The sequence below is a fragment of the Aspergillus japonicus genome (genome assembly GCF_003184785.1).
Source record: "Aspergillus japonicus CBS 114.51 unplaced genomic scaffold BO86scaffold_14, whole genome shotgun sequence".
Classification (NCBI taxonomy): domain Eukaryota; kingdom Fungi; phylum Ascomycota; class Eurotiomycetes; order Eurotiales; family Aspergillaceae; genus Aspergillus; species Aspergillus japonicus.
Genome location: NW_020291651.1, coordinates 458790 through 520734, shown reverse-complemented (window position 1 = coordinate 520734; position 61945 = coordinate 458790). Strand labels below are relative to the sequence as shown.

At 42.9% G+C, this 61945-nt stretch overlaps 24 protein-coding genes across 24 annotated transcripts in view; 11 read left to right on the top strand and 13 right to left on the bottom strand.

Moving 5' to 3' along the window:
• Positions 1-80, top strand: part of BO86DRAFT_335848 (NCBP1 family protein) — a 3379-nt gene extending 3299 nt beyond the window's left edge. Inside the window, exon 7 of the mRNA XM_025668891.1 lies at positions 1-80. This exon is cut by the window's left edge and continues 977 nt beyond it. The gene's annotated coding sequence lies outside the window, so the exon portion shown is untranslated.
• Positions 81-952: 872 nt separating this feature from the next.
• Positions 953-2274, bottom strand: BO86DRAFT_51704 (sterol desaturase family protein). The gene is made up of 2 exons (XM_025677435.1): positions 1852-2274; positions 953-1791 (listed from the first exon to the last, which is right to left on the bottom strand). The coding sequence occupies exons 1-2, from the start codon at positions 2118-2120 to the stop codon at positions 1002-1004; spliced, it is 1059 nt and encodes a 352-aa protein (XP_025529339.1). The 5' UTR covers positions 2121-2274; the 3' UTR covers positions 953-1001.
• Positions 2275-3759: 1485 nt separating this feature from the next.
• Positions 3760-6148, top strand: rcoA (putative transcriptional repressor TupA/RocA; the record flags this gene model as incomplete). The annotated part of the gene is made up of 7 exons (XM_025673529.1): positions 3760-3880; positions 4058-4139; positions 4216-4538; positions 4610-5139; positions 5350-5820; positions 5876-6008; positions 6069-6148. The coding sequence occupies 7 exons, from the start codon at positions 3760-3762 to the stop codon at positions 6146-6148; spliced, it is 1740 nt and encodes a 579-aa protein (XP_025529338.1).
• A 5442-nt stretch (positions 6149-11590) lies between these two features.
• BO86DRAFT_51455 (uncharacterized protein) lies at positions 11591-12204 on the bottom strand. Its single transcript, XM_025677434.1, has one exon. The coding sequence runs from the start codon at positions 11988-11990 to the stop codon at positions 11682-11684; it is 309 nt and encodes a 102-aa protein (XP_025529337.1). The 5' UTR covers positions 11991-12204; the 3' UTR covers positions 11591-11681.
• Positions 12205-12418: 214 nt separating this feature from the next.
• BO86DRAFT_309464 (C2H2-type zinc finger protein) lies at positions 12419-13978 on the top strand (the record flags this gene model as incomplete). Its single annotated transcript, XM_025667817.1, has 4 exons — positions 12419-13204; positions 13265-13318; positions 13391-13564; positions 13628-13978. 4 exons carry the CDS (start codon positions 12419-12421, stop codon positions 13976-13978), a joined length of 1365 nt encoding a protein of 454 aa, XP_025529336.1.
• A 105-nt stretch (positions 13979-14083) lies between these two features.
• On the bottom strand, positions 14084-15630 carry BO86DRAFT_388042 (putative mitochondrial folate carrier protein Flx1). Its single transcript, XM_025671758.1, has 3 exons — positions 15418-15630; positions 15065-15310; positions 14084-14951 (listed from the first exon to the last, which is right to left on the bottom strand). The coding sequence occupies exons 1-3, from the start codon at positions 15533-15535 to the stop codon at positions 14365-14367; spliced, it is 951 nt and encodes a 316-aa protein (XP_025529335.1). The 5' UTR covers positions 15536-15630; the 3' UTR covers positions 14084-14364.
• Positions 15631-15798: 168 nt separating this feature from the next.
• BO86DRAFT_388041 (mitochondrial import receptor subunit TOM7) lies at positions 15799-16750 on the bottom strand. Its single transcript, XM_025671757.1, has 5 exons — positions 16557-16750; positions 16440-16486; positions 16342-16370; positions 16228-16264; positions 15799-16161 (listed from the first exon to the last, which is right to left on the bottom strand). Exons 1-5 carry the CDS (start codon positions 16581-16583, stop codon positions 16140-16142), a joined length of 162 nt encoding a protein of 53 aa, XP_025529334.1. The 5' UTR covers positions 16584-16750; the 3' UTR covers positions 15799-16139.
• A 268-nt stretch (positions 16751-17018) lies between these two features.
• BO86DRAFT_417781 (U2 snRNP complex subunit HSH49) lies at positions 17019-18223 on the top strand (the record flags this gene model as incomplete). Its single annotated transcript, XM_025675046.1, has 3 exons — positions 17019-17038; positions 17100-17475; positions 17561-18223. 3 exons carry the CDS (start codon positions 17019-17021, stop codon positions 18221-18223), a joined length of 1059 nt encoding a protein of 352 aa, XP_025529333.1.
• A 539-nt stretch (positions 18224-18762) lies between these two features.
• On the bottom strand, positions 18763-19205 carry BO86DRAFT_309217 (DUF2015 domain-containing protein; the record flags this gene model as incomplete). The annotated part of the gene is made up of 2 exons (XM_025667804.1): positions 18763-19082; positions 19151-19205. 2 exons carry the CDS (start codon positions 19203-19205, stop codon positions 18763-18765), a joined length of 375 nt encoding a protein of 124 aa, XP_025529332.1.
• A 574-nt stretch (positions 19206-19779) lies between these two features.
• BO86DRAFT_388038 (60S ribosomal protein L28) lies at positions 19780-20824 on the top strand. Its single transcript, XM_025671756.1, has 5 exons — positions 19780-19872; positions 20011-20105; positions 20166-20189; positions 20249-20370; positions 20438-20824. Exons 1-5 carry the CDS (start codon positions 19821-19823, stop codon positions 20613-20615), a joined length of 471 nt encoding a protein of 156 aa, XP_025529331.1. The 5' UTR covers positions 19780-19820; the 3' UTR covers positions 20616-20824.
• Positions 20825-21887: 1063 nt separating this feature from the next.
• BO86DRAFT_447181 (malate dehydrogenase) lies at positions 21888-24244 on the top strand. The gene is made up of 8 exons (XM_025676569.1): positions 21888-22371; positions 22509-22540; positions 22628-22738; positions 22809-22896; positions 22967-23344; positions 23405-23489; positions 23549-23693; positions 23753-24244. Exons 1-8 carry the CDS (start codon positions 22359-22361, stop codon positions 23891-23893), a joined length of 993 nt encoding a protein of 330 aa, XP_025529330.1. The 5' UTR covers positions 21888-22358; the 3' UTR covers positions 23894-24244.
• On the bottom strand, positions 24068-25441 carry BO86DRAFT_335821 (trafficking protein particle complex subunit). Its single transcript, XM_025668890.1, has 4 exons — positions 24933-25441; positions 24690-24810; positions 24541-24630; positions 24068-24470 (listed from the first exon to the last, which is right to left on the bottom strand). Exons 1-4 carry the CDS (start codon positions 25163-25165, stop codon positions 24339-24341), a joined length of 576 nt encoding a protein of 191 aa, XP_025529329.1. The 5' UTR covers positions 25166-25441; the 3' UTR covers positions 24068-24338.
• A 301-nt stretch (positions 25442-25742) lies between these two features.
• BO86DRAFT_335819 (Zn-finger transcription factor) lies at positions 25743-28194 on the bottom strand. Its single transcript, XM_025668889.1, has 7 exons — positions 27801-28194; positions 27482-27697; positions 27341-27412; positions 26970-27286; positions 26774-26879; positions 26490-26715; positions 25743-26418 (listed from the first exon to the last, which is right to left on the bottom strand). The coding sequence occupies exons 1-7, from the start codon at positions 27946-27948 to the stop codon at positions 25896-25898; spliced, it is 1608 nt and encodes a 535-aa protein (XP_025529328.1). The 5' UTR covers positions 27949-28194; the 3' UTR covers positions 25743-25895.
• A 122-nt stretch (positions 28195-28316) lies between these two features.
• On the top strand, positions 28317-29247 carry BO86DRAFT_388035 (DUF2423 domain-containing protein). Its single transcript, XM_025671755.1, has 3 exons — positions 28317-28651; positions 28719-28766; positions 28841-29247. The coding sequence occupies exons 1-3, from the start codon at positions 28471-28473 to the stop codon at positions 28981-28983; spliced, it is 372 nt and encodes a 123-aa protein (XP_025529327.1). The 5' UTR covers positions 28317-28470; the 3' UTR covers positions 28984-29247.
• Positions 29248-29535: 288 nt separating this feature from the next.
• las21 (mannose-ethanolamine phosphotransferase LAS21) lies at positions 29536-32461 on the top strand (the record flags this gene model as incomplete). Its single annotated transcript, XM_025667816.1, has 7 exons — positions 29536-29729; positions 29779-29823; positions 29886-30174; positions 30238-30365; positions 30416-30789; positions 30855-31868; positions 31923-32461. 7 exons carry the CDS (start codon positions 29536-29538, stop codon positions 32459-32461), a joined length of 2583 nt encoding a protein of 860 aa, XP_025529326.1.
• Positions 32450-33439, bottom strand: BO86DRAFT_50918 (uncharacterized protein). The gene is made up of 2 exons (XM_025677432.1): positions 33062-33439; positions 32450-32993 (listed from the first exon to the last, which is right to left on the bottom strand). Exons 1-2 carry the CDS (start codon positions 33289-33291, stop codon positions 32591-32593), a joined length of 633 nt encoding a protein of 210 aa, XP_025529325.1. The 5' UTR covers positions 33292-33439; the 3' UTR covers positions 32450-32590.
• Positions 33440-34709: 1270 nt separating this feature from the next.
• Positions 34710-37762, bottom strand: BO86DRAFT_335806 (putative meiosis protein MEI2; the record flags this gene model as incomplete). The annotated part of the gene is made up of 14 exons (XM_025668888.1): positions 34710-35222; positions 35276-35381; positions 35446-35525; positions 35583-35626; positions 35677-35705; positions 35758-35775; positions 35843-35873; positions 35928-35946; positions 36008-36074; positions 36123-36158; positions 36219-36581; positions 36637-37071; positions 37142-37526; positions 37575-37762. The coding sequence occupies 14 exons, from the start codon at positions 37760-37762 to the stop codon at positions 34990-34992; spliced, it is 2034 nt and encodes a 677-aa protein (XP_025529324.1). The 3' UTR covers positions 34710-34989.
• Positions 37763-39677: 1915 nt separating this feature from the next.
• Positions 39678-43115, top strand: BO86DRAFT_335804 (Rab GTPase-binding exocyst subunit SEC15). The gene is made up of 9 exons (XM_025668887.1): positions 39678-40068; positions 40125-41117; positions 41180-41311; positions 41371-41472; positions 41530-41639; positions 41700-41835; positions 41885-42334; positions 42384-42634; positions 42695-43115. The coding sequence occupies exons 1-9, from the start codon at positions 40021-40023 to the stop codon at positions 42771-42773; spliced, it is 2301 nt and encodes a 766-aa protein (XP_025529323.1). The 5' UTR covers positions 39678-40020; the 3' UTR covers positions 42774-43115.
• hapE (CCAAT-binding factor complex subunit HapE) lies at positions 43032-44432 on the bottom strand (the record flags this gene model as incomplete). The annotated part of the gene is made up of 4 exons (XM_025675526.1): positions 44012-44432; positions 43895-43923; positions 43773-43833; positions 43032-43714 (listed from the first exon to the last, which is right to left on the bottom strand). The coding sequence occupies exons 1-4, from the start codon at positions 44091-44093 to the stop codon at positions 43032-43034; spliced, it is 855 nt and encodes a 284-aa protein (XP_025529322.1). The 5' UTR covers positions 44094-44432.
• Positions 44433-45141: 709 nt separating this feature from the next.
• On the top strand, positions 45142-46170 carry BO86DRAFT_309446 (Fcf2 domain-containing protein; the record flags this gene model as incomplete). Its single annotated transcript, XM_025667814.1, has 3 exons — positions 45142-45329; positions 45402-45561; positions 45796-46170. 3 exons carry the CDS (start codon positions 45142-45144, stop codon positions 46168-46170), a joined length of 723 nt encoding a protein of 240 aa, XP_025529321.1.
• Positions 46171-46172: 2 nt separating this feature from the next.
• Positions 46173-47820, bottom strand: BO86DRAFT_388028 (purine-nucleoside phosphorylase). The gene is made up of 6 exons (XM_025671754.1): positions 47478-47820; positions 47335-47413; positions 47183-47262; positions 47027-47091; positions 46768-46970; positions 46173-46719 (listed from the first exon to the last, which is right to left on the bottom strand). The coding sequence occupies exons 1-6, from the start codon at positions 47668-47670 to the stop codon at positions 46335-46337; spliced, it is 1005 nt and encodes a 334-aa protein (XP_025529320.1). The 5' UTR covers positions 47671-47820; the 3' UTR covers positions 46173-46334.
• A 1420-nt stretch (positions 47821-49240) lies between these two features.
• rps1 (40S ribosomal protein eS1) lies at positions 49241-50761 on the bottom strand. Its single transcript, XM_025671753.1, has 5 exons — positions 50637-50761; positions 50470-50554; positions 50389-50414; positions 49786-50287; positions 49241-49731 (listed from the first exon to the last, which is right to left on the bottom strand). The coding sequence occupies exons 1-5, from the start codon at positions 50648-50650 to the stop codon at positions 49588-49590; spliced, it is 771 nt and encodes a 256-aa protein (XP_025529319.1). The 5' UTR covers positions 50651-50761; the 3' UTR covers positions 49241-49587.
• A 774-nt stretch (positions 50762-51535) lies between these two features.
• On the top strand, positions 51536-52300 carry BO86DRAFT_388024 (transcription elongation factor 1 family protein). Its single transcript, XM_025671752.1, has 4 exons — positions 51536-51616; positions 51678-51722; positions 51776-51914; positions 51975-52300. Exons 1-4 carry the CDS (start codon positions 51614-51616, stop codon positions 52166-52168), a joined length of 381 nt encoding a protein of 126 aa, XP_025529318.1. The 5' UTR covers positions 51536-51613; the 3' UTR covers positions 52169-52300.
• Positions 52261-53393, bottom strand: BO86DRAFT_388022 (uracil phosphoribosyltransferase). The gene is made up of 4 exons (XM_025671751.1): positions 53119-53393; positions 52678-53036; positions 52458-52629; positions 52261-52398 (listed from the first exon to the last, which is right to left on the bottom strand). Exons 1-4 carry the CDS (start codon positions 53280-53282, stop codon positions 52347-52349), a joined length of 747 nt encoding a protein of 248 aa, XP_025529317.1. The 5' UTR covers positions 53283-53393; the 3' UTR covers positions 52261-52346.
• Between the last annotated feature and the right edge of the window lie 8552 nt (positions 53394-61945).

Here is a 61945-nt window from a genome sequence, read left to right as displayed (position 1 = left end):
CATGGGTGCGTATGTGTGAGTATGTGTCGTTGTAAGATCAATCAAGCCAGCGAATCAGCGCAATTTAGAGTGACATGTACGGAATTACCTCTTCACGAATCTCTTGGAAGATATCCAGACGAAACACCAACCATGATAGATAGAAGCTTAATGTTCTGGGTGTCGGTGGTGTGGTGTAGAGGCAGGCTCAATTCAAGGACATCTACAAGGACAGGACGGCAGGGGCTCGGCTGAGAATATGCAGATGTCAGCGAGCCGCGAAAGAAACACCAAAGCCATGCTCTGCATCATATAGCAACGCCTCGAACAAGGCGACTCAGTTGAGTGGGTCCGAGCCGTCTTTCCATACTGTCTTTCCATAAAAAGTCGATGTCACCGTCAAACCGATTCCAGGTTTCTGCTGCTCGAGACTCGTGATTGTATTGCGTTCGAAGATTAATCTATCTGTTTCTAGTCCTCGGGATGGGGAAAAATATATATATAATGTATGTACAAGCAGAATTGCAAAGGTACCTAACTGGAACGTTGCGGGTGATTCCGAAGTCGCGCCACCAGCGCAGCTTAACAAAGCACGTTGGCAACGAACGTAAGGTACAGAATAAGCATTAATAAGACGGCCATCATACCAGAAAGTGTGTTGTACAGTGGTAATTAGGAAGTGTGATGGCAATAGCAGCGAAAAAGTGTTGTGGAAGTAAGAACCATGAACTCGTGAGGTCGCCCTGCCATGGAGCAGAAGTCAGCTGGGTGGAATCGAATTCGCATAAACTCGATTCCGACACCGTCAAATCATGATCCCGTGACGTTTTCACGCAACCGTGGGTTTGTTTCTTCTGGAGCTCTCAAGGCCAACGACGAGCGTTGGCTGCGCATGCATCGGATTATTCCAAAGGGGGAAAGTTGAAAGAGCCGGATGGAATCTAAAACCGACAGGCTCATGTAGTGTCCCTGTTGTTGATTGTGACGGGAGCGAGCTTGGAGACACATAGAATATTCTTGTGTCATAGCCTTTTCTTGGTCTCTCCTTCGGCCAAGTAGCTCCGATCATCCTCGCCTTCGACCGTCTTGAGAATGGTCTCCATCTCTTTCGTTTGCCGCTTCCATTCTTCCTGGCCATTCTTGGTCTCGCGGCGGAAGAGCTCCTCGTTTGGCTTCCGGTAGCTGCCGCCAAGACGATCCCACAGAGTAGTGAATTGTCCGTAGTTATAGTTGAAGTAGAGATGATGCATTGTGTGGCAGGCGGCCCCGTTGACGACTGGGCTGTTGGCTACGTATTCACCATCATGGATAAGTACAGTCCAGAGATTGATGAACCCGAAGAGGAAGACGTATGCAAGTTTCTGAAGGGGAAAGATGAAAGGGAAGACATGGTAGGGGACGCTCTGAGACCAGCCATCAAGCGGGTGAAAAGCGTGAGATGCGAAGGGACTGGGCATGATCCACTTGTGGTGAGGCTTGTGTAGTGTCTTGTAGATTAAGGGGTGGTGCAAGCCACGGTGAATCCAGTAGATGCAAAAATCTGTAAAGGCAATGAATAGTGGGAATTGCAGGACGCTGTAGTACGGAAAAGGCTCCTCATCGAAAGTGTCGTAGAGTTTGGCGTAGCCACGGACTTCCGCGACTAAAAAGGGGGCCGTCAACAGGGACATGACCGGCATCGATTGCATTGTTTGCGCGATTTCCATGGGGATTTGGTTCTTGAGGAACTTGGGGTGGCGAACCGTGGTCTTGTCCCAAATGAAAATGTACGAGAGTGTGGCACAGATGAAGTAAACGATCAGACCAAAGATCCTAATGTGACACAGTCCTCAGTTAGCAGTGAGAATGCGCGAGAAATAGGGGATCACATACCAGACAATCAAGAAAAAGCTGAGAAACTGACGATAGATATTGTTCCTCGGCCAAGCGCTCAGGTAGGCGTATTTGCTGGGCTCCAGATAGAACAGTTGCGTGGCCGGTTCATAGACGTAGGGTTTGGATGCACCGAAAAGAGACAGGGTGCTATTAACAGCCGTATTGACCCCTGGAATTGTGATAGAGGACGAGAGCGACAGAGGGAGAAGGGAGGAGTAGAGGCGATCACCAATGAAGGTGTCCCAAACTTCGAGGGCGATATCCATAATTGTGTCCTGATCGCCACAGAGGAATGGTGGACGGAGAGAGAGAGAGAGAGGGCGGCTCTCGACAGTAACAACCGTCCACAAGTAGCAGTTAGATACGAGGGAAGTATGGTTTTAAGGGACCTTGACTGGAGGGAAAGAGAGAGACCACAAAGAGAATGGGGGGAACTGAGAAGGAGGGGGAGGAGGGGGAGGAGGAGGACGGTAGTAGGAAATTGGAAGAGTAGAAAATGAAAGAGTACCGAAAGTAGGGGTAAATCTAGTTTGCCTTGAAGAATAAGTTAATACCTAGCTAGTTTGAAGAAATTATGCAGGCACCGGTGGAGTATCCGATACAAGGAACGCCAATCAACTTAATGGTCTGGTCAGAACGGAGGGATCACACCAGAGCGGAACAAACCCAACCGTTCGTCATCGATAATCTGTTGCTGGCTGTTTGCCTCCAGTGGCCCGTGGGAAACGGAGTACACAGTACTCCGTACCGTATACGTATACACAAAGATATAGATAGATATGTTCATATATCTATAATGGACTCACTTATACATCAGGCCAGCTAAATACAATATTAAATATAATTCTTGAGTAGATGTCGATGATACTCTTTCTTATATATCAAGCAGATTGATGCTGCTAAACATTTGCGCATGCGCAACTAAAGTATGTATATACCTTCGGTAGTTATCGTACAAGTATCACTAGCCGTGAGAAATCCTCCTCAACTCAGACAATTTCCCGAGATTAATAGTACTGGTAATCCGTCAAAACCTACCCGTCAAGCTGACAAGATAAACGATCCGATCAACAAGCGATTGATTCTTATCAATGCTAGAAGGCCATTGTCATCGATGCGACGACAGTTTAAGATATGGTCAACTGGCCAGCATCGCTTGGTTTGTGTCCGGAGCTGCAGCCGCTCGCTTGGAGCGGCAAACAGTGGGTGGCGATTGGGTAGCGGGGAGCCTCTAGCGGAGTTCCGTACTTTACCTAAACCGAACTGTCACCTCATCTGAATCGACGCCCTTCTCCTCCAGGCTCCTCCAGGCTCCTCCTCCTTCTACCTCACTCAGCCTCAGAAACTCAACCACCCGCTCCCTCATCTCATCCACCACTTCCTACCCTTTCACCCTTCCCCACCCTCCAAATACCACCACAACATCACATTCAATTCATTTACAATCACCTTCCCCTCCACTCTCTTGTCCCGCTTCTCTTTTCAATTACCCTCTCCCTCAACTTCACCTTTACCTCCATCGGTTCCAATCCTGATCCCCTTTTTCTTCATCATCGAAACCTCGATCTTATCCTAAGCTCACTACTGCGCCAAATCCTTCAGGGCGCGCTGTAATGCGGCTGCGTTGACTGATTACCCTTTCTCAGTCTCTGTGGCCCTGTCACCAAAACTTGTTATCCTCGTCGTTCATCACAGACAACAAACAACGGATATAACCGTTAGGCGGAGCAAATCGACTTCCTTGCTTCACTCCATACCACAGCATCCTTCCTCTTTCTTCTCCCCTTCACTCTCTCGCCTGGGTTTTCTTTTGCCCTTCTCCTCGTTTCTCTCCTCGAAATTCGATCTGTCCGAGTCGTTTCTCTGCCCTCTTCACGCGATAGCAGTGAAACATAACTGTGCGCTATGTATAACACTCATCGCGGGATGGTTCCCGCTCCCAACTCCCGCCTGACGGAGTTGTTGGACCAGCTTCGTCAGGAATTTGAGAACCAATCCAGAAGCACTGGCGAGTTTGAACACCAATGTACGTCTGGCCTTTCTTCATTCCCTAACGTGGCTCCCTGCATCGGTCCTGCGACCAAAGAGTTCCCTTCTCTCTTCAATCGCGTTAGAACGATTCACTGGAGGGGAAATCGGAGGAAATTAAAGAAAACACGTAGGGCCACTCCCTCGAGACGTCGCTTGCTAATTGAATGTCTAGTAACCGGACAGCTGCAGGAAATGGAAATGATCCGGCAAAAAATCTTTCAGCTGGAGCAGACGCAAGTTAAGATGAAGAACGAGTGCGTGACCTATCACATCTGGGAATTGCTTTACGTGCGCATGACACGAGGAAAGCTAATGCATATTGTTTCGCAGCTATGAAGCGGAAATTCGAGTGCTGCGACACGAGCTTGAGTCTCGCGGTGTCCAACCCGTCTCATCGCATATCACCGGCCCTGCCCAGCACGCTGGCCCTTCCCAGGCGCCGCCCCCTGCCTTGGGTCATGGTCCGAGCAACTTGTTCGGCGGTATTATGACCAATCAAGGAGGCAGTGGCCCCGGTCTTGCCCCTCCCCCTCCCCAGGATCAGCAGCCTCCCCAGCATGCTCTTCAACAGCCTGCCGCCGCGGCTCAGCAAGGAGCGCCGCAACCACCGCAGAGCTCGTTCGGAGGATATCAACCCGGTGCTGCTGTGAACGGTATGTTGCGACTTTGCGCCGGAAACATAACTCCTAGTGACTAACCTGGTCGTGCCTTGATCATTGTCTAGGCTATGGACCCCCTCCTCCACCTGCTGCCTCCCCAGGTCCTGGTAAGCGGCCTCGCGCCCCTCCTGGCCCGGCCACCCCCCAGCAGACCCATCAGCTCGCCTATCCCGACCCACGCGTCTCCCCGCAACTGGCTCGGCCGACCCCTCCTACTCAGTCATTGGTCCGCGATCGCCCTGGAAACATGCTCGCCAACTGGAACCCCGACGAGCTACCGGCTTCACAGAAGCGGGAGGGCGCTGATTGGTATGCTGTGTTTAACCCCGAAGTGCAGCGCGTACTGGATGTCGAACTTGTCCACCATCTCGTTCACGACAGCGTCGTCTGCTGTGTTAGGTTTAGCAGAGATGGCAAGTACCTTGCCACTGGCTGTAACCGTCAGGCACAGATTTACGATGTTACTTCCGGTCAGGTTGTCGCCACCCTGCAAGACGAAACTGTTGATAAGAACGGCGATTTGTACATTCGTAGCGTTTGCTTCAGCCCGGATGGCAAGTATCTTGCTACTGGTGCGGAAGACAAACAGATTCGGGTACGTCTAGCTCTGCTTCACTTTTAGAGGGCGAAAGCTTTTCTGGCAGCATCGCCTTTCCGCCCCTACTCATTCTCCTTGTTTACTACGAATGAGTTTCGCTTTCTTCCCTAGGCCCAACCGCCTCAAACTTGCTCTATGTCTACGGGTTCGCCTATAAGAGGCAATTGGCCAAATTTACCTACTACAGAAGCTAACTAATGTTTTCAGGTTTGGGATATCAGCTCTCGGACTATCAAGCACGTTTTCAGTGGTCACGAACAGGACATCTACTCTCTGGACTTTGCGGGTAACGGCCGCTATATCGCGTCCGGCAGTGGAGATAAGACTGTCCGTCTTTGGGACATTCTCGATGGCAAGTTAGTTTATACCCTGAGCATTGAAGATGGTGTGACCACTGTGGCCATGTCACCTGATGGTCATTACGTCGCTGCGGGTTCCCTCGACAAGAGCGTTCGGGTTTGGGACACCACCACCGGCTACCTTGTGGAGCGCCTGGAAAACCCTGATGGCCACAAGGATAGTGTCTACTCGGTCGCGTTTGCACCCAACGGTAGAGACCTCGTCAGTGGCAGTCTCGATAAGACCATCAAGCTCTGGGAGCTCAATGTTCCCCGTGGCGCTTACCCCGGGAGTGGAGTCAAAGGCGGAAAATGTGTCCGTACCTTTGAGGGTCACAAGGTAATTTGTCCTTCTGCTATCCGCGCAGCTCTGTAGTAGCTAACTTCAAGGCCAGGATTTTGTGCTCAGTGTTTGCTTGACCCCTGATGGCCACTGGGTTATGAGTGGCTCCAAGGATAGAGGGGTCCAATTCTGGGATCCAATCACCGGCAACGCACAGATGATGCTTCAAGGTCATAAGAACTCGGGTACGTTCTCCCGAGCAACCTTGTTGCTTGGTGTACTTACCTAACTAACCCATTTTCTAGTTATCTCTGTTGCTCCTAGTCCCACCAACAATTTGTTCGCTACAGGTAGCGGTGATATGCGGGCAAGAATCTGGAGGTAAGTCTCAATACCCGTGATCATAAGACCAACATCATGAGACGAGGTGTTTCCCACCCGTTTGATACCTTTCATGAGCGGTGCTAATCATTCGGGTCTCTCCTCTTCTTTTCTCTTCTAGATACTCTACATACACTGGACGGTGATTGGGCTGAACATGAAGAAAAGCCTTGGCGCAAATGTGAAATGTCTTCTGTCTTCGTAACTGCTGTTCTTGCCTTGACTTTGAGTCTGCTGCTCCTCGCTTCGTTCTGCTTCAGGGTGTTTGCGTTGCCGAAGGATGATCGCGTCCTTCCCCGAATCCCGCGCGCGGTTGGGTAAGTGGCTGTCTTACGGGGCTGGTCTTTGGCCTTCAAAGGCGCAGCCCAATTACCAAAAGCGAAATCAGTCTACGGGCTGTGTTGGTAGTAATCACCCGCTGAATTTCCGGTAATGAATTTGTCTTTAAAAAAAGGCTAAATGCCTTAATGACGAAAGCACTGTGAATCGTGAACAACATATCTGTAGGCTTCATGCTACCTAAATTTTAGATTGGGGAGGGTGGCACAATTGGCCATAACAGGCAATTTTGAGGGAGCCACCTCCTTTACGAATCAGATCCACAATAATCTAGTGTATGCTCGGGACTTTAGTACTGATAACCAGTAGCTATGACCCGAAGCAGGTCGGATACCCTAAAGTCTTGCTGCTTTGTCTTTCTGCAACAGTGTGCGAGTGACTCTGCAGGGATATCCACCACAAGGGGGTCAAACGATGTGAATTAGTGTGCATAGAGTACAGAACCACTTATGGCTTTAGTTCCAGGACATGGGTGCGGGATTTGAAAGTAAGATCCAGGATCTATAGGCTCCTTTTCGGGAACCGGATATGTCTACTGTTTTTCTTTGGGAGGGGGCAAAGCGCCCCCATCTCCCCCCCCTTGGAGGGATTCTGAGATTGCATCGAGCACTGGTGTCAAGCCACGATTCATGTGCAGGTGCATGTCAGCACAGTTCCACAGGGGGGCGTTGATCGGTTGATCTGGAGTTAAACACCAAATGGGGCTGCCATCAAGCATTCAGTTCATTGATATGACGCAGTACCCCTGCTAGGTTCCTATCTTGGCTATCTAACCAAACACGCACTATGACTGCCGGTTGACAACCCAGCCGGGGTGTCGAGCCCATTGCAATTGGACCAATGCAGGGACAGTCAGCACCTACATATTCAGTAAGTCAATTACGAAAGTACGATTCCGGTCTTTTCCCCAAGCACATTCAATACGAGTCTGTGTGTCCAGTAGGGACACAAGATCTCCAGTACGTCCAGTACGAAGTGCTGGCCCCAACTTTGCGATGGGGTTGGTATGCTCCATCCAGACTTTGGCATTAGCAATATACTGTAACTACTGTACTGTACACACTGTACTGTACAGGGTATGGGGGACTGGGCTTGATACGAGTATTTTATGGCTGTCATTGGGAGCACACCAGTGGCCTAGTTAGTAGCGGAGTTAGGACAAACAACTGGTGATGACTACCTCCTAGTAATTAGTAGGTACCCCCCCTGCCTTACTTGTCATAATGACGATAACAGCTGGGGCTCTTGCTCTTTGCTGATTGTCCTACGCACATGGACAGAATATTGGTTGCTACAATTACACTAATGCACTGTACATCCACGCAGATCGTGCATGAACTACTCCCGATGTCAGGTTACTTGGAGACCACAAGCAGAGAGTGGTTAAAGGCTAAACTAGGAAATTAAAGATTCCCGTATAGCGTGCATGAACAGGCCAAAATGTATGTCGAACTTCCTAGAGATAGAGAGAAAGAGAAGGGGGGGGGAAAGAGAGATAGATTGGATTGAAGAGTCAAATAAGATGCTTGGCTCATGATTTTAGAGGATGTTGATCGGGGTCGAGTGTATTGTAATCATGCCTTGGGACGTGTCCAGGGGAATGGCCCTTCTTTTGCCTACAAATTGCGTCTTCTTCTTGCCCTGTCTGCCTGTCTAGTTACTGGATATTTTTTGTTAAAAGTTGTATTTTGTATTTGTTTGCAGATCAGCCGCCAGCGGTAAGATAAAGCCAAAAAGTCCAATGACCATGGGAGATGAGACAAGGCATGGTCCTTTTTTTCAGGTTGATGGTTCGCTGACTCTACGGAAGCACAGTCTCCGTACATCTCGGCTTGCTCCAGTGTCCGTCTGCGCCGAGACTCTCCTGGTTGAGACGGAGCTTTCAGCGTGGAAGGGCCGACGCCTCATTTTCATTCTTCCAACCCGGAGATACCGTGGACCGTGAAGCTAGAAGAATGAACCCCACACACAGCCCAGGGAAGGGTCAATAGTACAGCAGTAGTACTGTACATACGTGCTCAGTCGCACATACGTATCTGACAATCCCAAGATAAAGAAGGCCCGGCCCGTCACAATTTATTTATTTTATTTTTCTATTTTTTTTTATTATTTTTTTTTACCGACAGTCAATCTAGATTGTTAATGGATTCCAATAGATCAATCGCACTCTTTCTCTCAAAGGGCATTTATGAGGAACTATTATCACCTCTTGACCAAGCATCCACCTTCTTTCGTTCAACAGCGAGATTAATTTCCTAGGACTCCTACTAGGACCCTTTAAAGCACGAGTAACGCTACTCAGTACCTTATTATTATCCCGACTCAGGGAAAGGGGAATCGATATACTGTATCTTAGGGTTCTCTGGTTGCAGCATGATAATCTATCTGTACAGCATTATAGGTCCCATATCCCGAACTGTCACTCGACATGAGGAGCCAAGGCAACTGAACTTTACCTACGATAGGCTTGAGTGGCCGAAACTGAGAGATCCTCCCCACAGTGTCCACGAAGTGATCAAAAAAAAGTCCATGGCGGACAATGATGGAAGGGGAGGAGGATGGACGAAGGGGGTGGGGGGGGGTTTGGGCGGGAAGGATATTGGGAGACAATTCCTTGTCGCCAGTCGCGGCTGTCGCAAGTTTTCCAAATAGCACAAATCTTTTTCTGTCGGATGCTTGTTTTATTTTTACACGATAAATACTAAATAAAATAAATTCATTTCAATTTTTCTTCTTGCGGTGTCTCGACTAGTCTACGTGCTCAGGCTAAAGCATAATAGTGGAGTGGAGCAGCGAATCAGCCCTCTATGACTTTAAGAAGTGCACGGGGAAGAGGACTCGGGAAATGACAAGGCCTGGGGTTGATGGACCTGAACTTTGAAGGCTGCACGAAGGCTGAAGGAAGGCTGAATGAGTACGGAGTACGGAGTTCTCATAAGTACAATACCGTACGAAGTACGGAGTACTAACTTAGTACTCTGTACATACAAGTGCGTAACCACAGTACGGTAAGTAATCGATCGCCTGCGGGCGGTCCGTCCTCGGGATCTCTTGTCTAAATTCTCGTCTACTCCACCCAGAAAAGGATCACATCAGCTTGATGTCAGTGGTTTGCTCACGGACTATATGAGGTATAAACATTCTAGTAAGTAGAATTAGCCTACCTCAGAGTCTGACGCTGATGAGTAGCAGCACAACCCGGTTCTTGACTTTGAGAATCGATTCCTGTAATTGGCATCGCGTCCTCTTCCTCCTCTCTCTCTCTCTCTCTCTCTCTCTCTCCGCATACGAGCATTAGAGCCATCCTGCCATGATCTACATCACAATCAATCAGGTGATGGCCGTGATCCTTCGAGCTCTTGAGGGATCCATGCTCTAAACAAGCCCCCATTCGCCGAGATAGATCCCGATAGCCCGGGGAGATGCCTGCGTAAATGACTGGGGTATCCTAGCTGTTCCAAGAACCGCGGAGTTGCGATACGAGAAACTTGATCTACTGTTAGGTAAGCAGCATGGCAGTCGAGGGAGAAAAGAGACAATATCTTATTTCAAGGTTACAAAGAACGAGGGCTGTCATACCTCGCTATTTTGGTCTCGAACAAACATGCTCGGAGCCTGGGATAGTCCTCCGTCGTCTCCATTACTACGGATCACGCAGTAACTTACTAGTCAGGTACAGGACTATGAGTAGTACCTTAAGCCCAAGCTACTAAGTACTATGTACTTGTAAATGAACCTGTGTCAAAGGCTACATATTCCCCACCGCCCATTCGTTGCGGAGGAGGGTCGACACTGCGGAGTAACTTGCCACAATGATGAGTATATACATACATGCTTTACATACATCGTCATACGTACTATATATGTGCTGGGTGCCTGGGACTCTATACAGTGTACACTAAGCGCTACTAGCAAAAAAAAAAAAAAAAAAAAAAAAAGAAAAAAAAAAAGAGAGAAAAAAAAGAAAAGCAAAGCAAAAAATAAAGATAAAAAAAAAGAAGAAGAAGAAGAACAATAAAACCTCCGTATCCTTCAATGTGGTGTGGTGCGTGGTAGTCAGTCAGTCAGCCCGATCGGAAGGTCACTGCACATTCCGCGATTGGGCCAAAGTGTCCACGAGTACGGAGTCCTCCATACATACAGTAACTTACATGATGGTCCGTTCGACTACTACTAGTCATTCCCGTTCAGCATGCAGCCCTTAAAAGGACCAACAAAATTTCGCCCCAATAATGTCTGAGGTGCGAACGGGGCCAAAGTGAAAGAATAACTACCGGTAGATTAAGCAGAAGGGGGAGTGGAAGAGATAAAATTGAATAGAATAAAACAAGTAATCATTGACAAACTGGACAGGACAAAATTGAGACGGAGAAAACAATGAGACAAATCGAAGCATGGTGCGGGCACAGCTGAGGGCGAGGAGAGGCGCTGACCCTAAATTACGGAAGAAAGTCACCACCAGTGCTTAAGTTGCTGCACACTATCCATGTTCTACCTAGAGATCCTGCATATGATTTCAATCAGGATCTTCGTTTTGTTCTTGGTTCTTCTTGATTGTCTTCTGTTTCTTGTTCCTGTTCATCTCGTCTCGTCTCGTCTCGTCTCGTCTCTTCTGCTTCTTCTATTATTTCTCATTTGGCCACCATAATTAGTTCCATTTATGTGTATTTTCTCCATGATTTCCAATACCCGCCATTCTCGCCCCCATCCTCCCCCTTCTCCCCCCCCCTGAGTGAGCCTTTCTCTCTCTGGATTTTTACCTCTTACCTACCTAGGCAATAATGTATTTTCTGACTGACATGCATCCATACATGCATCCATACAACATACAGACATACATACATGATGTGTACAGATGGATATACCTATCGATCTTTCTTCGACCGTGGACTCCGCCCATGCCCTCCATTCAGCTACCTAGACCAGGTACCAATCAACAGGCTAGATCCCTGTCGATTTCCCACCCCGCTGCTTCCACTTCTCTGGGACCCCATGAAGGGGGTGGGCAGGATTGACTTGTATATCTAGTTCTAGATCGCCGTCTCTCCAGCTGTTCTCAGCTGTCAAAACAGGTGAAAACAGGGACTGACAAAGAGAGAAAGAGACTGTGAGTGAGAGTGAGAGTGCAAGTCTTTTCAATAAGCTTGGCCAAAACAAATCCCAAGGCCAAAAGCAAAGAGAAAAGAAAAATTAATTCTCTAGGTAAGGTCCCGAAGAGATATCAATCTTGACCCAACCGTTTTTTTTTTGGGCTCGCTGCACATTCGCCTATTCTTTTTGGCATACGCCTGAAGATAATCTCCCTGGAGTATGAAGCAACACCTCTTGGTGACCAACTCATACTCACTGTTTAGCGAGTCCCACGGCCGGCACTGATGCCATTGGGGTGACTCCACTGGCTGACAGCTACCAACGACTATTGAACATTCGGCCACTTTCCTCGTTTCCTTGTCTCGTGCGAGACCCCAATTAGACAAGCCGAGTCGAGGACCTATCGAAGGACACATATCCCGTTGGGGTGTTTCTCAAGGTCTCTTCTCTAGCCCGATGTCTGCACCTTGAATTCAGCCTGTGCAATCAATCAGGATTTCCATCCACCGGCTTGCGGTCTCTGTTGCCCTCATTCAAGATAAGTTATTGGCCGTAAAACATAGCAAGGTAATCTCAACCATCACTGCCTACAGCGGAAGAGAAGGCTATTCCCCTCCCCCATCAACCCCAGGATCATCTTGCCTCCTCCTGTGCTCCATCTATGCGGGTCAGACTAGACTATAGCTAAAAGATTGCAGAAGGAGCCCAGCCACCGGCGTCGGTCTCATTCCTGGGCTTTTATCTCCCGGAAGAAGCTTCAGAAGTCGACAAGATTCAAATCGAGGCTCTGAGAGCCAGGGCCATAGCCTCCAAACTTTGACATCGATTTGAAGCGCTTACCAATATGGAGGCAGCCGAACCGGTATCATACGAATTCCCAGGCCATGCTATCGGTGCCGTTGCACCCCGTCGGATGATGAACGCCGGCCTGGGTCATACTCTACCATTTTACGCCAGCCCGACTGCTTCATTTCCTCTCTCTTTTCATCAGCATTCGTCGGCGAGCTATGGCTTCGGACATCCCATGAATCAGCACCATCATCATCCACATCAACATCACCACCACCACCAGACTAGCTACCAGCATTACTTCGTAGCGGGTCAGCCACCATTGAACCCCCAGCCGGTACGCCTCTCATCGGAACCGCCCTCTATCCAGCCAATCCCAGAGATTCGACCGGCCAAGAACGCGGTCAGTCGGATGACGAAAGATGCATCGGCCAGTATTGACCACAAGGCGGGGGTGCAGCCGCCCATGGGACAGCAACCGACGACTGGAGGACCAACACAGGGGAGAAGAAGCCCAGGACCGAATGAAATCGAATTTTCAACCGAAGTGGACATCCTCATGAAAGCGATACAGTCAAAGGCCAGCACTCAGTCGGCAAACGTGCAGTCACTTCCGCCACTTCAGCAAATGACGCATGGAGCGAATCCAAGTACCTTCGCTCCTCAATATTCGATTCCAGCAGCCACGAACCCGCGTTGTACTGTGATTGTTGAAGACCCGCCACTGCGTTCAGGAAAGAAGCGCAAGTATACCTGCACCCTTCCACATTGCGGCAAGAGTTTTGCGCAGAAGACACATTTGGACATCCACATGAGGGCCCACACAGGAGACAAGCCTTTTGTGAGCAAAGCAATCTCCCATCAAACCAATGGAAAGGGCACTGACAGTTGGATCTGTAAGGTATGCAAAGAGCCCTTGTGTGGCCAGCGCTTCTCTCAACTTGGAAACCTGAAGGTAAGCCGCGCCTGTGCCTTGATGCTCCCTGCACATTTATGCAATTCCTAATTAGCTCTGTCGGTGGCTTAGACCCACCAGCGACGCCATACAGGAGAGAAGCCATTTTCCTGTGAGATATGCCATAAAAGATTTGCTCAGCGTGGCAATGTTCGCGCACATAAGATCACCCACCAACATGCAAAGCCTTTCACTTGCCTTCTAGACGACTGTGGTAAACAATTTACACAATTGGGTAACCTAAAGGTGTGTTCTCCCATGATCCACCTTGCTGCTTGTAGAATTCACCTGGGCTGACTAAAGTGGTAGTCACATCAGAACAAATTCCACGCAGCAACCCTCAAAACTCTGACTCTGAAGTTCTCTCAGATGACGGATGCGGATAACATGAGCTCACAAGACCAGAAGCTCTGGGAATACTTCGCTACCTTGTACAAGAATAGTAACAAGGGCATCAAAGGCCGCGGCAAGGATCGCAGGATTTCTCCGATTGCGAGATCCGAGACCAGGCCCGACACCCGCAGAAGGATGCAGTCTCTTACTAACAGTGACGAAAAGGGACGGCGCGCAAGCTATGGAGATACGTCGACATGTAACGAAGGTTCTAGTAGCGACGAAGAGGATGTTGGACCTTACTTCCTCGACAGGCAAGGACACTGACTTATTTCTGGGGTGGACTTTTTCTATTTCTATGACTTTCCTTTGCTTCGGGGTTTATGCTGATACCGGATTCAATTACTTTTCACGTTTTGCTTCCAATTTCAACACGAAAGGAACACTGCATTGGGAGGAGTGAAGTAATACAGGGTGAGAACATGGCCAGGATCCGATATAATACATGTATAGCATCCGTTTGTATAAGCAGATTCTGATCTTCAGATATATCTTCGACCTGCTCTGCCTCTGTCATCCTGCTAGTGATTATATGAACTAGCAGGGAGCATTGCCCCTTTAATCGGTTTTACGGACATTGCGATTGGGGTCAAGAAGAGGCACGGTGAGCTGTCTTTTTGGATGGATGCGCGAGGCTTAGCTGATGCCTTCAATTACTCCTTAAGAATCAGCCGCGGCAAATATGCCCGAGTATTCTCATATACAAGGAAAGTGACCCATGTGTTGGGTAGTACCCGCAGCAGATTTGGCACCAAACCTTTGTAGAAGCCCTTGGTTCCCTCTCTGGCCCAAATTTTCATTACCGCATCGCGAACGCCCGTGTAAACGATATGCGCGTCATAGGTCTGCAACCGGGACCGCAGTACCTGATATGGGTACGTTACGCACCCAGCAAAGAGCTTTGAAAGGCTAGACAGGACGAAGTAGTCCACGTTCCCAAGCTCCGGTGACTCTGGCCGCCGCGAGCTTGGACCATCGGTACCGCCTGGGACGTCGCCGGCCGCCATGCGAGCGCGGTACAGCTTCAGTTGCTCATAAGCCATGAACTGCAGTGCACCATGGCTGACTCCGAACATCGCCGGGACTAAGCCCCTATAAAAGCCGGATAAGCCCTCTGAGCGGAAGATCTGTCTCGCGCCCACGACGAGGGAGGCATAGGCTCCCGGTACCCGAGAGCCGGTTGACAACATGCGGGTTTTGATAACCCAGATGGGATTCGTTAGGATGGACGTCAGCATACCTAAAGACTGGGTTCAGTTTTGTTTTGTTTTTTTTTTTTTTTTTTTTTCTGCCGATTAGCGAAACCGCCAAAGTCTCGTACTGGCGCTCTGTCTGGGTCTAGAGAAGACTTACCGGCGGATCCCGAGGCTAGAAAATAGTCGGCCGAGCTCAAACCCTGTCCTGAAGTACCTCCACGCCAGGTTCGCATCAAGTCCTTGATATTGCCGTAGCACAAAAAGTATAGGGCCCAGCTAGTCGAGTTTCCAAGGAGGTTAGGCGTCAGGCCTCGATAGAATGCAGCCAGGCCACCCTCAAGCTGAAAGATACCTTGGACAAGTCGGAGTGATCCACGGCCGCAAGAGCTTAAAGACGGGTCAACTGTAATGTGGTTCAGTAATCAGATCAAATGGAGAGATAGTCCGTTGAGTGAAGAGTTGCGGAGGGCACAATTCATTTCTTCATTCCGAGGAAGCAGAGAGGCGCACCCTGAAGTCGAGTCTTGACCAGATCCAGCGGATGCAGGCAAAGCGTTGAAACAATTCCCGCCGTCAACCCTGCTACGGTCTCCACAAAGGATGACGATAGGCCATCGTTGCCAGTCATGAACTCTTCGATCCCACCAGAAAGGTTCCGGGCTGATGGTCTCTAGAAAATAAGTTGTATGAAATCTTTCGTCGTTGAGTGCGGGGTGTGAATTGGATCGGTGTAAAGCGACTACGGAATCGCCCGAGCCTGGGCTTTGATTTTGCCTGGTTTAAGCTTGGCGGGCCGAGGCCGCGGTGGTGCGATTCTCCGGCCATTATTCCTAACACGAAAATGTGTTGGTGCACATTTCATCTACTCTTGGGAAGAAATGATTGCGATAACGCGTCACTCTCATGTATGATACCCTGAAACGGGAGAGAAGAATGAAGAGGTGAAAGAAGAAGTCAAATTAAGTCATTCGCAAGAACCAAACCAAAACCAAAAAATGAAAGAAATTACAAATCCCAACACAGTGTTAGAAATACCCCTCCGTCTTTGTTGAACTCCTGCAAATACTGTTTCGTATTTCCTCACCGGCGAGTAGGCGAGAGGCCGAGGCTCCGTGCAGAAGGACCGGTTCAACCCAATTTCATACTCGCCACAGATTGAGGAATTAGGATCTCAGATGCACTATTTTTTGGAGGGAGGCCTCGTATGTGATGCGACTAAGCCTTCCACGACTCTATGCAAGTGGCGAGAACAGCCTATGTGCCATGGTGTTAGCTGGGTGTACAGATCGGAGGGAAACCGGCATCAAGGTTCATTCGTACTTGAAAAGTGAAGGTCTAGGCTCGCTATAAGTGTAGCCTGTCGAGGAAGAATCAGTATTGGGACTGTTTTCATTGCTCTCGACACGGGTTGGGCTCATTGCAGTGGAACCATACCGAGATAGATGATCAGAGGAAGATATCCGCTAGTACAAGGACAACCGTCAGCTGCCGCCATCTTTTGGGGGGGGGGGGGGAGGCAAGGAGTAGCTCACTAGTGGATAGCAACTCTGGAAACGTCAATGACTTTGGAGATACGCTCCTAGAAAACATAGAGAACTGTAAGCTGATTGTACGATGCGTAGGCTACTCACTATGACACAGGCACTCACCTTGGTTTCTTCGGAAAATTGGACCATGTTGAGCGGTAATAACTTCCTAGATCAAAGGCAAGATTTCGAGTCAAGCAGAGGCCAAGGGCAGGGGTAGGGGAAGGGTCGAGGTGAAAAGCCGGAAAGCAGAACAAAAGGCGTTGGCTACCGGTATGTTGTTTTGGGGGGGAGTGATGACGGAGGACGGGGAGAAGGTGAAGCTCAAAGTTTTCCGGGGCTAACAAAAACGTGCCGCTCCGCCAACGAACGCTTTCTGTCTCCAACGACGGGTCGATCCCTTCTCCGCTACAACTTACCTATCCGCCTCCCCTTCGCTTCAGTTCCCGAGTCTTACACGCTATCTGTATTTGATATCAATTGCAGGCAGGCAATTTGACCCACGGCTTTTGCTTCATCCCCTCATCTCACCTGCCGGTCGGTTGTAATCAGTGAAGGGGCTTCAACAGCTTCTTGCCACGCACGATGTCCGGCGCAAGACATTGGTAGGTGCTGCACGCTTCTATTGCAGGCTAACGTTCTCAAACTCACTCGTTGACTACATAGGGAGCAAGATAAAGAGGCTACCGTCTATATTGGGAACCTCGATGAACGTGTCACCGATAGCCTGGTATGGGAGCTAATGCTTCAAGCCGGGCGCATCGTTAACGTTCACCTGCCCAAAGATCGAGTCACGCAGTCACACCAGGGCTATGGATTTGTGGAATTCATCAGTGAAGAGGATGCCGAGTATGCATCGCGGATTATGAACGGTATTCGCCTATACGGGAAGCCCATACGCGTGAATAAGGCCTCCGCCGATAAGCAGAAGGCCGTGGAAATCGGTGCAGAGCTGTTCGTCGGCAACCTCGACCCAATGGTGACAGAGCAGGTTCTCTACGATACCTTCAGCCGTTTTGGGAACTTGATCACTCTACCAAAGGCATGTATCCCTTCCCTTGATGGATTCCCGTCGCTGAACATGACTCGCGGTCCTGGCAAGTTGTCTGACACTTTCTTTCACGTAGATCGCACGAGATGACAATAATTTATCGAAGGGCTATGGATTTGTGTCGTTCGCCGACTTCGAATCATCAGACGCCGCCATAACCAGCATGAACGGCCAGTATCTGATGAACAAACAGGTTTCAGTCCAGTATGCGTACAAGAAGGACGGCAAGGGCGAACGGCACGGTGACCAGGCGGAGCGGATGTTAGCGGCACAGGCTCGTAAACATAATGTGCGTCCGGTGACTCAATCGCTCCCAGCGCAATTCTCTGGGCCTGGGGCTCCTATGATATCAGCGGGCGTGGCCAATGGTGACAACTCCCAACCTGTGAGCACCGGCCCCTCAGATTTAGGTATTAGCAGGGGCGTGCCGCCTCCGAATCCTGGCTATCAGAATACGCCGCCTCAGCCAAATCGACCAATTCATCCACCGACATCTCTAGCCACCCCGCCGCCGGGTTTACCAGCACGTCCGCCTCCTTCGCAAGCTGGTTACGGGGGCCCGCAAGCTTTCCTTCCCACGGGCTACAATGGCGCCGGCCAACAGCCACCTTACCCTGTCCAAGCAGCACCTCCCCCAGGTTTTGCACAGCCGGGTTACGGCCCTGCTACGGGAACCCCTGGACCTCCGCCTCCTTTACCCCAAGGCTTTCAACAACCTGGTTATGGGCGGGGTCGTTGAGTCTCAGTATTACAATCGCCATCTCGTCAAGGAAGTATTCGGACAACGACAGCTGGTTCAGTAAGGCAGCTCGCGCACCAAGGAATCCAATCTGCCCACCCGGTTTTTGCCACAGTGCGCATCTTGATTCTACGTTATCAGATGACGCTCGTGTGCTGCCTTCGAAGCACCCTCTTGCATCGTCCTACCGGTATCCGAACTCCGGTTGGCAATCGGCCTCCTGTAGAGAATCATTCCCTTCAGTTTGTGCAACGAACTATACTGGTGCATATTAGTACTAGAGCGGTGCACTAGACGTGTCAATACGTGTCAATACATGGTGATGACAACAATATCGGCAGTGGTACCAAGCTTTGGAGCGGAGCGCGTTTAGCAAAACTGTACAACAGATAGCAAGACAGAGGAGCATTCGGCGATCTCTGAAAGTGACCTTATAGAGTCGATGATTGCCAATATACTTGTATGGTCTGCACACATGCCCTGACCATGAGAAGAGCGACAACGACAATAGAGAAATCGATTTGTAACATAATACGCGGTTAGGAAAAGGAAACAAATTTGGGGTCTCTTGGCCGACCATCCGGGCCAATGTTGTTTTTCGCAAATCGTTGCTCCGTGTAAATGCGGCGGGCTTCATCAAAATTGACTTTCTGCCGGTGCATGATTCTCCGAATATCATGTTTTGCGCGACTGTCCAATCCAGCTCTACCATCTCCATCTGCGATGTTCGCAGAAAGATCAAATTGTGTGGATGTAAAGCCAGCTTCGGCGTCATTGGCAAAACTGGAAGGAAGGCGATGGTAGATGTATTCAGGCACGGGAATAAACGGCAGCCATCGTGCACGAGTAAGGTAGAGCGCTACAGATATATTAGACTCGATCCAGAACCAGAAAGCCATATTTTTCAATGAGAACGCTCAAGCTTACCAGTGCCACCTATGATAACGGTGAAGGTCAGAAAGAACAAGATGTAATAAGCCATGGTCTGAAGTCTTGCTGGCAGGACCCCGGGAAGATCCGCGCCAGCTTTCAAATCGGAACAGTTGTAGACTTGTGGATGTTGACAACTAGGGAACGAGGCTAGCCTCTTGGGTTTCAATTGCCGTTAGATGAGAGAATCTGCTTCGTGATGGCAAGGCAACTCCCACGATACACTACAAGGGCGGGCGACATCAAGAGTAACATAGGCCTCAGTAAGAACGTAATCTGGCCGAGTGTGTGGAGAAGATGGGAAGGGTGTGGAAGATGCCAAACTGGACCGTGCACGTTAACATCGGAACCTGGACCGCTGATGCCTGCAGACTACGGAAGGAGTACGGAGTACGGAGTACGGAGGAGTCACTAGAGCTAGGCGGCATTTTGATGCCTCATTTACAAGGCATAAAGGCATCAGTACATCTCTCCCACAAGCTCCACACGCTAGTTAAGCTATTCCTGAAGCGGCCTGCTTAGCGAGCCTTTTCCAGCGTTGCCACTCTTGGCATTGGCACACACACAGGGCTATTAGTATTGGCAGCAAGAGTCGTATATACCGAACGGACTTGCGACGATTTCGACCTGCCACACATACCCTCAAGCTTCACACGCTATCTTCACAATGGCCGCCGACAGAACCAACGTCTCCAGCGATCTCGTCTGGCAGATCACCCGTACGTCACCATCTCCTGGCACAGCACTGGGCAAGATAGAGATTCTCAAGTGAAAGGCTTTGAGATCCGCGTCTCGCCATCCACCGCACGGCCTAGCCATCCCCTCGAATTCCGGCTAATCCGCGTATCTTGGAACAGGCAACCAGAATGCTTTCCTGGTGAAGCGTAACAGCGGTGGTGGTTCTCAGTTCTCCCGTGACCCTTTGAACGTGCAGAACAAGCACTCTTTCAAGGTAAGAAGAGTTCCCGGACGGAGGTCACCTTGACTTCTTGGATGCTAACTTGGTTTTTAGTACGCCGGCTATGCCAACAACAAGGTAGCCCACACTATGCCCTCCTTTACCCGCGAATTAAACCTCCTGATATGTTGCAACAGGCCATTGGTGTTCAGGCTACCGAGAATGGCGGTGTCGTCGTCCTCACCAAGAAGTCCAACTCCCAACAGCCCGCGAAGAACATCGTCACCGTGAGCTACGGCCCCAGCGCCTCCACCCGCAAGTAAGTCGGCGCCATCTACCGATATGAAAGCAGCATGTATGGCTGACTGGTGGCACTCTTTCTGTAGGATCTTCAAGGGTGTTGCCGACAAGACCGCTAAGAAGGGCTACCGTGCCGATCTCCGTGAGGCTGCTGTCGCCCGTGTGAGCGCCATCCGCCGCTCCCAGAAGCCCAAGAAGGAGTCTCCTCCCCAGAAGCTTCGTGGCGCCCAGGCCAAGAAGGCCGCAGAGAAGGACCAGGAGTAAGCAACAATAGTAGCAAGAGGGATCCTGGTGTTGAAGCTCCCCGGAAATGGGCGCATCAATCATAGCAGGGCTGTGTCAACTAAACGGCGGAAGCATCTGGGTAATGTAGCATGATCTCGCTACCATGAGAAACACCACCGGCCATGTGATATAAGATAATCCGCAAATCGAAAAAGGAAAAATGTCAAAAATAAGTTCACATCAAGTCATGAGCGCATTCTGCTTTCTGCTATGCGATCGCTTATTCACTTGTGGTGATAGCAAACCTAATGCAGTTTGCTAGGTGGGGGGTCCAGCTTTCGGTCCATCAGATCTAAGCAAGACCGGCGCGGGTACCGTAATCATCGGCCGGTAGGCCAACAATAGCCGTGCATTTGCCGTAGGAGACTCAATTCGCGGATGAGGCCATCCGCCTTTTTCCGATGACTATTCGGAGCGGAAGAAGAAGACTCCTCCATTAAGGGTCAAATTCAGGTACCGACAAACTCCGCCGGAAGCTACCTACTTGGTAAGGTGCCTTGAGAACGTAAAAGTGGAACTGGATTAGATAATTTCAGATCTGCCGGTTTTATCACTACTCATGATTGCGCATTCGTGGAAGAGCTTCGGATCATTCCTGAAGAGGAAGCGGTAGAGGTCAACTCATGGCGGTGATAAAATGTTGCCACTGGCCCACATTTACGTTCTGAAGGCACCCGGGCATAGTAGTACCCTCCAGGAGTAGCAAACAGGGAAGATTCCGGACGGAGACTACCGGGCCCATAGAATACCTAGTAAGGATTGAGGTTGATCCGTTCACCCAGACCTAAGTTATGGATGACGACAATGACAAATTCCGAAAAGAGGATTGCCTCGGTTTTCATCCATTGCGGCTGTGGTTGTGGATACCGGAAGGCTGTTTGTTGTTATTGTTGTGTTGTTAGGTTGTTAGGTTGCCCCTAGGTCATGAAAAGAAGTAGTTCCAGTATACGTGGATGATATGATGAATATGAATGGGTAGGATAGGTAGTATTACGTCTACAGGGAAAGGAAGCTATTACCTGACCCCTCGTCCCCCACATGTGATTTCCCACCAAGGCAGCTTAGCTGGTCTATGAGTATATAAGTTCGGCCATCGCAACATCCTCAAGTTGCCCTTTTCACGTTCCGATTATATCATTCTCTTATACTAAGAACGAATACAGAAAGTACATAGTAAGTTCTGACCAACCAGTTCAGTGTTATGTGTAACTACCTACCTATTTCTTCATAATCTATTTCCCTACCTAATTTTACCTGTCTTGTCCTATCCTAACCCCCCTCTTTACCCCTCTTTCCTTTCCCCACGATTTCCAATTACTACTTCCCCTCCTCCCCCCTCCCCGGGTCTCCTCCCCTCCTTTCCTAAGGTACCTGGTCCTCTCCTACCTAACCCACTCTTTCTCTGCTCTCCAAGTCCCAACCAATCCTTGAGCCCCGGGTTCCAAGCCGCAAAGGCTCAAACCCCGACAGAAGAATGGCACTTTCCCTGACCTGCTCACCGTAATGTGACCGTACCACCACCCAACCCCACCCGTCATTCTTTTTATCAAACAAAAGCTCCCCCCGCCCCCAACCCTTCCTAACCTGCCCCTCCCCTCCTCATCCCTCTGACCCCATTTTCTTTTCTCTTTCTACATCTCTCCTCACATATCTCTCACTCACGCTACCTTAATACCTCAGAGCAGCATACCTCGCTCCTTCCAAAGAGTCAGCATTTCAAAGATGGTTAAAGCAGGTGAGTACCTGGCTACCTTCCTCATTCTACCCACCCACAGTGTTTCGACCGACCTAGCGTCCGATTCTAGCTTCCAATATAGACGGGAAAACAAACACCCATGCAACCTTGAACATGCACTGACCTTCCATTAACAGCTGTGCTCGGCGCATCTGGTGGCATTGGCCAGGTCTGTATCACTTTCGATGATTGTCCTCTCTCAACCGAGCCATTTACTCTCAACTGACTGCTATTCCTCTACTATTCGGCTGTGTAGCCCTTGTCTCTCCTGTTGAAGACTTCTCCGCTGGTTGACGAACTCGCCCTGTACGATGTTGTTAACACTCCGGGTGTCGCTGCCGATCTGTCCCACATCTCTTCTGTTGCTGTAGGTACCAGTAAGCCCGGCTCTCGACCGATGAAATAGCAATGACTGATGGCGTCCGCCCTGTTCGCAGAAAATCACTGGCTATTTGCCGAAGGATGATGGCCTGAAGCATGCCCTAACTGGAGCTGATATCGTTGTCATCCCCGCTGGAATTCCGCGTGAGTCCCTCTCCTTTTCAATGCCACAGGGCCACAGGACGTGAACTCTAATATCGACTCTTTCTGCTAGGCAAGCCTGGAATGACCCGGGATGATCTTTTTAAGATTAACGCTGGTATTGTGCGCGACCTTGTCAAGGGCATTGCCGAGTTTTCCCCCAAGGCGTTCATTCTGATCATCTCTAACCCCGTCAACTCAACGGTTCCCATTGCCGCAGAGGTACTCAAGGCCGCTGGCGTCTTTGACCCCAAGCGCCTCTTCGGTGTGACTACCCTGGATGTTGTACGCGCGGAGACTTTTACCCAAGAATTTTCGCGCCAGAAGAACCCATCTGCTACCAAGATCCCAGTTGTGGGTGGCCACTCTGGTGAAACCATTGTCCCTCTGTTCAGCAAGGCTACGCCCGCCTTCCAGATCCCATCAGACAAGTATGATGCCTTGGTTAATCGTGAGTCATTCCCGCCTCGGTCACCATATGCTCCGAGTATGTGCGCTTATGCTAGCCTAGGTGTTCAATTTGGTGGGGATGAGGTTGTCAAGGCTAAGGATGGCGCTGGATCTGCGACTCTCTCTATGGCTTTTGCTGGTTTCAGGTCTGACTCCGTTTCATCCCTACAATGTCATAGCCCAAGCTCATCTTGTTGCGTCTTAGATTTGCCGAGAGTGTGATAAAGGCTTCCCAGGGCCAGACAGGCATTGTCGAGCCCACATTTGTGTATTTGCCTGGAGTTGCCGGCGGTGACGAGCTTGTCAAGGCTACGGGCGTCGAGTTTTTCTCTACTCTTGTGGCTCTTGGGGTGAGTTCAGTCCCTGATTGCAAGCCACATAGTGGTCGGTTCTAACGCTGCGAAAACAGGCGAATGGAGCAGAGGAGGCTTTTAATGTCTTGGATGGAATCACCGACCAGGAGAAGAAGCTTCTTGAGGCTTGCAACAAGGGTCTGAAAGGCAACATCGAAAAAGGCATCGACTTCATCAAGAATCCTCCACCAAAGTAAATTTGTCCATCCCCGCGCATCATTTACAAGTTTTCCATCCGCTAGTCGATGTTTTGTTGATACCGTACACTTGTCTTCTCCCTGAGAGGCACCTCTCGGTTGATTCGCTCGTCGTTCACGGACAAGGTAATGGATAGAGTATCGCTGATCGTTGTCATTCCTTGAAGATAGGCTCTGAAGGAAGAAGTAGAGGACAAATTGACACAGCAGTCGTGGAAGCTGTTCAAACTAGTAGCATGACTTTGGGGTACGAGAAATGTGCATCATACAATTAAGCATCATGTATATCTGTGCCTCAGCTTTCACTTTGGTAGCATGCGGTAGTCGGTTGATCTGTAGGTTAATGGTCGCAATGAGCTGTGGCAGTATCCAGCCTTATAGGACCTATTACGTAGGTGCTTCACGCTTACACTATCGGAGGTGTTGGATGTGTTGGACTGTCCGTTCAAGACTTCGGATTGACTGTTTTGATCTGGAACGTAGCTCCTGGAAGCTCAGCAGTCTCTGCTTGGACAGTGGTCGAAATGCCCAGGTTGGAGAGCGCACCGCGTATGACACCGCACGGGAACCATAGATACTGCCGAATGCCACACAAAATCAGTGTACATTTCCAAGGTGAATGGCAGAGAGGGGTTGCATGACTATACCGCTTGAGCCATGGACACCGATTCACTTCGGACAGATGTGCTCATCCTAGCGAACGGCCGGAATGAATTGTCAGTTAAGACATATACGCCCTGAAGACCTATTATTAGTACTGCCCATCTCGCGGCGATCCTTTGTGTTCAGTGCCTACCCGATGATTGGTTTTCAGATTATCGACTTGTTTCTTGAAGAGAATTGTCCAAATGTCTTTGCAGAGAAACTTGATCACATCCAAGTTGTCCACAAAACGTGGACGGTCTCGAGCAAATCTGCTCATCGAGTCAAGCCGAATAGACGCGTATTAGCAGACAATCTAGAACCGCAACTCGCCATGTCCTCCCTGCTCGCCCCTTTACGAAGATATTCCTTCATCGGTGGTATTCATGAGGCGTACCGTTCAGCAAGGCCCTGCCCTACTCTGTAACCGAGAGACTCGAGCCGAAAAAAGGTTGTTTCTCTGATTTCTTCATCATCCGGTGTACTCTCATCCGGTGTGAGCTCTCTTGTTAAGCGCTCGGCCATAGGGACGAGCTCAATTAAGAGGAAGTCCAGGCACGAGGCGCCGAGAAGGCGCAAATGCGATTCGGAGGCATGGTTGGCGAGGAGGGCGGGCGGTTCCACTGACATAGTACCCAGTGGTCGGCTTTTTTGGGGGGAAAGGGGTGAGAGAAAACAATTCGGAGAAAGAAGTAGGCGAATGGATAATCTCTGAGAGGTGGCTTGAGTATACAGAGCTGAGAGAGATAGGGTGCCTCCCGCCCGCACAGGTCACGGGTGAGGAGAGTTTCGACTTTCAAAGAAGTGGTCAATCAGTAATACTTTGTTTAGTGAGTAACTAAGCTCAGTTAAGTTAACCAGAGACAAGTTACTCCATGACCTTACCACTTTTTGTGCCCAGGCAAGTACATACAACAGAAAAGGACGGCCCTCGCAACTATTTCGCCAACGTACAACTAATAAGTTGAGAAATTGCCCAAATATTAGTCATGCAATGGTTTTCCTGAAGTCCCGGACACTGCATGTATCTATATAGTACTGTAAGTACATCAATGAACAGTCTAGTTGAATCATATTAATGTAATATACTGTACAGTACGTACTGTACACCTACAACGCCAAGCTTCGATGTGGAGTATATCGCAGTGCAGCCGATTGTACAGCGCACCATGTTCAAGATTTATTATTCATGTATTCATTTCACTTTGGGTTTGTTTCCATTTCATTTAAGAAAAAATTCCTTTGCTTTCAACATGAAGAGGTGAGCAATACGTCTGGTCCCAGTCCCACCAATCCCAGGTATAATAATGATAGCCGGTTTCCGAATTCCGAAAGCGCCGTGACACCTTGCATGGATGCTTCAATAATTTGATGATTGAAAGTCGCCTGCCTGACCTGAGTATCCAGGGCTGAGCCGGGCAGATAAAGTAAGGCTCGTTTCCCCTGCGAGACTACTAGTGTACGAGTCATGATATTCTTGACGAAGTGAACTCCTTCCCCCTTCACCCAGCGCGGGCCGTTTGGTCGGTCTGACAGGTAGATCATCTTCGCCATCATCGTCATCGTCGCTGCCAGTAAGGTCAATCACTTGGGCTGCAGGACGCTTGTTTATAGACGATGGAACTGCAGACGAGGTTGCAGAGGGTTCGCGTGACTGGAGTGGAGTCTGCTGCAGGGTCAAATTAACAGCAGAGAAACTCTCTTGTTTTATGGGTGATATCCCAGGTTCCTTGATCTCTATCAACTCATCATCTTCTGCTGCTGATGTAGCTTTCCCAGCTTTCTCAATGTCTTCGAGATTAGGATGAGACCATTTCCCGTCTGGCTCAATGATCACCTGTTCAATGTCCGACGGGGTCAGACGGAGGATATCATCCACATACCTGGTTAGACACATATTTAGTTCTCTTTTCATGTATTCACCGCGCGCAAAATGTTTAATATTTGCACTTACTGGTCTATTTGCAAGGACTCGAAGCTAGTCGCTTTAGAACACACAGGACACAACCACTGCGGGGCTTGTTCCTGTAGTTGTAGGAATGATGATGCATCGAAGCACTGATTATGGGTGCAGATTATAGAGCGGCAGGGAACCGCAATCCTAGTATGCGACAAAGGACACTTGAGTGACATAACACTTGAAGTGGCGAAAATTTCAGTGTCCTCTGCCTTGCTCCTCACTAAAATTGCTTAGCTTAGGTCTCTTGAGTAAATTTTGAGGTGCACAAGAATGCATACTTTCTCGCAGGACTTGCTCTTTCGAGATGGTTTTTCTTCTCTTGAGCTCGGTAACAAGTTCATCAACTGGGTGTCTCTGAACAAGGTTGACCAAAACAAAGAATCTCTACCAACAAATCAGCAAATTAAGGTGATTGGATCTAAACCACGGACAAAAATCGATACAGAAGTGTATGACTCCGGCCTGCATGCTTACTTTTTGGGTGAGGGCAAATGTTAAGACAACAGTGTTTTGATACCCTGCTTTCTTGCGAACATAATTGGTAATGTCCGCCGGTCTTGTCGTACCAGGCTTGTTCTTTAGACCTCGCAGGTTCGCTTTGACTTCGTCGAGATTTGTCTTGAGTTCAACTTGATGAGGAAATGCTATATCCGACTTGGTATATTGATTGAGACCCGTGTCTGCCGCACAAAACACCATCACCCGAAGGTTCGGGTCAGCCTGCAATTTGGATGCCATGCTAGGCGTAAAAGCAACTTTCAGCTCCACGCTGTCCCGAGTGTGCTCGCGTACTTGATGATATCTAAGGTCATTGACTGCCCTTTGTGATGGATGACGAAACTTACCTTTGCATTCCGCCGTCGGAGTCAGTTGGTCCAGAACCGTATAGAAAGGACTGTCTTTGAAGGTCAAACGGCCTATTCAATAATGGCGGGTTATTCAAGCTCTTAAAAGTCTAAAGGGTCGAAGCATCAAGCTTCAAATACCTGGGGTGATAGCATGCGATGGCACTGCCATGCTCAAAGGTGATGGTCTATGCTGCGTGGCCAGAGACTGACTAACTGAAGGCTGCTGATATTGCTGGTTGGACGATGGCTGCGGTATTGTAGGCGATGGTATCGACCGGTGCGCTGTATGATATATGAACTTCCTCATGATATCATACTTCTCGATATGACCTCCTTCTCTGAGTCTATCAATATCTGGTATTTCTCAAGAAGAATTAACAAGATTTCGATCAATGGCGTTCATTTCATAAGAAACTTGAGATCAAGCAATGATTACAGGCACGGGGATACCACGAACAATCTAGGATCCGAATCTGTAACGACGCCTTGACTCCAGAAACCGCAAGTCCCTCATTCCTCAAGATGTCCTTCAACTGCGCATTGGTCAGGGTTTTCACTAATGCGACCGTGCTCTGAACGTCGTAGAATGGACCAGTAGATGCCATGTTGAGTTTCAGCCAAGCTTCTTCAATATTATGGTAAATGCATTCAACTGCCGTCTCAGGAAGAGGTATAATTGGATATGATTGCGGGATCCTGAGCAACACTGTTCAAAGACATCGCAATACTGGCTCGAGTAGGACCATATATTGCTAGAACAAGGCTTCGGTGATCAGCAGAGTAAGCATTGGGAATACTGTAGGCGATATGCGTCGAATTCTTGGAGCACTCATTTGTATCTCCAGAACTTGTAATGGCGATTGCGGAGTTGTGAAGAGCCTCCGAGCAACGTGATGACATAAGATCGGCCGCCGCTCTGGTTTTAACCCTTTTGAGTAAGGATATGGGAAGGAATGAAAGAAAAAAAGTTTCCCCCGAGGCGATAAGATAGAGAAGACTTTAACAAACAAACCTACGAAAATTTCGCAACACCCATTTCTGCCAGGTCATATTTCAAGGCGATTATACTTTGCCTCTCTTGAATTTACCTCTTTCTCTTGTATATCAAAGATTTCTCCCTTGCCAGCATGGCCAAGAGCGGTCGAGCCAGTGTCATCAAGCGCAACAGAGCCAATCTGCGAGCTACTGTCTTCGGGCCTGCTGTTGATGCAAGAACCGAGAGACTCTCAGCAAAGCTGCAGGAACTCGCTGCTCAGCCGAAACCAACTGAAGGCAACTCCAAAATGGAAATGGATTCAACAAGATCTGGTATGTCCCCTCACTACAAGGATACTCGGCCGAACCTTATTCGCGGCATCGATTGACAGAACTACAGATGGCCAGCCTAGTGATCCAAAGGCGAGAGTAGCAGATTCTCATGAAGGTATGGTTCTCTTCTTTGGCGCTTCTGTTACTCTATCTTCTTGTTCAATTCTTACAAGCTTATCACGGATGCAGATATGGACATCGACCAGAAACCACGTGATACTCACGGTCGTTCGAAAAAGTCAGGACGCATCCAGAAGAATAAGAAAAACCGCTCATCTATCGTTTTTCGTCCCCATCCTTCGAAGGCCAAGAGAATGTCTAGAAAGAAATAAAGGACCTTGCATTGCGCATTACTCAATTCTCTATATCCTGGAGTTCTGGAGTTCACATATATCTGGCTTTATCCCACAAGTCGTCTTGTCAATTACCTTTGCAGACATGTCATGGTTGAAGGACGGCTGCAATCAAGCACGATAGATTGATGCAAACACAGCAGCACATAGTACATATTTTGCCTAAGCCTCTCTCCTAGCGAATATGCATGGTGTAAACCGTGAGCCTTCGATTTCCCATAGAGTCACGTAGTATTTTCTTCCAGAGCCATTTGAAGTCTCATCAGCAAGGAATTTGTGGAACCTACTTCACCATGGTCTGCAAAGAGCATTTCAAGTCTGGGTGGATCTCAAAGGCGGTCAGCCGGACTCAGTGCTATACATACGCATCAGCTACTCAAGCACTTCCGCGAGGAATGACATGGAGGCTACTTGGTCACAAACATCGCGGTACCTTCCTTTCAGCAAATCCAAATCGCGACGCGACAGGTCTTGTGCCTGGCTCAATCATTGCCCGGTCCCGGTGCGTCTGGATTTGCAACTGGAGTGAGGATGGCTGCTGTGTCAGGAGTTTCGGCGATACTGATCGCCAATGTACTGATACCCCTAGCTATCGCAATCTTCTCTTCCGGATTTTTCCCATACAAGCCACTGGTTTCAGGGCTTGCAGAATGCGAAGATTCAGAGCAAAATGTCAAGCCCCCCTTTGACAAGGTTATCTTCATGGTGGTCGATGCTTTGCGAAGGTATGGTTGTTCAGGCCGTCCCTAGATGTTAAGCTGAGCCGCGATGTAGTGATTTTGTGTATTCGAACGCATCGGGATTTGCGTTCACACAGAGGTCAGCAGTTGTGTTTCATTTGTCTTCCTTGTTGAGTTACTGTCTAAAATACAGATGAACAGTCTCATTCGGTCAGGAGCTGCGCTTCCATTTACCGCCCACGCCAGTTCTCCCACCGTCACCATGCCCCGTCTCAAAGCTATGACTACAGGGTCTACTCCGTCATTTCTAGACGTTATATTCAATATCGCGGAGTCAGATACGTCAACGACACTAGCATTTCAAGATACTTGGCTTGCCCAATTGAGGGCAAGAGGTGACCGCCTCGTGATGTATGGTGATGACACCTGGCTCAAGCTATTTCCTGGCATGTTTGACCGTGCAGATGGCACTACTAGCTTCTATGTCTCAGTAAGTAGACAATCGACTATCTTTCTGGCGTGTCTTCGATACCAAGTTAAAACCCCGCTGCAGGATTTCACTGAGGTTGACCATAATGTCACTCGGCATGTACCCAATGAGCTGCTTCAAGACGACTGGTCTGCCTTCATCATGCATTTCCTGGGCCTCGACCATATTGGGCATAAACTGGGCCCTCGGAGGTAATTCTTATCGTCTCTTCTTGCTTGGTTGATGTCTAATCTCTGTTTAGTTCACATATGTTCAAAAAGCAGCGTGAAATGGACTCGGTGATAGGCGAGTTATATGCTAGCATCGAGCGAGGAGGACACCTTCAATCAACCCTCTTGGTATTGTGTGGTGATCATGGAATGAATGATGCCGGGAATCATGGTGGCTCATCTTCCGGTGAGACGTCACCGGCACTTCTATTCATATCGCCATTGTTCAAGACTATGGGAGGGGCCCGCCATCAAGCTCCGATAGACATTCCCGATGACTTTCAATGCTACAAAACCGTCGACCAAACAGATATCGTTCCAACCCTGGCAGGGCTTCTTGGTTTCCCCATCCCGTTAAACAATCTGGGCGTGTTTATTCCGGACCTTCTGGATGTGTGGCATTTATGTGAGTAGGGGGCTAACTGCACTCTTCGTATATGTATCAACAGCTTACAGAGAACCTCTGTCCAGATTCTCAAAGGACCAAAGTTTTGCTCGCAAACGCCAAGCAACTGCTGAGGAGGCTGGAACATTCTTTCCCAGATCACAAGATCGCGGCCGATCAACTCCCGGGCAGATGTACTACTGAGCCGCTAACCAGTATGCACGAAGCCCAATGCGCTTGGCTTCAAGTGATGACTCTTATCAAGAACCCCATCAGTTCTGAGGACCAAGACGAGCTTGAGCCTGCTCTCAGCCGATTTCTATCATCAGCTCAAGAAGTATTAACCAATGCTGCTAGTGATTACAACCTCAGACAGCTCCTCCTAGGCATTGGTGCTATGGCTCTCGCCGTCTTGCTGCTTCTTCCGAATGCTTATAAGCAGCTGTCTATATCGATGCATTCTGGGGCATTCTTGGCTGGTCTCATTGTGTGTTATGGTGGTATGATGTTTGCAAGCAGCTATGTCGAGGAAGAACATCAATTCTGGAATTGGACCTTTTCAGCCTGGACATTCCTTCTACATGTTAAAGCTGCTTCGCGGAGGTCTTGCGCCTCTTCCGAGCAACTTCCCATCAGCAATGGTCCATTCTCAAGCTCGATACTTGCCCATTACGCTACGTTGGCACTGTTCGCAACTCACCGGATTCTTAGACGCTGGAACCAAACAGGTCAGAAATTCGCAGCCGAGCCAGACATTGCACACAATTTTTTCCCCACCAATCTATACATTCTCTGGCCATTAGTGATTGTCACATATGCGGATATATGTGTGCACCTCTCTCACAGTTATCACTCATCCAAGCTGTGGCGCCTAATATGCATTGCTGTGACAGCAACAGCTTTTCTTTTCAAGCTCGGATCTGTGGTCTCGGATTTCCCTGAGCTACTTGGGACCACTCACATAGGAACTTTAAAAAGGGCCTTCAACAGAGTCCCGCTTATTCTCCTTTCACGAATCGTCTTCGTAGGATTGCTCCTCCTTATCCTGGTCACAATATACAACAGGAAAAAAACTTGGAAAAAGGAACCATTTATGTCAGGTAAACCTGTCGCCATTGCCCTACTTACCTCAAGAATTTACTAACGCAAGCTAGGAATGCACACGAGCGTTATGCACGAAGCCCTCACTCTTTTATTGATCACACAGTCTCGGACCACGAATATTCCACTGTTCTTAATTTTCAGGTTGCAAGCAGTCACATTTGCTTCAATGAACCTCTCTGGCATTGAATTAACGATCACATCCCTCCTGATGCAATACATGACTTTCTTCGCATCCGGTGGTTCGAATGCCATATCTTCCGTCGACCTTTCAAATGCCTACAATGGTATTGACCATTACAGTGTTTTCTTTGTAGGTCTGCTGACTTTTGTTGGCAACTGGGCTGGGCCAATATGGTGGGCCTCGGCTGCTCGACACCTGCGGTATAGACAGACCTGGAAGGAGAAAGAGGCTCATATGACTACTCTCACGTTCCATATAGCAACATCATCGCTGTGTGTCATGGTTGCTTGTATGACATTGAGGGCGCATCTTTTCATTTGGACAGTCTTCTCCCCTAAATATCTTTATATGATGGCATGGGCTGTCATGGGCCATCTCGGTGTCAATTTACTTGGGGAGTTTTCATAATATGCATGAAATAGGCGCGGGTTGCGGAGAATGCGAACCCACCGGGTGTCTCGCTGACGGAGACAGATCGAAGACTCTTTCTGTTGATTCTTCTGGAAGGCACTTCGACAGTGTGCAGATCCAGCTCACCTACAGCAAAGAGTCGAACAAATCGTCGATGGCATCCTTTCTCCTGTTCTTCTTTTTCTTCTTCTGGATCCGCTCCTCCATCTTCGTCTCTTCGCAGCGTCCTGAACCCCTTGGTAGGCTACCTGTACTTTTCTGGTACGCCATGCGACCCAAATCATCCAGGTCACAATGGTCTGGCGGTAATGGGATGACTGGATTGGGTCTGCCCCGTGAAACGACTGTCCCTACATCTTCCTCTTTGGTGATTTCGCTGCTGCTGTCGAGGGCAGAGGTAACCACCGTCGTAGCAGGGATCTTGAGCTCCTTCCGGAACCCAATTGCCTTGGCAAGGCGGGCCAGCGTGGCTAAAAGTACTGTCCCAAGTGTGGAGAACTGCCCGTCGGCCACAACCGTTGAGAAGACACTATACGAAGGGATCAGCGCATATTTCCATACGTGTAGACCCTTTAGCCATTCTGGATTTCGACTCACAGGTAACATCTGGGAATAATAGTGTGCGCCAGGGGTTTTGTGTACTTTGGGGCTGAAGATTGACCTGCGATGTATGATGGCCGATGCCCGATAGACATGACGAGTTTCCGGGTTGTTCGCTTCAGGATCGCCAGCCACTTCCACCACTTAGTATTGCCGTGCTGGTTCTTGTTGCGGTGATATATGAGGTGAAGAATCGAATGTATAGCAAACAACTTTTCCAGGTCCATCTCCTGCGGCTCGCTGCGCGGTTTGGGGGGATATACGCCACGTCAATGTGATAGGCAACGAGGCCTGGCTGAAAATAGGTGGAATGCTCAAAATCAAAAGGATAAAGCACTTCTCAAGAGTATTGAGTATACACAGAACTCTGCCATGTGGATGATTCGGTGTGCAGCACGAGTCGGCGCAATGGGTGTTTCCTCCTGGGTTGAAGTAACTTTGCGATAAAGGCGGAACCCCGCTGTTTGGTTCGGAACTGCCACATCTGACACCGCCTTGACTCAAGTACCGCTTAACAGGTGAGAATGTTCAGCGTATATGTCTTAATAGTAGCAGAGGTTTCTATCAATTTACAAGGTGCGCAAAGCGCAGGCCAAGGGGTTCAAATAGCTCTCAATAACAGTCAGGTAGACACGACTTTCGGGTCCAGGCCATATAAGATGTGCATAGCTAGTGTTCGAAAATCAGCTACTTGTACCGGCAGGATTAACTCAACTAAGTAAGCGGATAAATGTAACAGGCAAGCCAAAGTAAGATGCAAGCGGGTGGGACCACCTGCATTCTTGTCGGAGCATCTTACCGGTTATTCGACTAAAGATTGTCGGACATCAATGCAGCGGATGATTCACTCTCCATAGAATTCCAGATCCTGTCGATTTCAACATAAAAGCTCTCTTTTTAAGACTATAATATGTTAACCAATCCTATGATCTTACTGGTATAACCTACACTCCAGAGGATATACAAAACTCTAAACCAATAGACCAAATCTTCTCTAAGAACACATATAATCAAGCAAAGATGGCTAGCACACCCTGCCCAAATATATCAAATATAAGTTTAAAGTCACAGGCTTGAATTAGAGAACAGCCCTTCTGAATCTAGGAGTGAAGACTACCTTCACTGAAGAAGAGTATACAGAATTATAGGCATAGTATTCCACTCCCTTGTTAAGCAAAAGGAGTCTAAGGAAGGCTTATTTTATATGAAACGAAATACATATAGCTGTTCCACCGGCTCGCATGTTCCATTCGCATAACAGATACGTTAGCACTAGGAAGGATTATAAGATCTGGACATCGAACAACAATGCCTTTATCATCAATATGTGTTCTAGCCACAGAGACAAAGCTTAATCACGTAGGTGCTATTCAATATAATCAAGCATCATGTGTCGCAACCCTGGCTGAACCTGCATAGGGACATCAGAGCCCTGCGCCAAGCAAAAGCAGTTGTTGCTGTCGAATAGTCTTCACTTTCTTCACTCTAGGAGTAAATCATAATGCACTGGAGTAGCCGGTGAGGGAGGGGGGAAACCAGCCACCCTTATCTTGTATTACAATTAGATCTCTTATCGAACGGTATCAGAAGAAACACCTGGGAAGGACGCCAGAATCCCACAGAGAATGGCACCCCAACAACTCGACTCAAACTCAGGCAATGCTTCCAAGCCGACCAGGGCGTGGTAGGATACTCCATATGGCTTCAATCCCTCTTTGCCCCAAATCAAAATAAAACCTCTGCGCTGTACTCGGGACAAATATCGTTGCTGTGCTGTAGCTGGAACTTGACGAAGGGAATAACTGTGACTCCCCGGGCATTTGCTCTCCCCAATGTCACTTCCGGTCATTAACCTTCTCTGAATTATTCTGATTTTATCACCGGATATGAATTTGTGAGCCGCAGGCCGATGCTTTGAAAAGGAATCAGGAAGTCTTTGGGGTATTTTCAGGCACTGGCGAGTCGCACCACGATTTCAGTCCGGGGTAGGTACACGGCGCACTTCTGAGACCATTTGAGGCACCATATGTGCGCTTCGGAGCAAGCGTCCTAACTAATACAATTTCACGTTCAGCAGCCGTGGTCCCGCGGTCAAACTGCGAACGGCGTCGACGCTGCTCGTCGCGGTACTGTTGGCCGACTCGAGGGGCAAAAAGACCTGAATAGTCAGGCATGAACTTGGATCTCAGCGCTAGCTCGCTATGTACTGACCTACATGCTCGGCATTTTCGATGCTACGACGCATCTTTGAGGGATTGTCTGGTCCAGGGAAGCGATCCTCGGTGCCAGCGAGATGTCCAGTACCAGTGTGGAAAATCTGCATTGGACAATAAGCCTCTTATGCCGTCCACGGGCTTGAATCAAGGAACACATATACAAACCTTTGGGCGGAACGAAGGGTGTTCCAACATAACAGAGCTGTTTCGAAACTTTTGTACCAGGCAGTCTTTGCCCTGAATAGCTTTCACTTAAGTCAGACAACCATCTCTTCCTCGAACGAAGACCTTCGCTGACTCACTGGCATATGAGACTTCTGCAACTTTATCACTGTTGAAGCAGTTCCTTACTCAATTTGTCAGCGGGAGCATGTTGAATCGATATCCCCGTCATACCATGTTCTTCCAGCCCGTGCATTGACGAACTAAATATTCTTAGTGGTATGCTAGGATGTACTGCCTCGTATATGTACTGACATCAATAATATCGATCGGCTGGACTGCGTCAAATGCGGAACTTTTTACATAAGGCCACACACACCAGATGTTTTGAGAGACTTACATCTTCAAAGTTGATAAAAGCATAGCCAACACTTGGGAATATTAGCAACGAGAGCTCTAGGCCTGTGATGGCATCATTGACATACTTGCAGTTATTCGCAAAGTCTACAAGTAGTATTAATGATTAGCCACAATGGTTTGGTAAGGGTGTCTCATGGTATCTCACCAATGCGCAGATACATGAAGTCATATTTTCCATGGCTTGTCTCATCGACAATGGCCTTGAGCATGGTCTTTTCAAATTAGAATTCAAGAAATAAGTATAAAAGCCGTGACTTTACCTGGTCAATCTTGTTGGGAATGTTGCGAAGCATTATCTGTGATAGACACGCCTATTAGCATCAGGGCTATTTGGAAAAATGACTGACGGGACCCACTGTGGTCCTGACATCCAATCCGAGGCGAATTCGTTCAATGTCAACAGAGTTTTGGCTTCCCATACGGGGATCAGGGTAACGGTTCAGATCACGCCGCGGGGAAGGCATGACTCTTTCACCAGCCCTGGACATCCAATTCATAAGACTAGTGTGTTCACCTGGAGGTACTGTCGAGCGACCTGTTGGGCTGAGCTCCATGTAAGGAGTGCGACATGACTGAGTCGGAGTCCAAGAGGGATGTGTGTTGAAATGACCTTCTGTTCCAGTGAGCCGCTCCTTCGCGGGAGTAGGACTGGCCGGGGTGAACCTGCATGCTTTCTTCTTCAGATCGGGTTTGAATTGTTTGATCTCGATAATGCAGTCCTTTCGTCTAAATTTTAGTAATAGCCAAGGGTATCGCATGAGAAAGCAAACATACGTCAACCAGAGTTCCATTCAAAGTGGTTGTCACATTCTCGGCGTCGCGAGTATTGAAGAACTCGAGATGGAACTCGCCAATATTGTCTTGTCCCGTTGGTACATCTGTAAAGGACTTTATGTCGCCGAAGGTCATAGCAAGAGTTTCCAAGGAGCGGGCCACGGTATGCTGGTTAAGATTTGGATTACGGCCGTCGAAGTAGACGGTCACCAGAAGTTGGCCTTCATAATCAGATGCCTGAGATAGAAGAGCTGGCTCCGCGTGTCGCACGTACTCCTTAGCAGTAATGGGGAAAGCTCGCCATTCGGGTCTAAGCAGGTTGACCTTTTCAATCGCCTTTGTAACCTCACGACTATCTGTGAATGCAACATAGACTTTGCCACTCGAGTTGAGTTCTGAAAGAACAGGACCTCTGAGAGAACCAAACTCGCGACGCTATCTCTGGTCAGTATATGCTCATCACTCTCATCGGGTGATGTCAAGTATATTGGACTCTGGGACTCACATTGAAAAATCCAGCTAAGGACATGTATGTCAGATTGTTGGGCACATTCTCTATTACCAGTGCTCGACTGTGACCTTCGTTGTCAAGCTCATCTGGCTCTGCACCAAACAACTTCTTAATTCTGTTCGACTGTGTGCTACCGATAGCGCCGTAGCTCGAGATATCTCTTTCCATGCGTTTTATGAGCCCTGGGCTTCTTTCAATGCGCTTGGGATCTGGGTGCATTGCTAGGAATTCGACCCGAGAGAAGTTCTGTGGGCCGGGTCGGCCTTGAGTCTCCATATTTGCGCTATCTAACATCCCTACTGGGGTAAATGTCGCGGCTGTCGGTGAAAGCTGGACACGAGTTGCCGCTGTTGACACAAAGAATGGATCAGGAGAGGTACTAGAGTGGTTAGAGAAATTTTTTATGCGTCAGATCTCATATACTCACGCAGAGCAGAGCCTACGGACCCCGGCATCGCTGAGTGTGTCTATAACATGAGTGTCCAGACGGCCTCTAGAGATCGTTTCCTCCGGCGAGTAGACGGTGAGCTTGGTATCAGGAGAGCCATTGGCTGAATCAATATCGCTCAGAGAGCTTGGGCTGCTCAGGCCACGAGAAGAATTGCCTGTCCGCATTATTTGGAGTTTCTGCTTGTATGCTAGTGACTAATGAGGCGGAGTCTTCAGTTCACAGGAAGATACGTTCCCTTCACACTGCAGGTTTTGGTATAATGATCATGAAAGCCCCAGCAAAGAGAAATACCATTTATTAAGACCCAGCCTGTGGAGGATGTGCTTTGTAATGATAAGCAAGATGCAGTGCGTTTGTCTATCTTTATGCGGGAAGTATGTAAAGAGATCGAAGGATAACTTCACAGGTTTAGTATTGGGTGTTAGGGAAGGGCCCCGCATGGTAAGGAACAGGGTAGTACTTAGCACAGTGATTCTTCATCATGTACAGTACTAGGCTCAATGATGCTTCTGTATTATCTTTTAAGACAAGAAATCATAACACAAACTCTACTTGCTCCCTTCTTAGTCCATCCATGCCCAGATTTTGAGACAATTCTGCCAGCGACGCAGTAGATTGGTCGTGCCTGCTTTTTTGGGGCTTGAAATGTGGAGGTGGGCACATTAGGCAATTCCTTGCATTATTATCAACTCAGAAGCTACGCAAGTAATTCGATCTATAAAGAACCCGGTCTGGTTACTGGTTCCACTCCCAATTTCATACATTTAATGCCGGCCATCATAGAAAGCTCATGCTCAGCCTCTCACTGGGAAACCCGTTGCTAGTTTGGAAGAAAGACCCACGAAAACAAGACCAACAGCAACCTGCATAGAGGAGGAAAGGCCAGCCTGTAAGCATCCCAGGCGACTTCCGCGTGTTCTGGCCCTTTTTTGCTCGGAGATACATCCTTCAAGGTTCCGAGTTGCTTTGGATACCGTGCTGAATCGATTGTTATAGTGTGAAATGTCTGAAAGCCAAATATGGTACTATTCTCGTGCAATATGCCAGGTTCGAAGTACCCGACTCGACATTAAAGATTAGTTATCACAAAATCTGCAAATCCAGCTATGTAATAACTATGAGTAGTACAGTACATGTACGGAGTACAAAGTACGTATTGAAGCAAAAGATTAGCTTATGGAAGTGTATCGGTAAGTCTCTACCAGTGTAACGATGAAAAGGGCAATAATATAAGGCTATTCTGATAATCTCGTACACCAACATAAGGTGTGTAAAGGAAGGAAGTTCATATAAGAGAGGTGATTGAGGTACCATCTACCGCTTGCCAAAAGAAGCACGCACAAGCCACAGCTCCGCTCTTCCCACTGAGTACTAGAGACAAGTGGGGCGGACTAGTAAGACCACTCGCATTTACTGAGTATAAACGGAATGCCATGAAAGAGCTTTAAAACCCCCAGCAGATGTGATCAATCTTGGCTATCGATTAAGAAGTCTGGCGAAGCGGTTCCTTCCCTCTTAAGAGTATTGTACCGGTAGTTCCAACTCACCGCTGATAATGCCCACTTTACCGAGTATGGAGATACCGTGTCCGACCGTGGACCGTGGACCGTGGACCTCGAATGTGACTAGCGAATGGCTTCTCCGTAGTTCATTAGTCACTGGCTGGCAGTGGTTACTAGTTAAGTAGCACCTGCCGTAGTCATTTAAGCAGGGGAACTAGGTACCTAAGTACCTATAGACTATTACCTACCTATCGATACTACACTGGGCAAGAATGAGCGGGGGGCCAAAGGCCCAATTTGTAGTGCTGGCTTTGAATTTGATTGATTTGATTCGCCGGCCCCAGCCTACGGTATGGGGCTTAGGGCGACAGTTCTGAGTATGCGGCAGATGCCGCAGTGGCAGAATGACCGGAGGCGGTGAAAAGTGTTAAAAAACAGAACCAGAGGCCAAGTGGAACTGTGGAAGTTTGTATTAGATTACGGAGTAGATATGTAATAACTGCAAAAGGGTGCGTTCGGAAAGTACTGTGGACTGTGGACCGTACCGCACCGTTCAGCCAGCTTCTTGAGTGGCTACCTGAGCTACGAGCACGTACGCCTGAAAGAATGAGGTTGACAGGGTAAAAAGTTCCCGAGCATGTCTCAACAACAATCACATGTTTTGCAAACATGTTTTCTGCTACGCACCGGTTCATTTCACTTCTGGAGTTAGCCGGTAGACAATCGAAGAGAGAAGCTCGTCTGTTATGCGCAGCTTGAATGTCCAAACAGCTTCCTGCACTGACTACTTTTGCTGCGTTATCTTCCGTAAGACCAACCACACATGATCACCAACAATAGCCAAGCACGCGGGTAGATTTCTCAGGCACATTGCGAGGACCCACCACGTGTTCGAGTTGCCATAATCCTCAACCATCAAGATGTCGCCTGCGATACCCTCACGCAATGAAGCGCATGTTTTGAATCAAGTGAGTGGATGTGTAACAGGCCGTAGAACTTTAGACTGACCTGCCATCCTACTTAGATCATCATATCCCCTTCAGATACGGACTACCTGGATCAATTGATTCCGTCCATCAAAGAATACAGCATTGGCAACAGAACTTCCCAGCTCTTGCAGTCTTTGGCCAAATTTGCAAGTGAGAAGGAGGCGGAAATAGAGGCTATTTGCAATACAAATCATCAAGAATTTGTTGCTTCCGTCAATCAACTTCTTCGTATCAGGGAAGGTACGGTTAGCCTAACAGCCGAGATCTTAGACCTCAACCAATCCATTCAAGCAAGTACGGAAAGATTGGCAGAGCAGAAAAGAGCCCTGGTGGACTCGCGCAGTCACCGGCAGAATATTGATGAATCGTCTGGCGCTATACAGGACTGTCTTGAAGTTCTGCGCCTTGCCAATCAAATCCATGATTTGCTATCCAGAAAGAATCATTATGCGGCCTTGCGCGCCCTGGAGGAGCTGCAGAACGTTCACCTTAAAGGGGTTACACAATACAAGATTGCTGAGATGATCCAACGCTCAGTGCCTGCCACGCAGAAGATAATTGCGGAAGCAGTCATGTCTGATCTGAACACTTGGCTTTACAGAATTCGTGAAATGTCTCAATACCTTGGCGAGATAGCTCTGTATCACACCGATCTACGAAAGTCGAGACAGAAAGAAAGAGCTGAAGCCTTGCCCTACTTGGGACAATTCAAGCTTAACTCCGCCATTGAACTTGTTTCCGATGAGAGCGAAGAGTACGACTTATTACAGAACGACGAACTTCAGGTTGATTTCACGCCACTACTTGAATGTTTACATATTCATCGATCTCTAGGGCGTATTGACATGTTTCGCCTCGAATATGCCAACACACGCCGTCGACAAAAGGAGCTCCTGTTGCCTACATCAATAACTTTGATTGATGAAGATGGGGCTTGTCTTCATAATCTCCTCGAAGAGATAGCGGGATTTGCTATTGTTGAGCGCTCAACGATGAAAAGAATTCCGGATTTGAGATCCCCTATTGACGTATGTCATCTCCTTAATGGCCTAAGCTGGATTTGTGTTGCTGATATCATGGAATTGGCAAGGTTGATGAACTATGGGACTCAATGTGTCAAGTTGCTGTGAACTTGATATTGAAGGCCCTTCGCGAAGTCGATAACGCGGAGAGCCTGCTCAAAATCAAGAATCTGATTGCATTATTTATGCAAACAATGAACGTTTGTTAAACTGATTCTTGTGGCTACCATGGCATCTTGTGCTAATTCATATCGGTTAGACATGGGACTTTCCTGTCGGCGTCTTCGATACGTTTCTATTGACTCTTTTCGAAAAGTATGCTGACCTGCTAAAGAAGAGGTTTAGTGACGATTTCCAAGAGGTGTGCCCGTGCCCTTTTTCAACGATTCGGTATTCACATTGCTAAGAGACTTTGAAGATCGTTTCCACCGACGATTACATGCCTATGCCGATACAAACAATTGAGGAATATGAGAAGGTGCTGAATGTCAGCTGGTACAATCCAGAAAAACCACACGAAGAACAGATGTAAAAATCCATTTCATTCCCTCTCAATTTGACAACCAAGCCACTAATTTATTCCATCAGGTTCCCTTGCGTCTTACCATTCTCTCAAATGTATCCGCTGTGCTGCATTGATATTCGCAATTTCCTGAATCAATTTTACTTCTTCGCCAATGACGATTTCCCTCATACCAATGTGATTGATGAGACACTCAAAGACGTGAGTGGCATGCTCGCATTGGATATTATCTGCAAGCTAATAATGCAAGGCATTGGATGAACTTCTTTCGAATAAAGTGTGTGATACACTTGTTGAGCGTCTTTCTTCCCAGTACTTGGGACAGATTGTGCAGATTCTTATCAACCTAGAACATTTTGAACATGCATGTCGCGAGCTCGAGTTGCTTCTTGCAGCGGCAAGATCACAGACCTCTTCTAGTGAGTTTGTGATGCTAAATGCAACAGAAAAATTCAAGAACAATAAGAAGGCGGCCGAAAAGCGAATCTTTGAGGTAGTCAACTCCAAGATTGATGACCTCATTGAGACAGCTGAGTACGATTGGATGGCTCATATTCCGCCTACGGAGCCGAGTAACTACATGCAAACACTGACCAGATTCCTTTCTAACATCATGAACTCGACGCTCCTCGGCCTCCCCACGGAAATCAAGGAGCTAATATATTTCGACGCCCTTAGCCACGCAGCGAACATGATCCTAGTTTGTCTCACTTGCGCAATGCGAGAAATTTATTTCTGACATAACATAGGCACTTCCTCTTTCGTCCGATGTGAAAAAGATCAATACAAACGGGGTGCTAGCTCTCGCTAAAGATGTCGAGTATTTATATGAATTTGTCGACAGCCTCGGCGTGCCTATACTACGGGAAAATCTTGACGAGCTGCAGCAAACAGTGCAGTTGATGCAGGCAGACAACACAGATGAGTTCTATGATATATCTACACGAAACAAGAAGTATGGACGTGTAGATGCCATTAACGGCCCCGTCCTTCTAGAGAAGTACGTCAAAGCTAAGCGTGCCGAAACCGAAGTGAAACATATGCTAATCGACCTGAGAAGGATTACGCGCACTGTGCAAAGCTCTGCCAAGACTGATAAATTCGCTACCTTATCTTCGAGATTCGGAAAGAAATCATGAAACAAGTGTTACTTCGGTTCTGCCGTTTAAGCACAAGACAAAATTGCTGGGTCATGTTTGATTAGATGACAGAGATAGCTCATCCGTCTCATGCTCTCAATTCGTCGTTTCTTACCACTAACCAAAGCGTATGAACTCTTCCAATTCCATTTAATATTCAGAGAATCGAGGACGTCGACTCAAGCACCCTAACACCTAAGCGAGAAACATAAATCATAATATCACTTGTGTACAAGACTGATTAGCCCATAAACTCGTTCACAACGATAGCTTCGATGATTGCAAACGAATCCTGATAATGTGACATACCTGTTGCGGTGGCATATGCGGGTAAGCATACATTCCGTCGAACATTTGAGGTTGATGTCCTCCATAAGCCGCGGTAGGGTCTGACTGTACAGCACCGGCATACATTGTCGGCTGTCGGTACTCCGGATCTTGTAATCCGTGCTGGCCTAGCGAGCCATAGTCTGGGGGTGGCATATGGTGTGAAGTGTGCTGAACTCCATGCTGGGCCGCTGGCATTTGATTTGCGGGGCCGGCAGCGCCCGACGCGCTTGCAGCTGCCCCAGCAGTCTGACTTGAACGCTTCGCATGCGATGTAGCCTCTTCACGAGGTACTATATCAATGAGGAAATCAAACATATCAGATTTCGAAAGAGCTGCTGCGATGTCCGACCTTTGTAGTGTGCGCCGTTTATTGTCTTCAGCATGGATCCATGCGCGCATAGTAAGCTCGGTGATGAAGATGTCGCACCCCTTTGCAAAGAGGATAGGCGCTTCGGCTGAGATCATCTTTACCTCCGGGTCGGCCTTCATCACTTTCTTAATACGGGCGAGCGGCAGTTGATGTATCTTGTAATCGTGATTATCTGTCTCGAGGTGGTTGATAATGTGCTGCCAGTATGTTGTTAAGATATCCCGAGCCGTTCCTTGCAGCCCTTGATTCACCTGTCCGTTGTCAGTTAGAATCAAAGTGCAGCTGTCGAGGATATCTACTCGCATTTGCCCAAGTGCCCGTATAAAGCTCAGCAACAGGTGCGAACCCTTGCGCAGATAGCTAGACAGATTAAAGCAGTGGTCAGCGTCGGAGTGTCCATAGTCAGAGCCTGCTCGTAGACAAGCCCCGGGGAAGTGGGGAGCCTTACAGCTGCACTGGCTCCTATAGAAATATGCGTCAGCCCAATCTTCAGGTTGTGGAGACGTGCTGAGGATGTAGGGAGGGCCAAAGGTTATACCGTAATGCCCCCCATTTCTGGTGTCATATACAGGCTGCTGTCTGCCCTGCTGCTGGCCAGCACTTTGTGTAGGCTGTTCCATTTTGCGAAGCTCGCTGTTGAAAATGATTTCGAATTACATGCACATCAAATGATAGGGTTATTCTGATAGAGGTGAGAGAGACGCGGATGAGGTATGGTAGCAACGAATATATGCTTGTTATTATCCTTATGCCTGACGGTAAGAGTACGGTGAATAGTAGAGATGAAAGGATTGGAAACAGATGAAAATGCTGGGTAGTAGTCAGGAGAAGAGCTGGGTAACACAGTAAGTTGACAGCCCATAAGGTGAATGAAGTGGGTGGTAGCGTGCAACAAAGCGGCGCCAAGCTTGGCAGGTGTCTCCGTACCGTACCTCGGGTTGTCGTCCTCGGAAGGTACAATACATACGTAGGTAAGGTAGGTAAAGCAACTTAGTAGTTATACGGATCCCTGCTTACTATTGAATCACAGCACGTCGATTGTGGGATTTCCGAATCAATGCGGATCATGGCTTACAGCTTTCTCCAAATTCATAATACTAACCTGGGGACCTATTTGCGAATAGGCTTAGTCACCATTCGATCCCATTGTATGTATTCCTTTGAGCGGTGCAGACGCGACATAGTATTCGAGTATAGTGTAGTGCTAATATCAGCTAGACATCCCAGTGCTTACTCTGACATCATGGTGCCACATGCATATCAATCGGTCTGTACTGTGTGCATCGTACCATCGAGCAGCCGACATGGGAAGGCGGACCGACAACAGCCCGTACCTATGCAAACTCCTTATGTAATTTTACATTCGTATAAGTTACCATATATTACAATGCTCAGCACACTAAGGCGTATTCGATACGCGTGCCCCGACTGTAATGAAGAGTATTGACCAGTAGGACAACTCAGTCACTGGTACTGCGGGTCCCCCACAGAGAAAATTTTCCTTAACCTAGCCGATGTAGTTCCAAACTGGAAGTCCAAAAAATAGCTCGACTTTTCTCTCCCTCATAAATACCGAGTTTTGATTTTGCTTGCTCACTTCTTCCGCCTCCATCCTTCACTCTTGCAAGTTCAATCTAGCGATAGAATCGCAGTTTGGTCATAAGGACTATGACAGGGGCAATATGCTCTAAACTTGATGACCTCCCAATACAGGATGGCATTGTCATAACAGATCAGGAGATAGAACAGCTTCTCCTTCAAGCTGAAGACCGACTCCAGGGTTGCGATGTCGAAAGATCCAAAGAATCTAACCAAACACAGGGTACAGACTCACTCCCTGAGCAACATTCGATTCGGTATGTCTGGCGGCGGCATCTGCTCCGAGGCATCATCTGCCTTGCTATCAAAGCTAATTCTGTACTCATCAGGATACCAAAATTATCTGGCAGTACAGCCCTTGAGCCGTATCTCCATCCCAAAGATGATGTGGCATTGGTAGATACTGCCAGATTGCTGCCTCAACAAGAATACAATGATATTCATACTAGAAGGCCGAGCGGGGCTATCCAAGATTCAAAGCGCTCGAAGGTAAGAATTGCAATCTCTTTTATTGCCTATCTCTGTCTTTCTGTCTTTCAACCCATCTGCAATGAGGAAAACATCTCGCGTAAGCGCTTGATACAGCTTATCATCCCGTACTGGGCTGCGCTGTGCCAATGAAAGTTTTTTATTGTTTCATAGTTACTCTGAGCAAATCTCTATTCTCAACCTCGATATTTTACCGCAAGAAAAGGTTCAAAGGCTAATTGTATCGATTTCCAGATGAAACCTACGGCTGGTAGCGACTGGTTTGACCTGCCCAAAACTGAACTGACGGCAGAGTTGAGACGAGACCTACAGCTTCTTCGAATGCGCTCAGTCTTGGATCCTAAGAGGCATTATAAGAAGGAAAACAGTAAAGCGCAGCCCCCAGCTTATTCTCAAATCGGCACAATTATTGAAGGTCCAACGGAGTTCTTCAGTGGTCGCATCGCGAAAAAGGACCGTAAGAAGACATTCGTCGACGAAGCATTGGCACTGGAGAAGGAGACCAAACGCTTTGAGACCAAGTACAGGGACATCCAGGCCACCAAACAAAGTGGTAAAAAGGCCTACTACAAAAATCTACGCTCTAGAAGAAATGCCAGAGGGAAGTAGACTAGCTCGAAGGTTCAGTGGGGGTTCATTCTCATCTATGGTCAAGCGATGGCGTGCTGTCACTGGACAAAGCACTTGGTTTATTCATCTAAGCCCTGGCTCGAGAATCTGGTGTGCGCTTACCGGACAGGGTTGCCTCGCCCTGAATCCGTGAGATCGCACCGTCAGCACCCGTCAGATGATGGAAACCCGATAGCGACTGTCTCCATCACCAATCTCTGCACACGTGTCAATTGACGTTCGGCTGCAAGGAAGAGGGGCGAGCATACTTGCATGTCGATTGCTGCCGAGTGACCAGCGTCAAGGACTTCTTGATGGTTAGCCTTTCCTTCTTGCATGATTGCATCCAGCTCTTCCGCCCTCTTGCCTCTGAGCAAACTGTCATCACCTCGGGGAACGGGTTCCAGAACAGCCTTATTAGTCACGAGACTCAACGCTAGGACTCGCACGCCGCAATGCCTCGCAACAACTATTTCTGGAATAGTGGACATCCCCACCAGATCGGCGCCTAATCCACGGAGCATGCGGCATTCTGCTCTAGTCTCATAGCTGCACCATTTTAGCTGTGTAAACGGATCATGGATTTACACCGCTGACCTTGGTCCGCCAACAAAAGCATATATACCCTCGTGGAGCCTCCTCTGGTTGCCCGATAGATTTATGGTGGCCCAAGCTTTATGGACATGGCGGCGCAGGTCGAGATCGTAGGCATCAGATAGTGGAGGGAAACGTGGACCGAATTCTTCAACATTGGGTCCTCTTAGTGGATGAGTGCCTGCCAGCCCAGAAAGGAATAAATGCTGTACACCTTTCAGAATCAGCCAATCTTTTCGAGCATATGGGTGCGTCCACTGACGTCGTTGAGTAGCACAATGTCGCCCACCATATAATCTGGATTCAAGGCCCCGGCGGCATTGGTTACTATGACCAATCGATCGTGTTAGTTTCGAGATATGAATGGCAATCACTCCTGCCGTACCCTCTATCTGCCTGAGGGGAAGGGAAAACTGACAGATCATTGCGTCAATGCCAAGTAGCTTGAAAACGCGTACAGGAAATGTAACTCGATCCAAAGAATGGCCCTCGTAGTAACTGTTAACAGGTCACAGTCAATGAGCAATCCATGCGGTCATCGAATTTGACGAGGATGGAGGTTTCTCTCACTGAGCTCGGCCCACCATCAACACTGCAGGGACCTGCCCATTTAGGCATCCAAAGACGAGCTTTCCTGCGTGACCGGCCACTTATGAATGCAAGGTAAGCACTGAGCCTAATGTCATGACGAACTCGTGCAGCCTGAGGGTTACCTGTTAATTGGGGAAAATGAGGGACGGATTTGAAGTCAAATTCGGCTCGCGGCTGGTCGTCAATTGTGCTGGCGAGGCCGCCCAAGCCAGAGCCACAGATTATAGCAATGCGAGGAGCTTGCAATGGAGATGGCAAGCGATCTCTTAAAAAGCGAGCTGTTTCACACGCTTGCTCATATGAAGAATGTGCCATATTCTTAGGTCACCAAAACACTTCTGAATAGCACGCTGGGGAAAGTGATAAGTCACAGCTGCTAGGTTAAGAAAGGCGGCCAAGTCACTCCGTAAAATACACATACATAACACAAATTGTAAGTTGGTTGTTGAACAAATGAACTATTACTAATTTAAGGCAATGGATTACCCCTCTCTGGACGCGTAGAAAAGAGACCCCAATAGTGAAAGTGCATTGTTGGCAGCCACGAAATAGATTTCGAATATAATTAGTACTACATTTCATCATGCTATTCTAGAGACGTGGAAGTAATTAAGTCTTTGTCAAGATACTGTTAGCTTACACTATTTTTGTCGCCATAATCTTTATTACGTCCATCCATGTACGGATAAGTAAAAATATACTGGTGCATGACGTTGGTTATAGCTTGGAACTGATTACTAAGCTATGTACCGGTCATCAACTCATGAATATCATGTACTGTCCCAATCAAGAGGATGAGTTCATCAATAATTAGAAGATGGGCACAGTATATACACCTACCCAATAGTATACAGGTTTCCCTTCGTACTGCTAAACCACCAGATACATTGATCCTTACCCCTTCTATGCTAGCTATGTGTAGAATTTGAATTTCCTGTACCAATGCTCACTTTGACCACTCTTGAACAGGTCTTTCTATTCTCAATCGTCGGGTGTCCCATGTGTTCAGGCACCTGGAAGCTGTACGTACTTGTTGGTGGTCATCAGGCAAATTGTATCTTAGCTGACAGTTCTAGGGAACCAGGGGATGGCTTTCTAACAGGACCGTACTTGTCATTATCAGGCTAGTCGCGCAAAACAGGAAGCCGAAGAAGTCTAACCCAGTGTAAGCAGGTTTATGAAAACCAGAAGCTATGGGTGTACACGTTGCTGCACTGCCTGATGCCACCGGACTATATACTATTGTAGAAGCTTCGCCTTGCTAGATATTACTGAACTTTTTGATGTCCAGAGTATTGCTAGGTGTAGGTAATATGGTTAGGTAGAGCCTGCATATAAATAACTAATCCGGTTTGGCCTCATTGTCAAATCTCACGGAGAAGGGGTAACAGGCCAATGGTATAGAGCTTCACTATTGACCAGCTTTTTGAACAAAACAGGGTTCAGTATTGATGTCAAAAACCCCGACTACAAATGAAAGGGTGAAGCATTATGAAACCATGTACTTTGCATTTACAAATGCATGCCTGTAAAAGACTGCTAAAGGACTTGTGTACGTATGATTTCCTGGAAAGAGGAAGTAGGAGAATAAAAGAAAGAAGGTGACGTGCACAGCCCTTTTCCACGATATGGAAAGATTACTACTCTCCAACTAAGGAAGGCGTACCTTGCAAAAGCACCAACATTAATAAGACCTTGGTACTGTGATAAAAGCAGTCTTTTCATGAAAGGAATATATGAGACAACCACAGTGATATTACAGTAGTATTCTGGAGTATCGGTGGCATGTCAAGTAATTTAAAGTTTTTGCGTAGTAACCATACTAACTGTTAAACAGATCGATACCTATTGCTCTAGAATATTTCAAAATGTAAGTCTACTTGTATTAGTACTTCAGTTCGTTGCCCAGAGCTTGCTTATAACGAGTATAAACGCGAGGAACAAGTAATCATAGTCGGGGCTACGTGGAATCGATAAGAGCAATCTTCAGGAAGCCAGCATTGTTTGCAACGATTGAGTGACTGAATATCGGCGGGGATTGGGGGGGTATATGAATCCAAAATGTTAGCCCGTTAACTGAAGCTCGCTAAAATATTGAAGATCGAGATTGTCGTTATGGATGCACTGCTGAGACTACAATTTTTGAACTCATTTTTGTCATGATTGAAATAGTCAGTGTTAACTTCAGATGACAGAGGGAAACAGCATCTATGATCGGCGAGTATCAAAAATTTAAACGCTCTCAAGAACAGTTTCCTTGAACTCTCTCTCAACCTTTTGGCCCTTGTCATCGGTCGTAGACTCTCCGTGCAAGTTAAGCAGCGCGCCGAGGTCGAACTTGGGGGACTTAAGAAGCTTGACCTTGCGGATGTGGACCTAGTGCCTGGTTAGTAGACTGACAATATTAGAGAACCGTGTCGCTAGACTAACGTTCTGCAGAGGATAGATGCCCTGGGTGGACTTCTCGATCTCACGACCAATAACCTCGGGAATGAGCTTGGTGGTGAGCTGGGCGAGAGAGCAGCTGGCAGCTTCGCGCTGGATGATCTCGGTCATCTTCTTGCGGATAGCACGGATCTGGGAGGAGCGAGCGTATGTGGTCTTCTTGATCTGATTGGGGCGTCTCTTGGTGAAGGCAATGGCGAACAGACGAAGGAGATAGTCGTCGGTGGTCTTAACGGTGACATTGGCCTCAATCAAAGACTGCCACTTGCGTACCAGGGAACGGAGCTTGTCGGTGGTGAAATCCAATCCGTGAAAGTTGGTCAAGCAGTTCTTTCCCTGGATTTCATCGACACGGAGCTTGACCTTGCGGAAGGCGTGATCCTCATCGTTCTGAAGGTCGGCAAGGGAAACCTCGACGATGCGGCCCTTCAAGGAGTCGTTGGCGTTCTTCAGACCGCTGGTGCGGTTGACCAGAGTCTTTCCAACACTTTATGAAAGCTTGTTAGCGTGATTGTCGTATACCCGAGGCCACGAGATAAAGGTTGCACGAGAGAAGGTAATGAACGGAACGTTGGGGTCGCAGCATACTCTCTGATTTGGAAAGTTGAAGGAGCCTAATTGCGATCAGTTCAGGTCATAGCGCTACCATTCAATGCAAAATAACTCTACCTTCAAGGAGTACTCGTCCTTTCTGGAGAAGGGATCAACGGTTCTCTTCTTGATGCCCTTCTTGCCCTTCGACAAGCGCTTGTTCCTACCAAGCGATCAGTTACTGAACGTTCGAAATGGCAGTCTTCTGTTCGGTAGGTTGAAAGGGGAGGTATAATTTCGCATACTTTCCGACGGCCATAATTGCGACTCAGGTCTATCCCGCAACAGTTGAAGACAGACTGAAATATCACACCAAGCGCACTGGTGGAGGGAGTCGATTCGATTGTCGCTGGCTTGCTGCTCAATCGCGGAAAAGTGTAGAAATCCAAATCCCACAGAAAAGTCAGCTAAGCGAGCCGTCGGCCCTACCACCAAATTACATAATATGCTTCCCCACAAATATACCGATTTAGTCGTCATGATTGGCTCCAACCGCTCAAGCACGCGTGACTTCGAGTCCAGTTTCCATAGATCTACGGAGTATAATAACTTGTTATTAGAATAATCTGATAGAGCATGTAGTCTGTTGCAAAGATCTATCTAATGTCACTATGTACAAATGTAAGCTCTAGGCTCTTCTCTTCAAATCCCGAATTAGTCCCTGACAAAATGTGTATAGTTATGAAAGGCAAATCTGACAGGGCTGCTATCTTCCAGTGTTCTCTGCCTTCTGTAGTCATATTTTAAGGGTTCATCTCAATGGAATGCCGATTATGCAGAATATGCACAGCTCGGTACAAGTAGGATGGCTGTCACTTGCTGTTAGTATGTACAGTATGTCACAGAGACATACAAAGCTACCCATGAAATAATCTGAGACCTTTATTATCTGCACTCCCCGCAAATAGAAAAATTAATATACAGTTTGCTACTTAAGTGCCTGGAGATACAGTATAATGATTCACAGCTACTCCGTGGCTTTTGTTGAATGATGTTCTATGTACCGCAAGAAAGATTGATTGAGAAATGTGTACAGAGTACTCCGTACTTTCTTCCTTACCAGCTACATGGTGTATTTTCAACTTTACGGAAAAGTTACACATGGGCAAGTGGTCCGGGTGCTGACATCAGATTACCGCCGGCCCGTGACCATGAACACAACAGGATTAGAGTGTTCATACTTTCTAGCCTCGCACCATCATAGATCACAAAAGGTTGAATCATGGTATGTTATCTGAACTCTTGGTAATAATGGCAATAATGCTAATGCTCGCTTTGAAATCTAGGGTAAGCGAAAGAAGTCGAGCAGGCAGCCTCAACAAACACGAAAGGTGATTGATGCGCTCGGTACCTATGACCTTCACTGTTTATTGACTCGCGACAGAAAGAACCACTTGCCACCACATTTGCATGTCTGTTTTGCAACCACGAGAACTCGATCATAGTAAAACTGGACAAGAAGCTTGGTCTAGGAAACCTCACTTGCAAAGTGTGCGGGCAACGATTTCAGACAGGAATCAACTGTGAGTCCGCCTTTCCCGGATCGTCCTCGAGGATGTCGGCCTGCTCATCTCACGCTCTAGACCTCTCTGCCGCCGTTGACGTATACTCGGACTGGGTGGATGCTTGTGACGCGGTTGCCAAAGACACTGCCCACAGATACGAAGAAAGTGATGCCCGCGTCGGACACTCGAATGACTTCACTGCTTCACCCAGTGCTCGAAACCTCAATGCCGATGATGCGGATCCTGGTGATGAATATGCTGATGATTATTGACGTGCCTGCGACAATTGGCAGGAAGTAAGAATCAGATCTACCTTGCTCTGGTTCACATGACTCCTTTAATGCCTACATACCGCTAGATTGAGTGTAATAAAAGTAATGTCATTTAAAGAAGACTCCCTCGTGACCTCCCCCATGCACCTGTTAACATCTTACGAGTACAAATATCGATCTAAAGTGTATAATACCTGTCACCAAAGTCACCCAGCCCCGGAATGATATATCTAGCGGTGGCGGTCAGCCGGTCCCACCTTTCATACTGTAGAGAATGCGCGACACTTACTTTTTCTCATCCAAACCCTGGTCTATAAATGCAGTTACTACCCTGAGCTTGGGAAATCGTTCTGCGAAATCCGCGACTCCTGATGGACTTGCAATAAGATTGAGAAAGAGTATGCGATCTTCAGGAACACCCTTCGCCTTGAGAACTTCGACCGCAAGCGTTGCAGAGCCGCCTAGCAACAATTAGGTCGAGCCAGCCATGTCGGTGTGTCGCGACTTACCGGTTGCGAACATCGGATCCAGAAGGAGTACCCATCGATTGCGTATATCATTTGGAAGTTTCTCATAGAAAAGTTTTGGTTTGCAGGTCTCTTCATCCCTTTGGATCAGGATTTTGCCGATACGCACAGATCGGCAGCAATCCCTTAAGCCTTGCTCCATGGCTTCCCCTGCCCTCATTATCGACACGCCGCATATTTTGCCCTCAAACTTAACTCCGAGGTAAACCCGGCCTACGGGTGTAGTGACCGATTGCTCGACCACTGGTAGATGGTTGAGACCTTCCTCGACTAGGAGGCGAATGATTCTGTTAGAATAGAATATGAAGTCGGCACGACAAGTTTGCTTGTCTCTGATCATACTGTCAAGAGGATTAGCCCATCACAGTACAGGACGGAGGCAATGCTCCAAAGGATTTTTCAAATGAGTATGCCATTTCTTACGTCAGAAGAGCAATCAACTGAGGGGTCTGGGGAAGGACATGGACATTCTGGTAGCATATATCCTTGGAGACTGTTGCTGTAGGCTTTTCGTCCTCTGGTCTGTAGAATGGTCCAACACCCTGTGCGGGAGAAGGTACAGGTTCGAGGTTGTTCCTATTATCCATAATTCAAGGCTTGACTATGATTCTGCAATAAAGCCAGAGTGTGAAAGCGGGGAAGGGGAAGGGGGGAGGGGGCAATAAGGAATTGGTTCTAAGGTCTGTGCTCGGGACTAGTATCTGCTGAAGTCGAAATTGGCAGTAGAACTATATTCTACTAAGACTAGTTTTATTGCTCTATGTGAAAGCTTATTTTAAAAATTTTAATAAAAAAAATATTTATTTAATTTTATTAGCTGTATATACTGTTTATATATACTATAATTATCTAGTATTTATAATAATAATAAGCTAAATTAATAAAGTACTATAAGCTTTAATTAAGCTAAAAAAAATAAACCCTATTTAAAAAATTTAAAAATTTTAAAAATATTTTTTTTAAAAAGTTAAAAAGCTATTTTTATACTAAAAATATAATTATATTATTATTCTAAAAAATAAGAAATCTCTGCTGTTTAGTTTTTTATATAAAATATTTTAAAATAAATTATAAGCCTTATAAAAAAGCTTAAAAAAATTTAAAATTTTATATTAACTACTATATTTTAAATATTATTTTTATAAAAAATAAATATGTGCTTCCACTTATAAAAAAAATTCTAAATAATCTAAAAAAAATAAAATATTTAATAAAAATTAATATTATTAGTACTTTTAATAATATTAGAATTAAAAAAAATTAAAAGTATTTAACTATATTTTAAATCTGTTTAAAACTGTATAAAATACTAGTAATACTATTTAAACTAACTAAAGTTTTTATTATATGTTAATAATATATTAATAATATTTTAAAATTATTTTAATATATTTTATATTATTTATTTAAATAATATTCTAATTTATAGCTGTATCTGTAAAAAATACTTAAAATATATTTACTATATTTTATAAAAATTAAAAAAAATAGAATTTTATACTAAATTATTTAAATATAAATTTACTATATTTAAAACTAAGTTTCTAGATCTAATTATAAACTATAATAAACTTTATATAAATTAAAAAAAAATAAAACTATAGCTAAATAGTTTATTCTAATTTATATAACTAATATATAAGCTTTTTTAAACTTTTATAACTTTTACTACTAATTTATTTATAATTTTTTAAAGCTAACTACTCTACTTATATATTTAATAAAAAAATATTTTATTTATATAAACCCTAGATTGCTAAAAAGTATTTAATATATTTAAAAATATTTTTATTAAAATATTAATTCTGTAATTATTTAACTAAACCTATAATATTATTTTAAAAACTAATATTTTTAATTATATATTAAAAAAGTTCTGTTTTAGTATAGTAATAATAAAATACTATATTTTATTATATACTTTTTTAAAAAATATACTTTTACTAAATATAATTATAAAATTTATAATAAAAAATTATTTGCTATTATCTACTACTTTAAAAAATAGTAATCTAAGCTAAAAAAAAAATTATTTTTAATTTAAATTATTATTAATTATTATAATTTAAAATATTTTATATTTACTAAGCTATTAAACTACTAATAAGTCTAATAATTTAAATTTTTATTATACTTTAATTTTAAAATTATTTATAAATTTAAAAAATATAAAATTAAGCCTAATAGTCTAATTAAAAAATTAAATAATTTTTTTAAAAAATAAATAAATATCTTCTATATTAAAGCTAATTAGTTTTAAAATAAAAGAATATTAATTTTATTTTTTTACTAATACTATTTTTAACCCCGCCAAAAAGTAAAAATAATGGAAAAAAAATTTTTTAAAAAAAATATATAAAAAATATACGGGAAATAAAGCTAGCATTTATTTTATATATTTAAAAAAATATAATATTTAAAAATAAATAAAACTTATAATTTTTATTTAAAATATAGAAATTTTTCTATACTATATATAAAAAAATAAATAGATTAAAAAAATACTAAAAGCTTTAGCTACTAATAAAAACTATTATTAAAATATATTACTAGTATTATATAAAAAAAAGCTTTTTATTTTATAAAAATTAATTATAAATATTTAATAATAAATGGATTAAGGCTAATTTAATTAGAATAGTTTATAATAAATCTATTTTTAAATATTATAAAAAAATTTATATATATAAGCTACTAGTTTAAAAATACTACTAGTCTAATATATACTAATATATAAAATAATAAATAAAAAGCTGCTATATCTACTAAAAAGTAATTTTATTTAAAAAAATAAAATAAAAAATTTTAAAGTTTTTATTAGTATTTAAATAAGTATAGTAAAATATATTTATAAATTTTATTATATATTTATTTAAAAGCTAAAACTATAATATTATTTTAATAATTATTAATTATTTAATAAAAATAAAATATTTAATATTATTTAACTCTACTGCTAATACTACTGCTATTATAATTATATATATTTAATATATATAAAAATTATATAATCTGCTTTAATTTATTTTTAAAAATAAAAAACCCTAGTTTATTTTTAAATTTTAAAAATATTTATAATAACTAGATATTATTAGTAAACTTTTTATAGTATATTACTCTAAAACTAATAGCTAAACTAAAAAATAAAATATAATATTTAAATAATATTTTTATATTTATATAAACTATTTATAAAATAATAAAAACTAGTATTTTTTTAGCTAAATTTACTTTAAATATAATCTATTTTAATACTATTAAAACTAGTTTATTTTTTATAAACTATAGTTTTTATTTTTATATAAATTTTAAGTCTATAGTAATTCTAAACAGCCCAGCTGCTAAAAATATAAACTAGTTTTCTATAAGAATAAAATTTATTATTAAATTTATTAAAATAAAAATATCTACTATTTAAATCTAATATATAAAATAAATAAATTAATAATATAAGTTTATAAAAAAATTTAAAAAAAACTTAAAAGTATAGTTAAATATTTAATATATTAAAATACTAAGATTTAGTAAAAAACTTAATTAAAATATTTTTAAACTATATAAAATTAAAAAAGTTATTAGCTTATATATTTACTAACTAGTTTTATATTTTAATATAAAAATATATTTTATATTTAATACTAGTCTACTTATTTTTATTAGTAAAAAACTAATTTTAAAATAGTATTAATCTTTACCGCCCTATATAAAAATTAATAAATTAAAAAATTAAAAAATTAAAAATATTTTAAATTTTATATAAAACTATAAAAAATGCGGCTGTCTTTAACAAATATATATTATAAAATAAATTAAATATTTAGATTTAACTTCTAAACTAGTTTAGTATTTAAAAAATATCTGCTAAATAGTTAAAAACTTTTATTATTAATATTTTAATAAATTATAATATATATTTTAATAAAGCTTAGCTTTAAAAAGAAGGTATACTATTATAGTATAAATTTAATATACTTATTTTACTTATTTTACTTATTTTATTTATTTAATTTATTTAATCTATTTAATTTATTTAATTTATTTTATTTTAATAATTTATTTATTTTTTTTAATTATTTTATATATTATTTATAATCTTTTTAACTATTTATTTATTTCTAATTTTATTTATAGCTTTTTAAACTATATTTTATTTATAAATTTAAAAATAATCTAATTCAGTAGCTAATAAAGAATTTAGAAAACTAGTTATAAAAAATTATTTAGCTAAAAGCTGTTATTTCTACTACTCAGCTAGACTAAGAACTAGACACCAGCCCGCCCCTTGATATAAACTAAGATTTCTTATTAAAGATAATAGTATTTAAAGATCTAGTTTAAATATAAATAAATTTAATAAGTAAATAAACTATATTTTATATAGTTATATTTTTTATATATAAAATTAATACTACTTGTTTAAAAAACTAGTCTACTATTATATATACTATATTATATTTTTATATATTTTTTAATAGTATATATAAATCTATAAATATATATTATTATAGTTAATTAATAGCTAAAAGTAGTTAAATTAGTTTTTATAGTAGTTTTTTTAGTAGTTTTTATACTTATAAATTATATAGTTATTTAAATATTATTAAATATTTTTATTTTAAATATTTTAGTAGTAATATTATTTAATTAGTTTAAAAGTTTTTATTTATTTAAAATATATAGTTAATAGCTAATAATATATTTTATTTAATAGTTTAATTTTAAGATTTTGTTTAGTAGATACTACTAGGTATTTTTTATATAGTAATAATCTATTTTAAAAAAAATAAAAATTATTTAAATTATTAGTATTTTATTACTTTTAAATACGTTTATCTAATTTATAGTTAGTATATAGAATTTAGTTAATTAATAATAATTTTTTATTTAAAAAAAATAATATAAATAGTATTAATAGTTATAGAATCTCTATATTTAACTATTTAAAATATAATATAATGTAATTATATTTTTAATTTATTAATTTATTAGTTTTTTTATTATATAAGTATATCTGATAGTATATTTATCTTTTTTAATTTATACTAAATTTAAAAATAATATTTAAATATAAACTTAGTCTATTATATTTATTATATATATTTAATTATTTTAAAATAAAAAAGTATTTTAATACCTTATAGTTAGTAAATACTTTAAAAAAAATTTTCTAGTTTTTTTAATTTTATTTTTTAAATTTTTATATACTAAATAATAGCTAGTATTTTTTTATTATAAATATTATAATCTTATTTAGCAGATATTATAGGTTTTAAAAAAAATAAAATAAAATACTATTAATTATTAATATATTAAATAAAAATTTTAGTAATAGTTTTATTTATAGTATTTATTTCTAATCTAGTAAGATAGGTAGAATTATAATAAATTAGTACTAGTATTATAATTAAAATATTTTTAAAAATTAAAAAATTATTTAATATTTTTATATATAAACAGAGTTAATAGCTAAGCTAGTTTACTATATTTTTTAATAAAATATTAATAAAAATTATAAAATTTAAGAAAATTATATTATATATATAATTTTTAAAGTATTTTAATTTTTAATAATAGTTATTTTTTTTAAATCTATTTATATTTTATTTATTAAAATAATGAAGTCTAAAACTTTAGTATTAATTATATAAAATTTATATTTATAAATAGCAGCTTATAAATTAGCTTTATATAGTTTTTTAAAAACTAATCTAATATAAGTTTAATATTTAAAAAATTATTACTATAAATAAAAATATTATTAATATAAATAGTTATAAATTTATTAAAATATAGTAAATCTATTTGTTAATCTAATCAAAACATTTTATACTTATATATACTATATTAAATTTAGAAAATAGTTAAATTTTTTAAATTAAAATTTATATAAATATAGTAAACTTTTTATTTAATATTTAATTTTATAAATACTTTAGCTTATTTTAATTAATTAATAATTTTATTAATTAATAGTAGTAGATATAGATTTCTTTAGTTAATATATTAAATTTATAATAGTTTATATATATATAAAGTTTTCTTCTAGATTTTTAAACTATTAAAATAAATAATATTAAAAAAATAAATTTTAAAATAGTAAATCTTTTTTAAAATTTTTAATAATTTAGTATTTTACAGCTTTCAGCTTTTCTGCTGTTATTTTATATAATAAAAAAATCTAAATTAAATTTTTTTATTTAGCTAAATTTTATAACTATAAATATTAAATAGTAGTAAAGTATTAAAAGCTTATTTAAAAAATATTTTTATTAAATTATACTATTAAAAAAATTTTATAATCTTTTATTATTTTTACTTAGTAAAAAATAATTATATTTTTTTATTAATTATTCTTTTAATTTTTTATAAAAAAGTAATAAAAATTTTTAGCTTTAGTTTTTTTAAGTATTGCTAAAAGCCGGCTACTTTTATTAATATAATTTCTAAACTTGCTGCTTTTAGTCTTTTTAAATAGCTAATACTTTTAATAATAAATTTATTTCTAGTTTTTTTTTAAATATTATATTTTATTTATTTTAGTAAGTACTTTAGTTTAGTTAGTTATATAAAATCTAATCTTATTTAAATTTTATAAAGTTTATATTTAAATTACTAAATTTAATCTTTTATTTTACTATTTTTTAATAATTTTTTTATTATAAAGGGGCTTACTTTTAATAAAATATTTTAATAAATTATAAATATATAAAATTAGTTTTTATATAAAATATATTTTTTTATAAATTAAAACTTTTTTATAGTATATTAACTAATAATTTTTTACTATATACTTTTTAAATCTAAAAATTAATTTATTTTTTTATTTTATATTTTTTTAGTATATTTAATTAATTTTTTAATATTTTATAAGATGGGGGGGTACTACTTATAAAAGTTTAAATTAGATTTTATTTTTAAATAAAAGTTTATTAAACTATATTAACTAGTTTATATAATAGTTAAATAAAACTTTTTACTTTATTAACTATAATTTTTTTAAAATTATATTATAAAATTTTAAATCTAGTATTAGAAAAAAAACCTTTATAAAAGGCCTTTTTTCTACTATTAAATTAAAATAAATTATATATATTAAAGGGGTAAAAGTTTTTTTATTAAATCTAATTATATTTTAAATATTTTATAATTTGAATAATTTTATTTTTATAAAAATATTTTTATTTTAACTGTAAATTTTATATTAATATAAGTAAAATTATTTACTTTAATATCTACTAAAATTTAAATAAAAACAGTTTAAATATTTTATAATTTAAATAATTTTATTTTTAAAAATATTTTGATTTTAACTGCAAATTTAATATTAATATAAGTAAAATTATTTACTTTAATATCTACTAAAATTTAAATAAAAACAGTTTAAATATTTTATAATTTAAATAATTTTATTTTTAAAAATATTTTGATTTTAACTGCAAATTTTATATTAATATAAGTAAAATTATTTACTTTAATATCTACTAAAATTTAAATAAAAACAGTTTAAATATTTTATAATTTAAATAATTTTATTTTTAAAAATATTTTGATTTTAACTGCAAATTTTATATTAATATAATTAAAATTATTTACTTTAATATCTACTAGAATTTAAATAAGAACAGCTATTATATTTTTTAAAATTAGAATTTTAATTATAAAATTATTTTTAAAAAATTTTAATAAAATTTTTAAATTAATATACTACTAGTTTATACTTAGTATACCTAAAATAAAAAAATTTTTAAATAAAGTTTTTTATTGATATATTTTTTAATTTAGTTTTTTTTATTATTTAGATTAAAAATATTTTTTTGAACAGTTATAATTTAAATATTGAGATTTTTTACAGTAGAAGTTTTTTTTTACCTAATAATATAGTATAGGTTTTTTTATTTATATAAAATTTAAATAGAGGTTTAAGTATATTTTTACTATTTAATAAATTACTTTTATTATTTAAATTATTTTTTTAGTTTATAAATAGAATTTAATAATAATATTTTATATTTTTATTTATATTTTTAAAAACTCTAGTATAGGTAGTAGTATACTATTTAAAATTAATATTAAATTTATAAAATTTAATAAAAATTAGTTTTTTAAACTTTAAAAATAACTTTTAATAAAGATTAAATTTTTAAAAACTTTTATAAATATCTGCTTTACCAGCCAGACAGTAAAACTAAATATAAAAATTATAAAATTTTTATTTAAATATTATTTTAAAATATATATACTTTAGTCTAGTATTCTATTTTTAGGTTAAATTAATATAAATTACAGCTAAGTAAAATAAAATAGTTACTATATTTTTAAAAAATTTATTTAGTTTAAATTACTAATTTAAAAAATAAATATTTATAAATATTATTTTTATAATAATTAGCTATATAAGTCTTTTATATAAATAGATCTTTATAATAGTTAATATTAGCTTTTAATTTCTACTTAATTACTAGTCTTTAGTTTTTAAAAATAATACTTTTTCTATTATTAAATATTAGAAGATTAAAAAGTTTTATAATTTTTTTTAAATATAGTACTTTTTAGTTTATATTAGTTATTAAAGTTAATATAATATTTTACTATATTTTAATTTATATTATTTTATTTTTTAAAGTATTTTTTAGCCTTCAGTAGATTAATATTATAAAACAGTACTTTTTAATTTTTAATTAAATTAATTTTTTTTAAGTTTATCTACTTTAATTAATAGTTTATTAATTATTTTAAACTTATTATAAATTTTTTATACTAATTTAAAAATATATATAATTTTTTTTATAAAGATTATAATATTTTTTAGCTGTAATATCTTTACTAAGAATATTACTAATTTTATTTATAAATATAATTAATTGTTATATTTTTTTAAATAATTTGATTTTTAATATATTTTATACTATTCTAACTGTTCCGTTTCTTTAGTTTTAATACTAATTAATTTAAAGTTTAACTTAGTTTAAAGTCTAGTTTTTATTTATTAGTTTTATATAGTTTATAAGCTATAGTAACAGAGCTTTTTTAGTTTCAGCAACAGTCTAGTTATATATAAAAATTTTAAATTTAAAATTTATATTTTTTTAAACTTATATTTTTTAAAACTAACTATTATTACTGTCAGCTTATATAAAAGGGGAAAAAAAACTTTTTAGCTATAATAAAAATATATATTTTATATATTTAGTTATAAAATATTTTAAAAACTAAATATAAAAAAAGTAATACTTCAGATTATATAACAGCT

Bases quoted from the DNA above. Each gene is read 5' to 3' on its own strand.
- BO86DRAFT_51704 (XM_025677435.1), bottom strand. From the start codon at position 2,120: ATGGATATCGCCCTCGAAGTTTGGGACACCTTCATTGGTGATCGCCTC. The intron at 1,792-1,851 runs GTATGTGATCCC...GTGTCACATTAG, and splicing joins AGCTTTTTCTTGATTGTCTG to GATCTTTGGTCTGATCGTTT.
- BO86DRAFT_51455 (XM_025677434.1), bottom strand. From the start codon at position 11,990: ATGTGTCCTTCGATAGGTCCTCGACTCGGCTTGTCTAATTGGGGTCTC.
- BO86DRAFT_388042 (XM_025671758.1), bottom strand. From the start codon at position 15,535: ATGACTGGCAACGATGGCCTATCGTCATCCTTTGTGGAGACCGTAGCA. The intron at 15,311-15,417 runs GTGCGCCTCTCT...ACCACATTACAG, and splicing joins GGTCAAGACTCGACTTCAGG to TTGACCCGTCTTTAAGCTCT. The intron at 14,952-15,064 runs GTAAGTCTTCTC...CCCAGTCTTTAG, and splicing joins TCTAGCCTCGGGATCCGCCG to GTATGCTGACGTCCATCCTA.
- BO86DRAFT_388041 (XM_025671757.1), bottom strand. From the start codon at position 16,583: ATGGTCCAATTTTCCGAAGAAACCAAG. The intron at 16,265-16,341 runs GTATGGTTCCAC...CTTCCTCGACAG, and splicing joins TCCTCTGATCATCTATCTCG to GCTACACTTATAGCGAGCCT. The intron at 16,162-16,227 runs GTACGAATGAAC...CATGGCACATAG, and splicing joins CCTAGACCTTCACTTTTCAA to GCTGTTCTCGCCACTTGCAT.
- BO86DRAFT_388038 (XM_025671756.1), top strand. From the start codon at position 19,821: ATGGCCGCCGACAGAACCAACGTCTCCAGCGATCTCGTCTGGCAGATC. The intron at 20,106-20,165 runs GTAAGAAGAGTT...CTTGGTTTTTAG, and splicing joins AGAACAAGCACTCTTTCAAG to TACGCCGGCTATGCCAACAA. The intron at 20,371-20,437 runs GTAAGTCGGCGC...CTCTTTCTGTAG, and splicing joins CCCAGCGCCTCCACCCGCAA to GATCTTCAAGGGTGTTGCCG.
- BO86DRAFT_447181 (XM_025676569.1), top strand. The intron at 23,345-23,404 runs GTGAGTCATTCC...ATGCTAGCCTAG, and splicing joins GTATGATGCCTTGGTTAATC to GTGTTCAATTTGGTGGGGAT. The intron at 23,694-23,752 runs GTGAGTTCAGTC...CTGCGAAAACAG, and splicing joins CTACTCTTGTGGCTCTTGGG to GCGAATGGAGCAGAGGAGGC.
- BO86DRAFT_335821 (XM_025668890.1), bottom strand. From the start codon at position 25,165: ATGTCAGTGGAACCGCCCGCCCTCCTCGCCAACCATGCCTCCGAATCG. The intron at 24,811-24,932 runs GTACGCCTCATG...TGACTCGATGAG, and splicing joins GGGCAGGGCCTTGCTGAACG to CAGATTTGCTCGAGACCGTC. The intron at 24,471-24,540 runs GTATAGTCATGC...GGCATTCGGCAG, and splicing joins CGGTGTCCATGGCTCAAGCG to TATCTATGGTTCCCGTGCGG.
- BO86DRAFT_335819 (XM_025668889.1), bottom strand. From the start codon at position 27,948: ATGGCATCTACTGGTCCATTCTACGACGTTCAGAGCACGGTCGCATTA. The intron at 27,413-27,481 runs GTATTTGAAGCT...ATTATTGAATAG, and splicing joins ATCGCATGCTATCACCCCAG to GCCGTTTGACCTTCAAAGAC. The intron at 26,880-26,969 runs GTAAGCATGCAG...ATTTGTTGGTAG, and splicing joins CATTTGCCCTCACCCAAAAA to AGATTCTTTGTTTTGGTCAA.
- BO86DRAFT_388035 (XM_025671755.1), top strand. From the start codon at position 28,471: ATGGCCAAGAGCGGTCGAGCCAGTGTCATCAAGCGCAACAGAGCCAAT. The intron at 28,652-28,718 runs GTATGTCCCCTC...ACAGAACTACAG, and splicing joins AATGGATTCAACAAGATCTG to ATGGCCAGCCTAGTGATCCA. The intron at 28,767-28,840 runs GTATGGTTCTCT...TCACGGATGCAG, and splicing joins AGTAGCAGATTCTCATGAAG to ATATGGACATCGACCAGAAA.
- BO86DRAFT_50918 (XM_025677432.1), bottom strand. From the start codon at position 33,291: ATGGACCTGGAAAAGTTGTTTGCTATACATTCGATTCTTCACCTCATA. The intron at 32,994-33,061 runs GTGAGTCGAAAT...CCCTTCGTATAG, and splicing joins ATTATTCCCAGATGTTACCT to TGTCTTCTCAACGGTTGTGG.
- BO86DRAFT_335804 (XM_025668887.1), top strand. From the start codon at position 40,021: ATGTCGCCTGCGATACCCTCACGCAATGAAGCGCATGTTTTGAATCAA. The intron at 41,118-41,179 runs GTATGTCATCTC...GGAATTGGCAAG, and splicing joins ATTTGAGATCCCCTATTGAC to GTTGATGAACTATGGGACTC. The intron at 42,635-42,694 runs GTACGTCAAAGC...CGACCTGAGAAG, and splicing joins GGCCCCGTCCTTCTAGAGAA to GATTACGCGCACTGTGCAAA.
- BO86DRAFT_388028 (XM_025671754.1), bottom strand. From the start codon at position 47,670: ATGGCACATTCTTCATATGAGCAAGCGTGTGAAACAGCTCGCTTTTTA. The intron at 46,971-47,026 runs GTCAGTGGACGC...AAAGGTGTACAG, and splicing joins ACATTGTGCTACTCAACGAC to CATTTATTCCTTTCTGGGCT. The intron at 46,720-46,767 runs GTCAGCGGTGTA...AAAATGGTGCAG, and splicing joins GCTTTTGTTGGCGGACCAAG to CTATGAGACTAGAGCAGAAT.
- rps1 (XM_025671753.1), bottom strand. The intron at 50,288-50,388 runs GTATGCTGCGAC...GCTTTCATAAAG, and splicing joins TCAACTTTCCAAATCAGAGA to TGTTGGAAAGACTCTGGTCA. The intron at 49,732-49,785 runs GTTAGTCTAGCG...ACCAGGCACTAG, and splicing joins GCATCTATCCTCTGCAGAAC to GTCCACATCCGCAAGGTCAA.
- BO86DRAFT_388024 (XM_025671752.1), top strand. The intron at 51,723-51,775 runs GTGATTGATGCG...GACTCGCGACAG, and splicing joins AGCCTCAACAAACACGAAAG to AAAGAACCACTTGCCACCAC. The intron at 51,915-51,974 runs GTGAGTCCGCCT...CTCACGCTCTAG, and splicing joins ATTTCAGACAGGAATCAACT to ACCTCTCTGCCGCCGTTGAC.
- BO86DRAFT_388022 (XM_025671751.1), bottom strand. From the start codon at position 53,282: ATGGATAATAGGAACAACCTCGAACCTGTACCTTCTCCCGCACAGGGT. The intron at 53,037-53,118 runs GTAAGAAATGGC...TCCTCTTGACAG, and splicing joins CAGTTGATTGCTCTTCTGAC to TATGATCAGAGACAAGCAAA. The intron at 52,399-52,457 runs GTAAGTGTCGCG...CGCCACCGCTAG, and splicing joins CAGGGTTTGGATGAGAAAAA to ATATATCATTCCGGGGCTGG.